The 72,089-nt window shown below is 34.9% G+C and overlaps 1 protein-coding gene and 1 pseudogene across 3 annotated transcripts; one reads left to right on the top strand and one right to left on the bottom strand.

Moving 5' to 3' along the window:
* Nucleotides 1-28,307: 28,307 nt before the first annotated feature.
* Nucleotides 28,308-29,453, top strand: LOC108488572 (uncharacterized; annotated as a pseudogene).
* Nucleotides 29,454-29,600: 147 nt separating this feature from the next.
* Nucleotides 29,601-33,009, bottom strand: LOC108468757 (guanine nucleotide-binding protein subunit gamma 2-like). 3 transcript variants are annotated; one of them, XM_053020464.1, is made up of 4 exons: nt 32,272-33,009; nt 30,360-30,405; nt 30,118-30,170; nt 29,601-29,862 (listed from the first exon to the last, which is right to left on the bottom strand). In XM_053020464.1, exons 1-4 carry the CDS (start codon nt 32,407-32,409, stop codon nt 29,821-29,823), a joined length of 279 nt encoding a protein of 92 aa, XP_052876424.1. In that variant the 5' UTR covers nt 32,410-33,009; the 3' UTR covers nt 29,601-29,820. The 3 variants fall into 3 exon arrangements, with proteins under 3 accessions (XP_052876424.1, XP_017625110.1, XP_017625112.1); XM_017769621.2 differs by lacking the exon at nt 30,360-30,405 and adding an exon at nt 29,976-30,020 and having other exon boundaries at nt 32,272-32,972; XM_017769623.2 differs by lacking the exon at nt 30,360-30,405 and having other exon boundaries at nt 32,272-32,977.
* Nucleotides 33,010-72,089: the final 39,080 nt, after the last annotated feature.

The following is a 72,089-nucleotide window of genomic DNA, read 5'->3' on the forward strand; positions in this document are numbered from 1 at the left end:
GAGTGGAAGTGGGATCGAGTTACTATAGATTTTGTGGCTGGGTTGCCTTTGTCACTGAGAAAGAAAGATGCGATTTGGGTCGTCGTGGATAGATTGACTAAATTGGCTCACTTTATTCTCGTACGTGCGGGTTACTCACTTGAGAAGCTAGATAAATTGTATGTTTCTCAGATTATCAGATTACACGGGGTACCTATTTCTATTGTGTCTGACAGAGACCCAAGATTCACCTCGCGGTTTTGGAAGAAATTACAAGACGCTTTGGGTACCAAGCTACATATTAGCACCACGTTTCATCCTCAGACGGACTGTCAATCAGAACGAGTAATTCAAATACTCGTGGATATGTTGAGATGTTGTATCCTTGAGTTTAGTAGTTCATGGGAACGGTATTTGCCTTTGATTGAGTTCGCTTACAATAATAGTTTCCAATCGAGCATCAAGATGGCACCTTACGAGGCTTTATACGGTCATAAATGCCGTACACCGTTGTTTTGGACTGAGCTCAGTGAAAGTAGAATCTTCGGGGTTGATTTAATTAAAGATGCCGAACAGAAAGTAAAAGTTATTCGTGAAAGTCTTAAGGCAGCATCAAATCATCAGAAATCCTATGCAGATTTAAAATGGCAAGACATTGAATATTAAGTCAAAGATAAAGTGTTTCTTAAAGTTTCACCTTGAAAAAAAGTGCTCAGATTCAGCCGTAAGAACAAGTTGAGTCCGAGGTTCATCGGGCCATATGAGATATCAGAACGAGTTGGGCCGGTAGCGTACAGATTGATTTTGCCCCCTGAACTTGAAAAGATTCACAATGTTTTTCATGTCTCGATGCTTCGACGTTACAGATCCGACCCATCGCATGTGATTAGTCCATCCGACATTGAGATTCGATCTTATTTGAGTTACGAAGAGGAACCAGTTCGTATTTTGGCACACGACGTGAAAGAGTTGCGGAATAAGAAAATTTTGCTAGTGAAAGTGTTGTGGATCAAGCACAGGGTGGAAGAAGCTACTTAGGAGCTTGCGGGCTCTATAAAAGAACGATACCCTAATTTATTTGCTGGTAAGATTTTTGGGGACGAAAATTCCTAAGTGGGGGAGAGTTGTGACAGCCCTAATTCGACCCTAGTCGGGAAGTGGTTTCAGGACCACTAAACTGAGTCGTGAAAATAATTGAATGTTAAATTTCGTGTTAATTTGTGTGAAAATGCATATGTGAATTTGTGGTGCTTTGATTGAAATTTATTGAAAGGGACTTGTGTGAGAATTTTGAAAATGTGCTAGGTATTTATTTGATGGCTTATTACTATATGGTTTAAAAATCATAAGGAAGTGCATGTCAAATTGCCATTTTTGTTGATAGTGGCCGGCCATGTGGTTTAGTAGTTGAAAAAGTATAAATTTTATATGTATTTATATATATAAATGTATTATAATATGTAATAACAATTTTATATTATAATAAAATAAGTAAATGGGTGAAAAGAGCAAGGTTAATTACTTTTGTTCTTCATTACCGATTTCTTAAAAAAAAAAAAAGGGATAGGAGAGATCAAACTTTCGTCTATTTTAGCATCCAAATTAAGGTATGTTTCATGTGCTATCTTCAAGTTCTTGTGAAAATTTAGTTAATTACATAGTTTCCTACGTAGCCTATATTAGAACTTTAGTTTTCGTTGAGGATATAGCATTCGGCCATTTACATGAGTTTTGCTAAATTTTGATAGTTGAATGTTGGTTTTAAGGAATGAATAATTGTGATTGTAATGGAGTTTCATGTTGCTTAGGTGATGAATTAAGCAATTTTTTTTGCAATTGGACATATTGACGAGATGCAAGGATTTTGTTTTATTATAAATGCAAATTCGGTCATGGAATTTGATGTATTTTCTTATTAAATTTTGATGAATTTCGTTATAGGAGAAATTAAGGATGAATTTGAGTTGGCTATTAGTGATTTGTATGAATCATTTAGCTAAGTGGATTATTCGGCTAGGTCCATTTGAACAAATGTTTTGGTTTTGGCTGTTTAAATGATATTATTTTTGTATTAAGTTGAATTGGAAGATTGATAAATGTGTTAAAGATGACTCAAGACTTATATAAGCATTCGGCAATAGCTAAGGAGTGGGAATTTTTGATAGTTGATGATATGTGTAATGAGTAGTGTTATATATATGTGATTTATTTGGTAATAGAAAATTTGGCTAAAATGATTAGGGAGTTTCTTGATAAAATATTTGCAATGGTTAAATTTGTGTATAAGAAAGCAAGATAAGCTATGTGCGTTTTGCTTGTGTATGCAAACTAGGTATAAGTTGAATAATCGGTCATTAGGGTTTTATGATCATTTTGTGTTTGAGCTATAAGTGATTTTCATGGTTTGATAAGTTCTTGCCATTTTCGGTTAGAAATAAATATGAAATTTGAATTATGGCGTATTTATATAAATTATAATACATATTGAATTTGATATGTGATTGCCGAATGTGATTAATAAGCAAATAATATTGGTTAAGTAATTAAACAAATCTATTTGTTTTAATTAAGCTCAAGACCAAGGAGGATCAAAGTTGGATAGGGGAAAAGAGAAAGTAATAGAGTATCTAATCTGCGACCGTTCGAATATACCGAAGTAAGTTTTGAGTAATCACATTTATTATATAATTGATGATGTCATGAGATAAGTATGATAGATGAATTGCGACCTATTGTCTCTACTTGAATGAGGTTGTTTGATAAATAAATTGAGTATATGACATGTAACCGAATGGTTATTAGGAGTTAAGCTGGGATAGTGAAATGGTTATGTGTTCTTGTGTATGAATATTAAACCGAAAGTTATGTTGAAGTTGTATTTTTTTTTTTTGTGCTTATATTCGAGTGAAGAAATTGAATTACTAATGTGATATGTTATGTGAATTGAGTTATCATGTGAGTAAATATGCTTGGCACTCGATACATATCCAGGTTAAGTCCCGCAGACTTTGTGCTGGTAATATATCCGTGTTAAATCCCGCAGGCTTCATGCTGGTAATATATGTAACACCCCAATCCCGTATCCGTCGCCGGAATAGGTAAAGGGGCATTACCGGACTTGAAACTCATATCAAAACAGTAAAATTTTTTTTTTTTAACATTCCTTTATATAAGTACTAAAGACAGTCAGGGATACAATTTAAACTTCTATAAGTACACATTCAAAAGATGCCATTTTCGCATGGCTTATATACATTAACCAAAATATTCTTGACCCTTTGGTCTATTCTATACATGCCATAAAATAATTCAAAACATAACAGTAACAAGCAGTGGATAGTGATAGTGTGACTAGTTGCTGACGATCCCCGAGCACTGTAGCTTGAAATGAGATCTATAAAACAGAGGAAACAAAGTAAGCGGAGTAAGCATTACAATGCTTAGTAAGTTTTAAGCAAAGTGTCAACAGATAACAATCAAATTATAACATAGTTGTTAGTATTTTTATTTCACTCTTCCTTCGGGCATACCATCCCTTTACCGAATATGCATGACTCATCATATACAATAGGCGGATAAACTTTCACATAAAAGTGAGCTCATGTGACATAGATATATTGTATAATTTCACATAACCTCTCACACGATCCGATGTCACATAATCATAGGAATAGTCTCATAGATTGCTCACGTATGCATCACATAACTACCTTATGATTTAGTTCAAATCAAGCTCACATATAAACTTGGAGTACATACCTGTTTAACCTTTCGCATTGAATATATTTATAAGCAACTCTTATTGCGAAGTCTTATAGCTTTAACCTCTACTCGGATTATCGGCGAGACCTTTAGCTCAGATGAAATCTCCACACGAAGTCGTGGTCTTAACCTGCACATAGTCACCACATATGGTCATCGGTCTTAAATCCTAGGTTTACATCATAGAGTTTCATGCATATTTATTCACATGTTACAACATTCACATCGACTATCATATTTGTAATTCATTTACCTCATCAAATATCTAATAAAACACACCTTCCGCCGTCTGTCATTTGGCCACAATATATATATATATATATATATATATACACATCTCATACATGTTTCGCATTAGCCATTCGGCTTTACCTCATATCCATCTCATACACGTTTCGCATTAGCCATTCGACTTTACCTCATATCCATCTCATACACATTTCGCATTAGCCATTAAACCGCCACATATATACACTTCGCGTTCATCACATTGGCCATTCTACCTTATCACATATATGCATGTTCACATTCATCACATTGGCCATTCGGCCTTATCACATATATGCATGTTCACATTCATCACATTAGCCATTCGGCCTTATCACACATATGCATGTTCACATTCATCACATTGGCCATTCGGCCTTATCACATATATGCATGTTCACATTCATCACATTGGCCATTCGGCCTTATCACATATATGCATGTTCACATTCATCACATTGGCCATTCGGCCTTATCACATATATGCATGTTCACATTCATCACATTGGCCATTCGGCCTTATCACATATATGCATGTTCACATTCATCACATTAAATCCTAAATAAAAATCTAAATTTTCATATATTCACATCACAATTATCCAAATATACTTCACATACCACATATACTTTCACGTATACACTTTGTCTTGGCCGAATCTTCATCTATCATTTTCCAATGAATAATTCAATTTCATGCCATACTATTATTTCATATTCGAATACTTATAAACTTACAATTTCACAAATTTTAATATCAAAGATCCATCTAACACTCATATATCATTTTACAATATCACAATTTAGAATTCACGTATGGGTTTAATCAATAGCTTATGAGCAACTAAAACAAGTTTTATCCATGTTTACAACATAACCACAAATTCTCTACAAGCTGTTTTTCCTGAGCAACAGTCATTAAATTATTTTTAACTGGGGCTACAAAATTCCAAATTATGTGCCGTTAATTTTCCATGAAAATAGACTCATATATCCTCTATCCAAAAAAATTTCAGAATTTTTGGTTTGGCCAATCAATACCAGATTTTTCTTAAAGTTTCCCCTATTTTACTGCTTGACTACTCCGACTACTCTTCACTAAGAATTTAATTTCTTATTGTACCGAATTCAAAATATGTTTTCATTTATTTTTTTTGAAACTACACTCATCAAGGAGTCTAAACATATAATTTTATTTTATAATAATTTTTGTACGATTTAAGATGATTTTCCAAATACTGAATAGGGGATTTCGGAGCCATTCTGACTCTGTCTCACACAACCTTGAAAATCTCATTACCGTCAACCCCTTTGCTTACACGATTTCTTTTATACGAAACTAGACGTATCAAGCTTTAATTACATAATTTATTCAGCCTTTAACTCAACTCCCACAATTTATGGTAATTTTTCCAAAACACGCTACTGCTGCTGTCCCTAGCAGATTTATACAATTTACTCTGTAAAGTTCTCATTCACATATTTAAAACATAATATCATATATGCCGTCATTTAGAAAAGTCATTGACCTTAACGTATATACATAACTCATATTCATCCCGTTTTAAAACTTAAAACTTACAAAGGAATCAAACTCAATTACTTAAGAACTTACCATTGAGTTTAAAACATATCATCATATATAAGTACTTCTTATTATCACATACAAATCATAATTTAAATATCACTTTTCTAATAACCAATCGGCTAAGGCTCATAGAAGTAACTTATTCCTTATCATTTTACTATAGGTAATTACACTAATTCATAGTCCCATCTTTACCCGTATTCCATATCATTCTTCATTATAACTAAACTTATATGCTAGAAACTTACCTTAAGAGTTGTTGACGACTATAATTCTACGGCTATTCGCTTAGTTTTGTCTTCCCTTTTTCCGACTTTTGTCCTTGATGCTCTTGAGCTAATGATTAACAAATTTACAAATTAAAAAAAACTCTACCATGACGATTATAGCCGAATAACATAGACTAAGAAATTAATGTACATATAAAACGTATACATATATAATTAGCTCAACCTTCAATAATTCAATTTGCTAATTAAAACATAGAAATTTATAACCAATTCAAAGCTCACTTCAATTATTTAACAAATAAAACTAATGTTTAATACTATCTCCCAATTTGGTATGAGTTACCGAATGAAATTAAACTCCTAATTCATGCACTAAAATCACATTCGGCACAAGCAAACTTCATTTCAATTATGCCACTCTTAAACTTATCCATAATACCCTAAGTTCATTTAGTAGCTAGGCAACAATTATACAAAAACAACAAGCATTTAACAACAATGTACTTAACCAATTCCTTAAGCATACATTCGGCAATATATATATATATATATATTAATGACTAAAACACTTAGGCCAATTCTAAAACATCCACAAATCTTCATGCTTACATGCCATAACCGTATGGTTCTTATCACACTTGGACCACAAAATGCATAAATTTCACAAATTCTAATTACTATCATAAGCTTAATTTCGGCTAACACTCAATTAAATACTTACAATTTAGCACTAATTTAGCATTTCAACATAGCCGGTTGTCATTAAGCAATTAAGCCACAAACATTTAATTTTACCAAGCTCAACTCATCTATAATCAACACTCAATACACTAAAGCATCAAAAACAACATCAAAGAAATACAAACATCCATGACCGAATGTCATCTTCATAACTTTACAAAAACATTTGCCATGAGCTAGCTTCTATACTTGATGACCACTCCAAATATACAAAGATTTTCAATGAAAGAGCATTAACATACCTTAATCCACATAAAGGTGACCAAATGCCTTAACTTCAATTTCTTCTTTTCTTTCTTTAGGTACGGCAATGGAGGAAGAAAAAGATGAACCAACTTTGTTTTTATCACCCATTTCTTTTAATATAAGTTCATATTTCATATTATTTATTCATTTAACATTTAATTTATTAATATAAAAGGCATAAAATGTCCATCATCCACTAACCTTGCCGTCCACTAACTTAAGGAAGGAATATTTAACATGCAAGTCCCCATATTTTAAACCATACAATATTTGGCCACTACAAATTAACCTATCACATTTTCAAGTTTCTCACATAAGTCCTTTTTAATAATTCCACATTCAAATGACAAAATTAAGACACGATACTTTCACACATGAAACTTTACATATAATAAACATAGAAAAGAAAATTTATATAATTTTGTGACTTGATTTTGTGGTCCCGAAACCACTTTCTGACCAAGGTCAAATTAGGGCTATTACAATATATCTGGGTTAAATCCCGCAGGCTTAGTGCTGGTACTATATCCAGGCTTAAAGTTTGACAGGCTTTGTGCTGGTGACTAGATTCGGGTTTTAAACCTAGCAGGCTTAACGCCAATGATTTGAGTAAGATTATGAATTCGAATGTTCGAGGTAAACTACTATTGATTATGTATGATACATTATGATGGCCAGGTACATATTATGTACACATATGTGAATTGATTTTAAAGTGAATTATTAGTATCAAAGAACGATATATGTGTGTGGATGATTACTATATCTACGAATAAGAGAATGACTTATTCGGTCGATGTCTGTCATTATATGAAAGTATATGACTTAAATTAATTGTATGAGCTATAAAGTAAAGTAAAGTATGTGCTAAAATTTCTTTGTGTATTCATATATATATATATATATATATACATATATTCGGCCAATAGGCTTTATAATTGGTGTACTTGTGTATATTCGGCCAAGTGATTTGTAATTAGAATACGAGTTTTGTGATACTAAATGCTTGATTTAAATAACAAGTTTTAATTGTTTGTATTGCTTAAAACTTACTAAGCTTATGAAAGCTTACTCTGCTGTTTGTTTCTCTATTTTTTTTAGATTGTTGATTTTGGCCACCGACTTGTGGATCGTAGCAGTTCATGTAACACCCTGAATTTAGGCCCAGAAGTTTTGGGCCTTGAGCATGGGAGCAGTTGAAGGCAGCTTATAATATTTTGTTTTGCGTGTAAATTTCGTTAATGAAGGCTTGTTTTAGTGGTTAAGTGCGTTGAGAAGTGTTGGAGAAGTCCTGGGTTCAAATCTGGACTCTAGCAAAAATTTTGGTTTAAGGTGAATCAAACCCTTGGTGTAGTAGGTAGGCCTTAAGAATATTATTAGGGAAATTGTGCCACAAAAAGCCTTGTGGTCTAGTGGCAAAGGAGCGCCACATAAGAGGCAGGAAGGTGGCGTCATAGAGTTGGCAAGGAGGTCCAGGGTTCGAAACTCATAGCAATCAAAGAGCGTTTATTTTGCTATGTTGGGACGGCAAGAGTTGGTGTTGGTTTTAAACTCTGGTGATGGAGGGATCCCACATCGGGAAGCTAACATAAGAGTGGATGCGAAGCTGGATTTAAATAGAGAGAACCATGAGGAGAGTAAAGGTACCTTTCTTAGCTGATCCCTTTCGCTTTATGACGTGCTCGTTTGGGTTGGGCGTCGGCTAAGAGTGCTCGGAGCGCGGATTAACTCCAGTCTCCTATCAGGTGTGTATTTCTTACTACTCTAGCTATAGGATGGCTACTTCAGGTCGTGATGGGCCGAAAGGGGCCATGTGGGCCTAATGGGCCTACGGGCCCAATTGGATAAGTTGTTTGATTATGTAGTAAATATTGGGCTGGACTATGTGAATCTCGTATCTGTAGGCTAGAATTACTGAAATACCCTTGTAGGGTAGAAGTACTGAAATGCCCCTTTAGGGTAAAATTACCAAAATACCCTCGACCTGTAAATTTACTAAAATACCCCTAGTTTGTAAAATTACCAAAATACCCCTAGTTTGTAAAATTACCAAAATACCTCTGATTTGTGAAATTACTGAAATACCCTCGACTTGTAAAATTACCAAAGTACCCCCGATTTACAGAATTACTGTTTTACCCTCGATTTATAGAATTACTGTTTTACCCTCGATTTATAGAATTACTGTTTTACCCTCGATTTACAAGATTATTGTTTTACCCTCAATTTACAGAATTACTGTTTTACCCTCGATTTATAGAATTACCGTTTTACCCTCGATTTATAAAATTACTATTTTACCCTCGATTTACAAAATTACTATTTTATCCTCGATTTATAGAATTACCGTTTTACCCTCGATTTACAAAATTACTATTTTACCCTCGATTTACAGAATTACTGTTTTACCCTCGATTTATAAAATTACCATTTTACCCCTAGGGTGTTAAATGATTGTTTTGCCCTTATGGGCAAGTGGTGACTTAATTTGTGTGGTTGTGAATTTGATTGTGAATATATGTTGGTGATATGAATGACTTGACTGTGGATTTGTTTGATTCAAATATGGGCATGATATTACGATTATGTATGTTGTATGCCATGACATGTATATACATTGCATGGGATACGAGTTATATTGATAGAGAAGCGTTCGGCGGCCTCGCCACATATATCTGATACGGTGACTTCGTCACAATATCCGGCGACCTCATTTGCAATTTGGTAACCGCCACACATATATATATATGTTCGGTGGCCTAGCCACAATATTCGTATCTAGTGACTTCGTCACAATATCCGCAACCTCATTTGCAATTTCTGCGGTGTGTAGTGGTTGGGTGGGTCGAGTAGTCTCCCACATGGTGTAAGGTTGGTGCGGGGTGTATACGGTTTGGATTGGGTTGGGATTGCATTCACATTCGATTTTGATTACATTACGACATCGATTTCGATTCTAATTCTATCACCTAATTCGATTCGATTTCGATTACGATTACATCACCGATTTCGATTCGATTCTCATTTTGATTCTAGTTCGATAATGTTTCTTATTACGTAATGGGCTAAGGCCCATCCAGTGCTTGTCTGTTATAGTGGGCTAAGGCTCAATTGATCTTGAAACTATAAGTAAGGCTGGGGCCAGACTTATAATTCTATTATATGACTGACTGTTCCTTTTTATAGTAGGGGATTTCACACTAAGTTTTCGTAAACTCACCCCGTTTATTAACCTTTCAGGTAATTTCCAGCCTTAGACGGATCGGAACTGCGAGGGGCTCGGAGGAAGCCACACACACTATTTATTTTATAGTTTTGATTATTACTTTTAAATGTTTTATGTGGGTTGTAGTAAAGCCGTTGTAATTTTTTGGATTTCAAATTTGAAATTTTACTTATTGTTCTTATAATTGCTAGTATTAGAACACGGTTTTCCAAAGCAACTACTGTTGTTCAAAACATCACGTATCCGCAATTGTTTTTAAATTAAGCTTCCACAACTACCAAGATTTTTACAAAGTTGTTAAGAATGTTATTCAGCTGAGGTTTTCTAACAAGGTTTAAAAAGGGTATAAGTTTTTAATTATTATTAAGTGTTTTTAATGGAAACATGGTTTTCGAAAAACACTTCAATGTGACACGCCAAATTCGAGCCAAACTTCCAGGCTGGGTTTGGGGTGTTACAGTTCATCACACTACCAATCATTTTGGTACTATTATATTTTGGAGTTGATGTGGCATGTATAGGTTAGACTGTTGAGAATGATATTTTGTAAATGTAAATATTTAGCCATACGAATATGGCATATGATCTTGAATGTTTGTATAGTTTTTAGCTTGATTTTGGATTGTGTTTAATGACTATGTGAATGTGATAATTAAATGTTTAGTTCGGTAATACCTCTTAACCTTAATCTGGTGATTGGATACGGGTTAGGGGTGTTACAACAGGTGTGTCTGCTAGTCGTGTGAGGTACAGGACCTGTTCACATGGGCATGTGACCTATGATTTCATGAAATTTTTCTAAGTGTTTGGAAATTTTTATGTATGATCGATTTAGTCCCGAACCACTCTTAAGCATGTATTAGGTCTCGTAGACCTAATTAAGGGACTTTGTGTATGTGAATGAATGATATGCAATATTGAATGTTTGATAAATGTTATATTGTCTGGTAATGCCTCATAATCCTATTCCGGCAACGGATATGGGTTATGGGTGTTACAGGTATGTTGGGCACATGACTTGTGTATGTCATGGCTTTACTAGCAACTAGAAATCATTGTTCAGTTAAAGATTTAATGATATCCTCTCATTGGCATTAGGTGGATTGATAAATATTGAATGTGGGCATAGGTTGCTTGTTCTTGAACGAGCAAATTATCACAGTCATTTGTTGATAGTGATCATATGAGTCATTAAGAAGACACAATGGTGACAACGAGATAAAATAAGATTGTATTGAGTGAATGGATTTAACTCAAAGGAATCAAGAATATCATATAAGGGTAACACACATATGACGAGGTCATTGGACAAAGCAATTGGATGAATTACTTTCACAAAGAGTATACAATAAGGAGATTCAATCATGGTACTTCTTGTGGACTGACTCCATAATTAAGTAATTGTGAATAATCGGAACGATGCTTCTGGTCATAATTGTAATCACTAGAGCCTAATTGTATATGTCAGATTGGTCCCTCTACTAGCTCAACAAAAGCTCGATTAGACTGCATTTGAATCAAACAAAAATTCTACGACTTTGGGAATAATTTAACTGAGTTAATTTATTCAATGTGGAATTAAATTAGGTGGTTATAAGAATTGTTCAACTAGAAAATTTGATTACAGAATTTTCTTGAAAAAATAATTTGGAAAGTCTAAGTGATTTTTAGAAAAATTAATTCTAGTCAAGCAAAATTCAATTAATCAAATCAATTACAATTAATATGATATTTTTGAAAGTTAATTTTTAAGTCATACAATTGGTCCAATGGGTAATGAACTTGAAAATTGGATTTGAGATAGTAAATTGGGCCCGAGAGCCCAAAATCGAGACCAATACACAAAAACTAGCCGAACCGAGCTTGGCATGTGAAACCAAGCCGATGGTCCAACTGGTGGCTAGACTGGACTGGTAAAGTCGTCACTGACCCGGAACGAACTGACAACAGTCGAATTGGTTCGGGCTGCCATAAGTGTGCCGCACCTGCATCATTGGATAAGGCGGTGCCAGTAGATGCGACGGCAGTGTCCCGATGGCCGACGGCTGTTGTTTGTCGATGATTGAGTAGTGGAAGAGTTATACTCCTACTGGAATTCCACTGAGAATTTGATTTGAGATTAATTATTCCAAAAATAATATTATTTTAATAGTTTAATATTAAATTTAATTTAATACTTTTCTAAATAGTATTTTATTAATTTAACATTAAAGTGATTATCTTAATATTAAATTTAATTTAATATTTATCTTGTAGATAAACATTCTATTATTTTAATAAGATTTAATATTAAATTTAATCTAATATTTTTCTTGATAAATATTATATTAATATAATATTAATGTAACAACTGTTTTCAATAAAATCGTAATTGTGGTTTCGGGACCACAAATTTGAGGTTGAAAATTTTATTTTATTATTATTTTATTATCTACAGCATAATAGAAATACCGTATAAAAATTTCATTAAGAAATTTTACTGTTTACATGCTTAATTTGATAAAATGACTAAATCGCGTAAAGTGCAAAAGTTGTGTTCTATTAGCTAAAGGTATTAAATAGCTATAGCTATTTAAAATGAAGGTCCTTATATGGTAATTATCCCATTAAGGTTGTTAGTGGATGAGCATGATTTGTTATTCTTGAAATTTCGATTAGTTTTTAAGGTTAATTTAGTAAATATGTAATAAATGATAAATTAAAACAAAATAAATATATAATCAGTTTCTATCATCTTTTTCCACCGATTTTTCTTAAGGAAATAAGCCATTTTTGTTGAGCAACATTCGACCAAGCTTATATTGCCCAATTAGGTATGATTTTTGTCTCGTTTGGGGACTAATTTGTAAAACTGTTAAACTATTAGGGTTTTTCCATTGATGAGTATGCTTGAGTTTTGAAGTTTAATGGTAGAAAATGAATGGATGTTGTTAGATAAACAACTTTTGTAAAGTAATTTTTAGTGAAATTGTTAAATAGGGACTAAGTTGAAAAATAGAAAATATTATTTGGTAAATTTGTGAATTTGTGAAATATAAGGGCTGCTATTAGTATGTATAGAAATCGGCCAGGCTTGGGTAAGGGAAAGTTTGCATGAATTTTATTTTTTGAGCCTAGGGACTAAGTTGCAAAGAAATTAAAAATATAGGGACAAAATGGTAATTTTTCCAAAAATATGTTTTCGATTAAATAGAATGAATTATATGTTGAAATGAGTTACATTTATCTGTACAGATCAAGTTAGATCTCGTACGGAGTTAGATCGAGGCAAAGAGAAAGTCTCGAAATAATTGCCTCTATATCTACATATACTCGTTGAGGTAAGTTCGTGTGATTAAATTGGGATTATATGTTTTATTTTGAAATATGTATGAATTATAAATTTGCTACATGTATACATGGTTGGATATCCAATTATGTACGACTACCGAGCCCCGTTTGAAGCTTAGGAATACGTAAGATATAAATGACATGACATTAGGGTTACCAACTTCAGCTCGTGAGAGCTTACTGATTCTCAACTCATATGAGCTTATCGTTATTTAGCTCGCATGAGCTTACTGTGACTCAGCTCGTATGAGCTTACCGATTACAGCTTGTAAGAGCATACCGATTCAAAGCTCATATGAGCATATATGTAAAGGAATTAACGGATTACAGTTCAGTACACCTCATGTGTGCTACTCGAGTATCCAACGATATTCTAAATAGCTCAACGGGAAAAGTTTCATTATGTGATTATATGAGTTCGATACAAATTACTACTGGTATTTACATGAAATACATAGAAATAATGTTGCATGATACAATGATATATGAAATGGATGATACATGTTTATGCAACTTGAATGTTTGTTGAGTTCATCCATGTATATTGCCTATTATATGTGTTTCAATGACTAACATGTTGGTGAATATGTGCTTAGGCATTTGGCCAAATTGATTTGGGATATGCTATGCTTACTTACCTAAATTGTGATTAAATGGTAAGTTAAATTCTATGTTATACGAACTTACTAAGCTTAAATGTTTACTCTGTGTTATTTTTCGTGTTTTATAATGGAATTTTTGGTTGGTTACATTTTGGTTATAATGGCATGTATAGGTTATTTTGGCTAAATGTTGGCCTATATGTTTTTTTTTTTTAAGATTAGCCACTCATTTGGCTTGTGTTTTGGTATTTTGGTATGTGCATAATTTTCCCTATAATGTTGATGTGTGGATGAATTTTTGGTTGAATGATGAAAGGTAAAATAGTAGTTGAATATGTATATGAGGTATGCTTTATAACTTGGTGTGATTTGGTGCTATGATATGGTAAGCATAAATATATTTGATGCTATTGAATAAGTGGTACAATTGGTACCAAATGGTAAGTTTTGGTAAATGATTTACATGTTGTATATTGATGCAATTATACATAAAAGTTGGTTGATTACTTGGTTACATTGATCACTTGGTTGCACGTATTTATACTTGTCATTTGAGGTACCTAAATGCATATTGGTTGTATGTGATTATACCATATGTTTAAAGCTTGTTCATGCTTGTTATAGATGCTCGATTATAACTTGTGTATGTGTGCTTTTTTTGGTGTAGGTGGATGCTAATTTGGATGAGAAATATGGCTTGTAAAATGGCCTATTTTAATCCACACAGGTAAAGACACGGGCATATGTCTCAGTCGTGTGTGACACACGGCCAGGTGACATGGTCATGTGTCCCTTATAGTTTTAAAGGGTTGCAAGTCAAGCAGTTACATGGCCTAGCACATGGGCGTATGGCTTGGCCGTATGGCCCAAGTCAGTGAGTTACAGAGGCATGGACATAGGCCGGGACATGACCGTGTGTCCCTATTTCAAATGCCCACACGACCTAAGACACAGGCGTGTCTCTTGGCTGTATGACCCCTGCAGCTTTGAAAATTTTCAATGTTTTTTGAAAAATTCTATGAGTTTCTGATTTAGTCCCGACTTGTTCCTAACGTGTATTTAGGGCCTTGAGGGCTTGTATAAGGGGCAGTATGTATGATTTTGTTTGATTTTGAAATGAATGTTGATATGATATGAAATGTTTGGAATTTATGTCTGTTTGATCGGTAAACTCCAGTAATGCTCTGTAACCTTGTTTCAGCAACGGATACGGGTTAGGGGTGTTAGAATTAAAGTGATTAAGTTTAATCATAGTTGAACTCTCTAAACTCTTCCCATATAAAAAGAGCCTTAGGTCATTATTTACATACAATTGAATTTAAGAGAAAAAAGTAGAGAGAAAATTCTCTAAAGAGATTATTCTAAAAAATGTCTAGAGATATTTTTTTGATTTACAACTTGACCCAAAAGTTTAGATAAATTGTAAAACTACCCCACTGGTAATTTTTGTGAAAAATTTTCTAATTTGAAGCGAGCCTACACTTAACTGACATGAGCTTGAGAATAGCGAAGAAGACTACTTGGTCGAAGCACTCATCCTAGATGAATCGAAAAATTACAATTTTGATTAAGTGTTTATTACTTTAGATATCACAACCAAGATCTTATTTTGGAAAATTTTTTAAAACTTTGGTTGGCTGCATTTTCCAAACCCATTTTTCCAACAATAGACACCTTCTGATAATATATATTTTCATCTTTAGATTTTCTCTTTTCTTAGGCTTTAGATTTATTTTCTTATTATTTACTTTTTTGAAGAAATCATATTCTAGAATTACTGTCAAACTCGTTAAGGATTCTCCACTTAATACAAATCAGGCTTCTTCTAAACTCTTTTACTCTTGAATTATTCTTGATGTTTATTCTTTCATTTAAGCTTATATTGTTTATTAGCTCCATGAGGAACTAATCCTCCTGTAGGGGATTAGCGAGTGGATGTATGAATAATTAACTGTTTTGTAGGTATTTCTTAATGGGTCAGCTGTTCAAGAAAGGAATAACCTAAACCCTAGGCCTGACAACCCTAGAAAGTCATCAAGGTGGGAATTACCCTAAATTTGGTATGGTCTATCCATCACGCCTTAACCTTGAACTGGTATGGACTGTAAGGTCGAAAGATAAGTAGCTCTTTCTGACTTAGTATTTCAATGGACGTATCGGACTATCCTGTTAAGGTATCGACAAGTTGATTGAATAAGAAAACCTGAAGTGACAGTTGATTATGAATACCAAAGCAAGTTAATCACTCATGCCCAAATTTGATACATATTCAATTATTTAATTTCTTGTTTTTTATTTCTTTATTTTTCTTTTATTTCCTTTCCTATTATTTTTTTATAATTTATCAAAAACCTTTCTTTTAATTCTTCATTCTATAATTCGATTAAAGTACTAGTTAGATCTATTTATGCTTACATTAGAATTAATTTAGTGCTTGTCTCCCTTGGGTATGATCCTCGAAGTACTCATCTACTCTGTTGTAACTATATTACAACATGACCCGTATACTTGTGGATACTAGTTTTTCACATCTTTTGTGCAAGATTTCTACTCTGTACGTTGGTACGCCTGGGGGCGATCAACCAACCTAGTATAGTTACAAGGGACTAGACTAGTGTGCGCCAGAGTACGTGATAGGGCAAAGTTATGTGTTGAAAGTATTTATAGAGAGTGCACTGAAGTAAGTAAGATCTAGGCAAATTATGAGTCAAGTATTGGGGTAGTCTACCCTGTAACGGTCTGATTTTGGGTCTAGTCAGAATAGTGGTTTCGAGATCACAAATCTGAGGTAGAAAAATTTATTTTTCTTATATTTTTATGGTCTACAATTTTATGGAATGATTCTGTTAAAATTTCATTCGAAAATTTTGACGTTTAAGCACTTAATTTAGCAAAAATGACTAAATTGTAAAAAGTGTAAAACTTGAGTTCAGAAGCTAGAGGTGTCTAATTGCAATGAAATTTTAAATTGAAGGTCCTTAGATGGTAACTAGACCATTTTTTAAGTTAGTGGACAAAAATGGACATGAAGTAAGAGAAATAATATGTTTTAAGAAAAGGGCATTTTGGTCATTTGGTAATTAAATGAATTAAAAAGCAAAAATAAAAGCCAATTTTTGTCCATATTCTTCCTCATGGCCTAAACTTGCAAGGGAGAACATAGCTAGGGTTTTTCAAGCTTCCAAGCTTGATTGTAAGTCCATTCTAGCCTCATTTTTAATGATTTTCATGTTTTTAAGATCCTTGTAACCTAATCTAGCTTATTCAAGGACTAATTTGAAAGAAAGATGAAGTTTAAAATTTTATCCATGTTATATATTTGTGTATTTTGGTGTCTAATGGTAGAAAATGCATGTTTGGTGTTAGATAAACGACATTTACTAGGTGATTTTTGACGAAAATGTCAAAAATGACCTATTTGTAAAAGTTATAAAATAAGTAGTAAAAGTGTGATTAAGTGGAAAAAATGGGCTGGTATAAGCATGATAATGGTTCAGCTAGGCTTGGGTAATGAAGAAATTGTGTGAAAATCATTTTACGAGCCTAGGGACTAAATTGTAAAAATGTGAAACATTAGGGGAAAAATGTAATTTTGTCATAATATGATTTTTGGAATGAATTGAACAAGGTGTGTATTAAATAAGTTAAATTTTTCATTATAGATCAAGAAAAATGAGGTTCGGACCTAGATCGGGGGAAAAATAAAGTGTTTAACGATTAGGTCCAATTCTACTATTTTTGACACGAGGTAAGTTCGTCTGTAAATAATGCATTATTATATTTATGTTTTAGATGCTTTTATATTGTATGAATTGTGATTGACTCTTTGGACGTATTCGACAAAGTTCAACAAGCTAGAATTCCCGGTTGAGCCTTAGGAATAGAATAGGATACGAGTGACATGTCACTAGAAATCCATGTGTTTATGTGAACAGGGTGCTGGTCTCGTACGTCCTACCAGTGGCTGGGTAGTTCAGCATGAGTTGTAGATACCTGATAGCTTGTGTAAGCAGTACTGTGTAGCTACATCCTGACTGACAGCTTGTGTGAGCATGCCCGAGAATAGCTCGAAATGAGTCTATATCTATTAAGAGATATGAGGTAGCTTTGGCACTTATGTGCAAAATTTGAGTATCCGTTAATATTCCGAGTGTTCAACAGGAATGTCAAAGTTGTGAAAAACTATGGTTATGTTGCCAGTCGGTACAGGTATGTACATAAAACTCATACGTAATGAGTTCGATAGGTGATGAAACCTTGGTAAGGCTGTGATTGAATAAGTTATGACTATAAGATTTTAATAACATTCATGCTAATTTTCATCGTGTTAATCGTATGTTAAATTTGTGGTTATGATGCTTATTATTTGCATAGGAACTTATTAAGCTTTATTGGTTACTCCCCTTCCTTTCCCTTGTCTTATAGTGTCACCAAGCTAGCTCGGGGATCGAAGATTGTCGGAGATCCACTCACACTATCAAAAATTATTTTAGTATCAATGATTTCAACATTTTGAGTTATGGCATGTATAGGGGACTTGGTCATTTTGTTATGTGTCATAATTAATTTGGCTAAATGTGTTGGCTTATATTGGTTGAAAACTCATTTTGTATAAGGCCATTTGAAATTGGCTACTATTGGTGTAAGCAATTTATATGATGATGTTTTTCATGGATGTGGGAACTTACATGATTGAGTTGATAAGTATATGATGTTTGTGCATGATAGATGGTAGCATGTGAATGATGTGTTGATGTCTTGGTTGTGGCTGATTTGGTTGTATGTAAATGTTTGGATTGGTGTTATGTTGTGTTGTCTAGGTGTGTGCTTTAAAGGGTGGCAAAATGTCTTGGTAAATAGCCTTATTATTGTCCACACGGGTAGATACACGGGCATGTGTCTAGGCCGTGTGTGACACACAGTCTGCCCCACGGGCATGTGTTTAGGTCATGTGTCCCCTGCACCTTAATTTTGAGAAATAGAATGTTCAAAATTGAGCACACGGGCAGAGACACAGGCGTGTGTCTCAGCCGTGTGGATGACACGGCCTTGGATACGAGCGTGTGTCCTGGGTGTGTGAAGTCTACACCTATTTTATGAAAAATAATAAATTTTAATACGATCATATGGCCTAGCACACGAGCATGTGACTTGTCTGTATGTATTCAATTTTTTCTTGGGTGACAAACAGAGAGTTACACAGGTTCGGAACATGGGCCTGTGTGACCACACGGCCTATGTAATATCCTGATTTTGGGCCTAGTCAGAATAGTGGTTTCGTGACCACAAAATCCAAGATGGAAATAATTATTTTATGATTATTTTGAGGTCTATGATATGATTGCATGATTGTGTGAAAATTTCGTGAAGAAATTTTATGCATGAAGTGCTTAAATTGAAATTAGGGACTAAATCGAATAATTTGCAAAACTTGCATTCTAGAAGTTTCTAGTATGAAATTGTTTTGAAATACTAATTAGGAGGTCTTAAATAGCAATTTTACCAATTTCTAAGTCTATGGACAAAAATTGGACATGGATGGAATTTTTGGAAAGTTTAGTAGTAAGGGCATTTTGGTCATTTAGGGGTAAAATGAATTAAAATACAAAATTAAAAGCCAATTTTGCTCAGCTTCAACCCCATGGCCGAATGTAGCAAGGAGAAACTATGGCTAGGGTTTTTGAAGCTTCCAAGCTCGATTTTAAGTCCGTTCTAGCCTCGTTTTAACGATTTTTACATTTTTGGAGTCCCGGTAGCTCGATTAAGCTTATGCTAGCAATAATTCAACCTAGGGTTCATATTTGGAAAAATACCCATAGGTGAAATTTGTGTATTTTGGTGTTTTATGATAGAATATGAGGTTTTAAATTATGTTAGACAACTTGTACTACTCGGTTTTAAGCGAAAACGAGCAAAAGGGCTTAATCGGTAAAAATACCTAATAGTCATAAGTACATGTTAGAGTGAGAATTTGATGTTTCCATAGAAGGGAAAAATTATCAGCATGTCATAAAACATAAGAAAATAAGCTAAAGTTTAATTTACGAGCTTTGGGGCAAAAGTGTAAATATGTGAAAGTTTAGGGGCAAAACTATAATTTTTCCAAAATATGAGTTTGGGTCAATTTGAATAATGTGAGTCCTAATTAGACTATATTTTAAATGATAGAGCAAGGAAAACTAAAATTCAGGCTAAAATGGGGAAAATACCAAGTTGTGGACGAAATGGTAAAAGTAGCCATTTTCGCAAACGAGGTAAGTTCATGTGTAAATAATGTAGTATAATTGTTATTTTTAAGTTATTGATGCTAATTATATGATATGCTGATTTTTATCATGAAATATATGCTTTGTGGTTATTTTCGAATAAAATGCAAATTATGTGAATTATTTGTTAAATATAAAGTGCTACCGAGTATTGGTTTCGGTATTTTACGGAAGATGGCATGGAGATGTGTTCGAGGAAAATCCTGTTTGAACCTTAGGAATAGATTAGGATACAAGTGACATGTCACTAGGATATTTGGGCATCCGAACTCGTTAAGTTGAGTCCGAGTTCATTTATGGATGCGAATGTCCGAACTCGTTGAGTTGAGTCCGAGTTCGAGAGATGTAACTAGGCATCCGAGCTCGTTGAGTTGAGTCCGAGTTCACTTATGGATGCAAACGCCCGAGCTCATTGAGTTGAGTCCGAGTTCACTTATGGGCGGGTTACATGGTAGCTTGGCTACATATGTGGCACTTATGTGCAAACTTTCCATGTATCCGAATTATATTCCGATGTGTTCAACGGGTAAAATTCTACTCAAATGGAGGAATACTCGAGATGAAAGGGACGTATTGGTAAGTGTTGTGAAATGAATACTTTGAACAGGTATGTACTTAACCCTCGGGTTGAAAACTCGATATAACAACAATATGGTAAGATGATAAATGAAAATGTGATATGAATGTCTCGGTGATGATTATGCAAATGATGTTTTATGTTTGCTTATATAGTTGTGTTATTTGCTATTTGCATGTGAGCTTACTAAGCATTTATGCTTACTTCCTCCTTTTCATTCCTTGTAGTGTTGACAAGCCAGCTCGGAAATCGGGAACGGTCGGAGGCATGCTCACACTATCTGTATACCATCTTGGCATAATGGCTTGCATATTTTGAGTATGGCATGTATAGCATTATAATCATTTTGTAATTTTGGTCTTATGATATGGTTATTGAGTGGTATGGAAATGCTTGGTAATGATTAGCCATTGGAATGGCTAATCATGATCACATTTGGTGTTATGTATGCTAAATTGCTAGCTAATTCATGGAAACCATGAAATAGGTAAAATTTACCATAAAATAGATTCAGACAGCAGCAGTGACGTGAGTTTGAAAAATCATTAAAAATAGTAGAGATACAATTAGATGATGAATAAAATATGGAATTGAATAATTATGAGTCTATTTTCATATGGATGGAACAAAACAGGTATATGAGTTATATTTTATGAGGTGTTTAAATTTTTGTGAAACAGGGCCAGAGCGATTTCTGGATCCCCTGTTCTGACTTTGGAAATTCACCATAAATTGTTCAAAGATAATTAGAATTCATTATTTATATTTACAGATTCCTTATTGAGTCTAGTTTTATTAGAAACAAACGGCATAGTCATTGAAACTCTGTACAGGGAGATATCTGATTCGTAATACACAGAGGTCAGAACAGTTGAACCCTTAAATAGGGGAGACTTTAACTAATAAACTGTACTAATTTGCTTGACAAAAAATTGTAGAAAAAAATTAGTAAATATATATATGAGTCTAGTTTCAGGGAAAATTTACAGAATTGGATTTCAAGTTTTGGAACTCGAGATATGAATTTTTAAGCGACTGTGACGCAGATTGCTAGCTTGACTGAAAATTTTAAAAATAAATTGTTTGAGCTGTTTAAGTAATGAATTAAGTCTGTTAACACCTCGTGTTCGACTCCGGCGATGGTCTCGGGTACGGGGCGTTACAGCCTACCTACATGGGCATGCCCCATATCCACACGGGCGTGTAAACCCTATTTATGAAAAATTTTCTAAGTTTTGTAAATTTTTTTAAAGTTCTCGGTTTAGTATCAAACCACTTCCAAAGCATGTTTTGGGCCTCGTAGGCTCGTATTAGGTACTTTATGGTTAAATCTGAATGGTTTTAATTTGGACACAAATTGACAACTAGGAATTGTATAAAAGTTGGTGTGATAAGTCCGGTAATGCCTCGTACCCGGTTCCAGCATGGAATACGGGTAAGGGGTGTTACATACCCCGCCCGAAGAAAATGATAAGACTAGTAAGTATGGAAAAAGTTATTAAGTCTGATAATAAGATAAGACTTAAGAAAGGATATATAAAGTAAAGAGATGTTAAGTATAGTACGCCATAAAATATTTTTTTATACTCATAGATAGACATTTACATCAATGAATGAGAAAGAAAAACTTTTAAGTTACATCTATAAGAAGGACGTAACACCTGAGATTCAAATCCGGTAGATCGGGTCCGGTCGAGGGTGTTAGAGGTGAAGTTTACCGAGACAATAAAAAGCGAGACTCTATATGAATACTTGTATGGTGTGTTTTGTTAGACCTTTGTGGCATGAACTGTTAGAAATGTATGATAAGAGTTGAATCTGAAAGTTTTTCATTACGGTAAGATATAAGTTCTATTAGTTTTATAATAAGTGAGTCTGTAACACCCTTAACCCGCATCTGTCGCCGGAATAAGGTTACGGAGTATTACCATATAAACATAACATAAAAACATGCATTTCATACCTCAATATAAACATTGCATAATTAGTTCATACACATGCATATTGGCCCTTATCTAAGCCCTCGAGGCCCTAAAAATACGTTAGAAACAATTCGGGACTAAATGGGAATCATTCAGAAAGTTCAGGAAAAAGTTAGAAAATTTAAACTGCAGGGGTCACACCGCTGTGTAACCAGGCCGTGTGACTCACATGGCTAAGACACATGCCTATGTCTCAGGCTGTGTAACATTCGAAATAGGGACACACAGCCGTGTTCCAGCCCGTGTAACTTTTGAAGTTGGGTCACAGACCAAGCCACACGCACGTGTGCCAAGCTCTGTAACTCTCGAAATGGCCTCACACACCCGTGTGCTAGGCGGTGTGCTAAGCTCATGTCGCATGGCCGTCTGGACATGAAATTGGCCAAAATCAAGCCATTTCCATCACCAGGCCAAATATGTACCTACAAGCATTTTAGTACATGTGATCAAGGCATTATAACATGACCAAAACCAACATAACATGACCAATTCAATAGTCTATAATCATTCAACCAATATGCCATGTAAGGCACATCAAAAGCAAACATATAAACTTACCAAACATGCATACCATCTCAAAAATACCATAACTTGACCTATACCTTATCAACATAAACTTACCATTTGAACTAGTTCTCGTATGCATCACAAGCACTTAAATGACACAATTTAACCATTATCAAAATGGTACCAAACAACCAACATATATACATACCAAAGTCAACATCTAAGCATTCAACTAAACATTAAATATAAGTCCACCTATACATTCCATTACAACATTGGCCATAACATCAAAAACTATTGATATAATCGTTCGATAGTGTGATAGATCTTTGATGAACTTCCAACCTGATCGAGCTTATAAAACATAGGAAAGAAAACTATGTAAGCATATAATGCTTACTAAGTTTGTAAAACATGAACATAACTTACCATTTCACTGCATAACATTAAAATTAAGCATGATACAGCCCAACCATAAGCTTGGCACAAGCCTAAGCATCATTAACAACACATGTTAGTGCATCAACTCATAATTCACTTAAATTTAAATAAGGTAAGTCATTATACATGAACAACTTCATTTGAAATCATCATTTTCATAAACATCAGTATACTTTCATTGAAGATTTCTTTTTAATCCTTTTTCATAGATTCATGTCAAAATTCATTTGAACACTTACCGTTCCTTTCCTTTTCTTGCTCGTTGAACCATTTAGAATAACACCGGATATGCAGGAAAGCTTATATGAAGTGTGCTAAACATATAATCGTAACTTTTCTTTTTCCTTTACATCATTACTCACATGAACTGTGAAATGGGTCTATTCACACAAGTTTTCGGTCGGAATGTAAGCTACACGATGCTACTTACACAAGTTGTAAAGTATTCGCAGCAAATGCAGGACCTCAGCCATCGTAAGGACATTCAAGACTAGCATCCGAAACATGGTAACTCTAAAGACATTTCATTTATATCCTACATATTCCTAAGGTTCAAACGGACTCGATAATCTTCGTAACATCGTTGGATTTCCACCATTTAATTTCATGGCAATAATACATGAATATATAGATTAATATAACATTAAAATGTTATTTAATCATACAAACTTACCTCGATGACAAAGATGTAGAAACGAGATCAACTAATCCAAGGCTTTAGCTTTATCTCGATCTAGATTTGTACAAGGTCTATCTTGATCTAAATAGGAAAATTCAATCCATTTAATACTTAAACTATTCAATTCAGTCCAAAATTCATACTTTTTGCAAAACTACAATTTTTCCCCTAATATTTTAACTTCTTTAAAATTCAGTCCTTAAGCTCGTAAATTGAAATTTGAGAAATTTCATCGACATTTCATGCTAGCCAAATTCACTAAGGACCTACACTAACCCATACAAATCAGCATTTCACAATTTTACTATGGAATTTTACTACTTTTATAAATAAGTCCCCAAATGACAATTTCATCAAAAATCTCTTTACAAAACTTGTTTATCTAACAACAAGGACTCATAGTCTTCCATCAAACATCAAAAACCATACAAGCATATTCATGGAAAAACTCTAAATCTTTAATAGTTTTGCAATTTAATCCCTAGGCTAGTTAGACTGAGCTACAACGATCCCGAAAAGAAAAAAATTATTAAAAATGGGACAAAATAACACTTACATGCAAGGATGGAGCTAGCAGAATGTTCAAGGTGCAACAGTGGAGGTTTTTCTCTCAAATTTTCGGTGGGGAGAAATGTTTTTAGAAGATGATACCTTTTGTTTCTTTGTTTTTCTTTAACTTATTTATTAATTTACTTTATTAACCTTTCATTTTAACTTACAATTAACTTAACTTGCGTCCATAAAATTCCACTAACATGATAACTGGTCTAGTTACCATCTAAGTCCCCTTACTTTAAAATTTTATAGCTAATTGATATCTTTAACTTATAGAACTCTACTTTTGTACCTTTTACGATTTATTCTTTTTTACTTAATTAAGCATGCAAACGTCAAATTTTCTTAACAAAATTTTTAAAAGACCATTCTAATATTTCATAGACATTCAAATAATAATAAAATAAAAATTTTCTTGTCGGAATTGTTATCCAGATACCACTGTTTTGATTTCATTGAAAACGGGTTGTTACATTGTCTAAGGTGAATTATTGATATGTTCTGGGTTATGAGGGACTAAATCTTAAGGGTTTTCCATGAAAAAGATATTTTTATTTGTATGTCAAGAAGCGTATTCGTTATGATGATCTGTAAATATGGAAAGTGAGGGGAATTGTTATCTTGAATTATGGGATTCTGATATATACCGACATGAAATTCGTCGGAGTGGTCTATGTAATGATTTATCAGTATGGATATGTGTGGTACTGAATCAGTAGATGACTAAGTATGAATTGATAGTATCATATTCTACGTAACTATTCACCAAATATATATATATGTATCCACTCGTGATAAAGATCAGTGAACAACTGTTTGAGATAAGAGTATAAGTTAAGGCAAGGATTATTATAAGTGGTTCTGAGGGTACGCACTGTTAAGAAATTATTATGGGACAAGAGATTTATAAAATGATTGGAAGGATTCCTCAATTAGATAGATAAGGAAAATTTAGTATGATAAAGCATGATAATTGGCATGTAAGAGAATGATAAATTGTGGTGCTATTTGCTGGACTAAATGATGTAGAATGTTGGTTGACATAGTAATTCAAGCAAGATTGCAAAGTATCCATCAAGGTTTAGTTAATGAGCTCACTAAGTACCCATGTACTTACAAGACTTGTTATTGTTTTTTTTAGGTATCTGATATGAGACTTCGCTTGAAGGAACAATGCCAGGAGTACGCCAAGGCAGTGGCGGGATAGGTTATTCTGCATGTAGTGAATATGTGAAGTAGTCTTGGAATTCGCCTTTTGAGTTTGTATAGAATAAAATTTTAACTTGTAAAGATTTGTAACAAGATTGATGTAACCATATTTTAAATACTTCCCTTGTTTTCTTGTAATATTTATATTTTAAATTTAGAATGCTAAAGAACATGTTTAAAGAAATAGGAAATTGTTTTCGTTATTGATTAAGTTTTGTATAGTAACACTTGAAATCAGGACCCAGTGAATCAGGTTGGGTTTGGGGCACAACAACAGTAGTCATGATTTTAACAGAATTAGAATTGGGTTGAGAAAATTATTTAATTGAAAAATTAATTTATTTAAGCTAATAAATAATTTCTATTTTGAGAAATAGAAAAACATGTACTAGGTTGGATTAAAGTATAAAGTGTTGGGTTAAAAGTTCAAGAAGCACATATAATTGAACCTAATACAGGAATGGTTCGAATCCCCATCATAATACATATAAGGGGAAGCACACCCTATTCTCCCTTCTCTCTCTTAGTTCAACTAGGAAGTTATTTTTCTATTAAATAGACTTCTACTAATTCAACAAGTGTTTCACTTCTTTTCCCTATAAATAGATGGCATCGGTAGGGCTTAAAACGCAATAAGTTTTACACAATTTTGAGATATTGTTATTTTTTTCGAAAATAGTAAGAATTTATTTTTAAGTATAAATTCTATTTTTTGAGAATAACAATTCTATTGGTTTCAATAAGAAAGAGTGAGAGAGAAATTTACTTTCTTATTGAATGTAAGAAATTTATTTCCGGTTCTGTGTTTGAATTGTAATTGTTTAAGCCCACACTTTAAGCAGTTCATGGTACAAGAATAATGGAGAAGGTTGTTCGATTGAAAGTCAAGAACATCAAGGATCCATCTTGCTCAAAGCATAGGTATATTCCGAGAAAACGTTTATTGCTATAAATATCACAAACTAATTCGATTTTCAAAATTTTATTTTTTTGTTATGCAAGAAGATCATTCTTGAACCGGATTTGTTCCAACAATCTAATCATTCCTTCACTTTTCATCCTAAAGCGAATAGAATCAATAACAAATGTATTTCCTCATTTAAAATCCCATATAGACTAGGGTATTACATATATGCTCAAACTGATAAAGAAATCCCACTAGGTCTTTAGCTTCGGCTTCACAAAATTGTAAATTAGAAGATATCCATGTTACCAATGAAAGGTTGAGCTCGAAATATGAAATACTACTCTATGGCATTGTAATACTGGAGTGGAACAAGTTCTGGTCAAACAACACTACATCAAGTAAAAATGTTATCCTACAAGTAAACAAAGTACGATGCACATATATAGTCCTAATTATCCACAACTAGCAATCCTAGCTATCCACAATTATCCAAAACCAATGAACACAATAAAATAATAAAAACAATAAACAAAATAAACAATTAAAACTACAAATGTCATATGATAGCATAAAAGAAAATTAAACACAAACAATTTTTAACAAAAGAATGACATACAAGGATTGTAGACCTTCAAAAAGTGGATCAGGGTGTTATGGGTTTACAATCGAAAGATCAATGATTGTGCTTCGACGTACGTACACCAAGCAGAGAAAATTGCAAATAAAGAATAAAGCGTGCAGTGTTCCGCAAGTTTGATAGATCTAGCTGTAATATTTTTTAGTGTACAATAGAACACAAGAGATAGGTTGATAAAAATGAAATACTAGCAACAAGCATGCGAACTACAAAGTCAGACTAGCTAATGTCTAACAAGATATAGTACAACAAATCATATATTTGAAGATTGAACTACAGTAATAGTTAAAGGACTAAATTGTAAAAATTCTAAACTTGTAATAAAGATAACAAAGACAATAGTAGCTTATTAGTATCTGTGTTAGAACTTAATTCTCGGATTAAGGAATTGGATTGAATCTAATTAGCTTATTTTTTACCTCTCGGTCAATAAATTATCCAATTACAATTTAGTCCAATTAATCTCTTAATCTCACTTAGACTAGATAAGGACAATCGAATCTATACACGATAAGGTTTCCTTCCGGTCTCACTTATGTATGTGTTCACCTAGAATTATCAATTTCAAGCTAGTTCATGTTGTTTTCGGTAAAGGAATATAAGATTGTGGTGGTGGGGTTAGATAATGCAGGCAAAACGAAGTCGCTTTGCAAGCTTCACCTTGATGATGTTATTACTACCCATCCTCCTATTGATAGTAATGTTGAAGGGCTTGTTTATAAAAACATTCGCTTTGAGGTATTTTTGCTTTTTTTTTTTCAATTCCTAAATGATTTAATTTCTGCTATTATTATTATTATTATTATTATTATTATTATTATTATTATTATTATTATTATTATTTCTTTTAGTTTATTCCAGGCTTTTCTAGTGTTGAAACTAGTTCAATGGTTTAAAAAAATTTTATACCTCTTTGGTAGTTAGGAAAAGTTGCGAGGTGTTGAATCAATTAGGTTAAAGCATGCAACTTTTTGGTTATGTTTCCATGTATTAATTTTTACCAACCTTGTGAAATCAACCAATTATGTGTTGAATCCTCATTTAATCCCTTTTGCATGCCTTTTTTAACTGACATTTTGGTTGTAAGCGGATTGTATGGAAATGGCACATGAATATGTTGTCATGTATAATATTAAAGGGATATTGACATGTTAAATAGGATAAACTAGATCGTTGCTTTTGTTCACTTTGTTGATTGGCTGAATTTTTATTAGATTATTACTTGAATTTAAATGTGAGTGTTGATTAAATGATCATATTCTAAATACCCGTGTCCAAAAAATGTGTCAAACATAACTGCTGAGCACTAGTACTTAAAAGAAATATTAAGAGTCAAAGCAGCATGGTATGGATATTAAGTCAATATTTGTAATTGCCGTAGGTTTGGAATCTTGGTGGCCAAGAAAGACAAACTATCATGGAACTCATGCTGTTATTGTGGTGATGGACTGCACAGACAGAGCCAGGATTACCCTTATAAAGGATGAGTTCTTCAGGTTGCTTCGACACGAGGATCCACAACATTTTGTTATACTTGTCTTTGCAAATAAGCAAAAGACATAAAAGATGCAAAGACCCTAGCCGAGATCACTGATGCCCTTTCACTTCGCTGCATAAAACCCATGATTGGCACATCCAATCCTGCTGTGCACTTACCGGATACACATTGTATTATGGTCTATGGTGGAAAGCCCAACAGTTACTGGGAAAGCAACAAGTTGAAAAGGGTATGACAGGAAGATCGGTAATTTTTTCGTATATTATAGATTCAGATGTCCGAAGCAAAGTCTACTCTTTTTGTACCATCTGCAGCTGTTATTAAATTTTGTAGGTTGTTTTAACATTTCAATTTGCATTAAGAAATTAACATTTTCTGCACAATGAAGCTTTTCTTATAACATTTGACAATGAAGAGAGTGTTGTTATAACAGTATGTGAGAAAAAAATGCTGTAAAACAGCTCCAATATTTTGTAACAACTCTATAAATCAAAGCCTCTCCAAACTAAAGATGTATAACTGTTAAATCTTCAAATCAGCAAAAACTGTCACAGTATCCAACATTTGCAACCTTGAGCTTCCTGGGGACCTTCAAACCACTGATCCCACATGGGATTTATAGGACCATTTGTGCTGTCAAAAATTGATAAAAACAAGTTTTAGGAATTGTAAGAAAAATTCTGATAGAAAGAATGTGTGCATGTACACATGTGCGTGCGTATTCATGAATGTGTGTACTGACGTACATGGGAAGTAGTGGATCGGGTCTACTTTCGACATTACTAAACATCCTGCCATGCATAAGAAAAGTAAAATCTAAATCATCAGCTTTGCCCTTAATGTTCATGCTAAAATAGCAAATGAATACAATGTATTTTTCGTACTTACTCCTTGCATGCAGCTGATGCCTTCTCCATCCTTTCTATCAGCTCCAGTTCTTCCTGCATAAAAGGAACATTATGAGAGGTCCATATAATTACTCAAAAGTTTTGTAGTAAGATTCAATTAAATGATGAAATGCTCATTGGCAAAATTAACATTTTGTGTTAGAATCTTAAGCATAAACAGTAAACGATGAAACATCAACTGAAGGACCTTCTCGAATTGATGGCTGCATCACCATTTCCCACCTTTGTATTCAACATACAAGACTGCATAAAGTCGCAGCTTTTGGAACTGGTTCTCCGCATAAAGCATGAAAACAGAGAATTTAGTAGTTAAAACTAACTGAAAGAGATGGCTTCACTTGTTGCAGTCAAAATCATTCTGTCCTTGCTCCAACTTACAGAACATACAATTTCCAACAAAAGTAAAAGACAGCAGTTATAAAAGAACAGAGGAGGCATGTAGACAGCAGAAGGAAAGATGCGAGGTACAGCTAAAGGAACGCAAGTCATAGAAAGAAGTGGGAATGATTACATTTGTGATAAACAAGGAAAATTACAACTAATTAAGTTCACACAAAACATGAAAAACAATTAGTACAATTGCACTTCATTACCATCACGCTAGGAGTAGGCAAACAAAGAACTTGTATATAGCGAATATGAAAGACAGGATTCGAGAGCAACTTTATATTTTAGAAGCAGCTTCCTTGGAAAATATTTTACCACACAAGTTTCCATGGATTTGAACCAACCAAACAACGTCTACTGCAATTTTCAGGAGCAGCTTTATAATGCCAAAATCTTCTGGTAAGCAAACTTAAACTTGTGATTACAACATTAACACACTATCTTTCAGTAATCATAAGATGTGCACTTAATGGGATGCGTAGTCTATTTGATTCCCAATTCTAACCCAGTATAAATAAATTCTCTCCCTCCTGCAAATGGACAGAAACTAACAAGTAAACAGATAACAACTTTCGGAAATAGCCTCTCCACCATTTTGGTGAATAGCATATATATTATTAAGCTTCACAGACGAAACAATAACATTCATATTACAATATAGACAACGAGGTAAGCTCGTATCTGAATGAATAATTTATCCTAGTAGATTACAAGTGCAGTACCATTGTTTGGTCCAAAAAGAATTCTTAAGAAGTAAACACGGTAATGGATTAGATTTTGACAAATCAAATGTAACAATTTATGAGATAATGTCAGCATGTGTCCGAATGGAACAAACAAAATCTGAAAGGGGATGAGGTATAAATAAATAATTGAAAATGAGCGTAAAAAAGACGAACAGCAAGTTCTTTAAGTCCAAATTAGGTGTCATCACAAATATGCTTTAGACATCAGGACACATATGACGTTGCCGCTGAGGACAGTACCAAAGATAGCAAGATTGGATTAGTCGATACAGAGCCAATGGACCAAGTTGAATAGAAGCAAATGAAGAAAAGAGCTACTGCAGTTAACAGACATTCTTTTGATAGCACAATGCCAACCTACTTAGGCTTTGTTAATAATTGGGTTGAAAAGCACTTGTCAACTCAAACCTTGATTTTATACTTTCAATTTTAACCCAAGCTAAAATGTCAAATTTTTAGCTTTTAACCTTTGAAAAAGTGTTTTTCAATGAAGTTAAACATTTTATCTCCGTTAAATCTTCTACTTTACATAATCATGTTTAAGTACAATATCATGTCTAAACCTTTGAAAAGCACTTTTTAAAAACTCTTTTTTCACAGCACACTTTTCATCTTCAACGGTAAACTAACCTTAGTCCTATTGAACAAAAAGAAAAGAAAAGAAAAAACAAAAAAACTAGCCCTTATCCAGTGAAGGTGATGTAAATCAATACTAAGTACTTCCAGTTTTTCCAGATTTATTTACCACCCTTCATTAATAAACTAATAAATAAATCCAGGGTATCCCTGCCTGTCTAGAGCAAATAAAGTGGAAATAATTCAAGGTGCTTTATATTCCAAATCAAGGGCCAAAATTCAGGAGACTAATAATTTGAAATTCAAAGAGACAATCAAATAATCCAAATCCAATCCTTGAAAACAAATGAAAATCAACACTCCAAACAAGAAAAGGACACATTTTAGAAGCTAAAAGAACTAAAAAACGATGATGTTTTACAAACCTCTAAGAATCTAGCTTCTTGCTCTAGCCTTTTGAGTTCAGCTTGTATCCTATGCTTCCCTCTGGTATCAGCTGCTTGAGATGAGTGAATCCGCTGGGGAATCGGACTTACCACGGATTGTGGCCGACCCGATTGCATCTCCTTTGTAATAAAACCAATTGAAACAGCTAGCAACAAGAGAAAAGGAAAATCTAGAAACAAAACAAAACGCCAAAAGATTTGGGTTTGAGCAAAATACAACCTTTGAAGAAACAAATAGCAAAAAAAAAAAAAAAAGAAGAGCCAAAACTAGAAGCTTTTTAGCTTGTTGTATCAGAGAGAAGAACATAAGAGAGAGGCAAATAAAGATGTCCCAGAAATCTTTATGGACCCCATAAAACCTTTAAACTTTAGTCAACCAAGAACTTCTCTCTTCCAAAACAAAACAAAAACAGTAATTTCTTTTCAAGGACAAAGGGATCTGTTCTGAGGGGATTTTTAGGCTAAAAGGGTTATTTTTCTCAAACTGCAATTTATTTCTGGGAATTCGGAGAAAGCTAGAAGAAAGAAGGCTTTTAAGCTCTAAAATGAAGAAAAATTGGAAAAAAGAAAAAGGACAAAGCTGCTCCTCTTTTATTTCTTTCTCATCGTGTGTGTGTTTTTGTCACTTTCTGTTTTTCATTTTCTTTTTTAATTTCTAAAATCTAAGTTTTTTCCCATGTTTCCTGCTTTAACTTTTCACTAGTATTTGCACTTATTATATGAACCTCACTATTTTCGTCCATTATTTTCTTCAGCGAGTATTCTTTCGAGAAGTAAATAATAAGGCATGAAATAATTATATAATATAAATTTTGTGACATTTCTCTATAAATATCATGATTTTATTTTGTATTATTTATTTATATTCTAATATTATATTCATCATTTGATTTGTTAAAAAGAGCAACATCCTTATAAAGATTTTGAAATATAATAGTCAAAACCTCAAAGCTCAAACTATTTCATATTTAAATAAATGCTTATTCTTGTCTTGTAATTAAATAATCTCTTATTTATGAATTTTGTCTATTAAAACTTTTAATTTTAATTAGAGAAAAATAATTATATAAAATGGGGATGTCCCACCATTTGGATATTTTTTAATAGTTTAATGTTATATCATTATTTTAACTTAAAAAAGAATTAAATCCAAATGAAAATATTAAATTTCACGATGAAATTATTTATATGGCATTAAACTATTGGAAATGAGTAATATCTATTTTTCATATAATTATTTCTCTATTCATACTATGGGTGAATATATATATATATATATATATATATATAAATTTAGCGTGTGTTTGATAAATTGAAATTTTAAATATTAAATTTTTCTTGGTAAATTTTACAAGTGTTGGATTTATATTAAAAAATTTGGTGAATTAGTATATATAAGTCTTGAATATAATTATGTTATTTGATAAAAGTAAATATTGATTTTTAATTTTATTCTTATTAAGATAATATTTTATATTATTTTGGATAATTTTGGATGAAAAATAAATATGGTAATTTGAATATCTCATTTTCTTTAACAAAAGGATAATTTATTTCAATTTTTAATAAAATAAAATCAACTTAATATTTTTTACATTAAGTGACAAGTAGCTAGCTATCTACTTATCTTATTCAACACTTTTGTTGAAGATTTTATATTAAGTAAAAGTTAAATTGATTATGAAACACATTTTAAATGCTAAAATGATGAAAAATTTCATTTTCAACCAAATGTGCCTTTGGTTGAAATGATAAAATTAAGATAATACAGATTAAGGTAAACTGCTCAATAGTCACCGAAGTTTTAGGGCATTCTTGTTTTGGTCACCAATGTTATTTTATTTTTTTGGTTATTTTAATCAATCATTGAAATTTGTAGTCACTCCAACGTTAAAAGACTATTGGTCACCGGATGGAATGTTAGTATTATAACAAATTTAACCTTTTATTTTAAAAATTTTATTAATTTAGTCTAGATTTTAAAAGGTATAATGACAAATTTAACTTTGAACATTTGCATCCTTTCTCAATTTGACCCTTATTATTTTCAACTAAATTTGACCATTAACGTTCCAAAAAGAGTCAAATTGTTTTTTTCTTGAAAATACAAACTAAAATATTAATTTTAATGATATTGACGTGGTAACCCGTGTGATAATTTACATGTACTTCATGCTAATATGACACTATTTGTCTTATATGTGTCACGTCAATAAATAATTTAAAAATATAAAAATATTTAAATAATAAAAAATTCAAATTCAAAGAAAATATAAAAAGTTAATATGAAGTATACGTGGATTACCATCTGTAACAGCCCGTTTTTGGTCAAATCGGAACAGTAGTTTCGGAACCACAAATCTAAAGTTAAAATATTTATTTTATTATTTTATTAAGGTATACAACATGATACAATTATTGGGTGAAAGTTTCATAAAGAAATTTTACCGTTTAAGTGTTTAATTCGGTAAAAATGACTAAATCGCATAAAGCGTAAAATATAAGTTCTATAAGTTAAATGAACCAAATGACTACAAAAATTAAATGAATGAGTATTTGCATGGTAATTAGCCCATTAGTAGCACTAGTGGATGGTAATGGGCATGGAGTATGTGATTTTTATATTTAATTACAAAGGTTAAAATGTTAAAATGGTTATTATAGTTAATTAAATAAAAAAAAAACATGAAAATGCATGAAAATGTTCATCTTCTCCACCGAAACTAAAGCTTGAGAAAGCCATTAAACAAGTTCAAACATTCGGCTACTTTGAAGGCTAGATTAAGGTATGGTTTTAGCTCGATTTTTAATGATTTTTACGTTTTTGATATTGTTGCTTTGTATTCTAGCTAGCCCGTGCCCTAGATTTCGAAACTGTTAAAGATTTATCATGTTGCCATTGTTGAATGCTTGAGTAATTTGATGATTTATGCTAGATTTGGAAGGTTTAATGTTAGATTAATTGTAATAGCCCAAAATTGGTTCTAGTTGGAACAGAGGTTTCGGGACCACAAAATCCGAGATAGAAATAATTATCTTATAATTATTTTGAGGTCTATGATATTATTACATGATTGTGTGAAAATTTCGTGAAGAAATTCTATGCACAAAGTGCTCAATTTGAAGTTAGGGACTAAATTGAATAAGTTGCAAAACTTGCATTCTAGAAGTTTCTAGTATGAAATTGCTTTGAAATGTTAATTAGGAGGTCTTAAATAGAAATTTGACCAATTTCTAAATGATGGACAAAAATTGGACATAGATGGAATTTTTGAAAGTTTAGTAAGGAATGGCATTTTGGTCATTTGGTAATTAAAAGAAATAAAAAGGGAAAATAAAGCCAAAATTGACTCATCTTTCTCATGGAGGCCAAAATTAGTATGGGGGAAGCCATGGCTAGGGTTTTCAAGCTTTCCAATCTCAATAGTAAGTCCGTTATAACCCCGTTTTTCAAGTTCTTTACGTTTTTAGAATCTCAGTAATTTGATTAAGCTTATTCTAGCAATAATTTAAGCTAGGGTTCATATTTGGAAAAATACCCATAGGTGAAATGTGTTTATTTTGCTGTTTTATAATAGAATATGAGGTTTTAAATTATGTTAGACAACTTGTACTACTCGGTTTTGAGTGAAAACGAGTAAAAGGGCTTAATCGGCAAAAATATCTAATAGTCATAAGTATATGTTAGAGTGAGAATTTGATGTTGCCATAGAAGGGAAAAGTGATCAGCATGTCATAAAACATAAGAATAAGGGATGAGGTTTAATTCCCGAGCCTAGGGGCAAAAGTGTAAATATGCAAAAGTTTAGGGGCAAAATTGTAATTTTTCCAAAGTTTGAGTTAAGGAATGTTTTGAATATTACATTAATTAAATAAGTAAAATATGATGTTTTAGATCCCGAAAAATGAGAATTGAACCTAGAATGAGAGAAAAATCGAAAATTGGGAAAGTTGGTAAAATGGTCGTTTTAGTATCGAGGTAAGTTCATATGTATAATAAGCATTAATTTAAGCATGTTTCAATGTAAAATTGATATATTCATTATGATTTTTGAGGTGTTGAAAGTATGTAAGTTGGTATGATAATAATCTGACAATAATCTTTGTAATTTATATTTGAAAGTTAAATTTAGTGAATTAATTAAATTATATTAAATTAAATGATTATGGTGCCAAGTTTATGAATTGATTTAAAAATATGTCTATGGTACATGAAGTGCATTGAATTATCATACATAATGTGATTTCTATGATTATAGATATTATGGGAAATTGTAAGTTCATATAATTTTAATAAGGCAATGTGTAATTTAATATTATTGCCTTGATATTAAATGAGATCTAAGTTTATATGTAAGTAATACATCAATATTACTTGTATTATGATATTTTATAATAATATTAGACATATGTTTATGGATAATTACTTGATTGGTGAAATTGTTGGAAAAGAGAGAGAAATCCCAGTTGAACCTTCGGAAAGATCGGATGATACAGATAGTATGTAGCTAGGTCACATGTATGGTGCTGAGTGCACATCATGTGTACAAGAGAGCTACAAGACATTATGATGTAGCTAGGTTACATGGGTGATACTATATATACACCATGTAGACAAGAGAGCTACGGGATATATGTAGCTAGGTCGCATGCGTGGTTCCAGGTGAAGGACACCATGTAGACAAGAGAGCTACGAGATAAATTGGCTAGGTTGTAGCACCCCAAACCCGGCCCAGACGTTATGGCCGAATTCGACATGCCACATTGAAATTAAAAAAAACCCATGTTCCCTTTTTAGTGTTTTAAAAGCCGACTTTTGTTAAGCTAACCAAGTGAATGGAAGCTGAGGTAGGTATCCATAACAGAGGAGGTGAGCCATGAAGGCTGCTTAAGTACCAAGCTCTTCGATTGGATCCAATCCTAGACATGCCCACATCCATTGCCACACTTGGTTATAACGGATTGAAACTTCTTTGCGTGGTTATCTTTGATAAATCGAATATTCGTGATGTCGTGTTATTATCCACCCTAAAGTATCGTTTTGAAATCACGCCCTAAGTCTAGCCCATTTGAATTATTATCCACCAGAATAAAGTTATTAAAAATAATATAATCCCAGAAAATCAAAGAAGAAAATAAAGTTAAAATGGCCTTATTACAACCCAAAAATTAAATAGTAATTAAAAATAGTTTAAGAAAACCAGTCTCTTTTTCAAACCCAAAAGCGTTCACCATGGCCACTCAGAATCCCCTCCGGCTCTAAGACACTCACATCAAGGCCCACCTACAAGGTTAAAGAAGGGGTGAGTTTGAAAACTCAGTGTGTAAGGAAAACCCATTCAAAGCCCAGGTCAGCTCAAGCCCATCGGGCCTAAGCCCATTCAGATAACAGTAATACTAGGCCAGAGCCCTTTTCAGATTACATTAAACTGGGCCTTAGCCCCTTATTCAGATAACAGTATGGCCCATAGGCCCTTTTCAAAATACATGCAACATCAATAAACATATGCAAGCCCATTTGGGGAGTCTACTCAACCCACCAACCACTACACTCCACCCGTACCAGCCTTACACTCCATGTGGGGAATAGCTCAACCCATCCAAACCCTACACTCCCACATTGCTTGACCTTGCTGCTCGATTAATAGTAAATTGAGGCAAAGCCTCCAAGACCGTGGACAAGCCACTTTCAGTACTTCCTCCATCAATATCCCAGTCCCATGCATAAGATAATAACAACATGGCATGCAGTAAATAACAACAGTCCAACATGCATTTAGGTCAATTTACTCCTAGGGGTATTTCGGTACTTTATCTCCTAGGGGTAAAATTGTAAATTTTCCACTTTTTAAAGGTATTTCAGTAATTTATCTATTTTAGGATTTTTCATGCATATTCCTACCTTTCACGTACTAACAGAATCACTTACCGAGGGTTCTTACTGAATTAGGCCCATTGGCCCTTTATTCCAATTTTGGCCCAATAAGCCAAAAAATATTGAGGGCACAGAAATCATGCACTTTGCAGTCCAAACATTGCAACTTACCAAAGACATTAATCGATTTACCTCACGAGCATTCGCACACTCGCAAATCTACAAAATACCAATTTTTTGGCATTTCGGCTTTTCAGCTTTTGCCGATCTAGACTAAGAAAGGGTGTCAGTTACACACCTGTTTTATGATGATTCACTGACGAGATCCATGCTCGAACTACCTACAATTATATTACTACCACGTTAATCTACTACCGAAACGAACTACATAATATCTCCTTACCTTATTCGGCCATAACACCTTAGGCACTAGCAATCCTACCTTTGCCGAAGTTTGCGACTAGACTTAGATCCCATTGATCCACTTGTCCAAGCCCTTGATTAGCAGCCTCTAGATCACATTATTATCAAGACAAAACAGTTATCACAACCCCTTAGGGCTACAAGTCCAAGTCGACAGCCTCCCTAACCTTTAGGGGTTTCGGCTTTTCTAAAATACGAAATAAAGACTAGATTGAAAAGACTTACCACCGGCTCCTTCGGTCAATGATCCCAATTAATTTCTACTCAATTCTGACGTCAATCTAAGCCCTCAAATGATAACAAAAGTCGAGCCTTCAGTGATCTCACTATTCGGCCAAGTCCCTAATAGAGTGGGGTTTTCGACTTTTGTTGAAGCTATGTAAAGAAAGATGAAATAGGAGGGTTTTGCTATGGTCCTGTCGACAGAACCTTGAGGTTTAGAGAACTAGAGAATCGGTCAAGAATGATGGAAAAGATAATAAAATTGGCTAGGAGAAATTGGCACAGAAAGAAAGTATAGTTTTCGGGATTTCGGCTTTTTATGGCAATGGCTATGAAGGTTTTAGAAACGTCTGAAGAAAAAGATAGAGATGCACAGGTGGTTTGAGAGATTCAACTATGGAGGAAAAGAAGAAAAAGAAAAAGTTGAAGAGAAAAGGAGAAAGGAAAGAAGCGGAGAATAGTCAGCAAACGGCACAACTTTCCCCCTCATGCCGAATTTATACTGGCACTTAACCTAGCCGAATTTTCCCATGCTAGAGGCCCTTGGCCGGCCAACTCCTGCTCCTTGATCAGCTCCTAAATCTTCTCCTTGATCAGCTCCTAAATCCTCTCCCTTATCAGCTCCTAAATCCTCTCCCTTATCAGCTCCTAAATCTTCTCCTGACGACCTTTCACTTTAGTTCCACTGCTTACCTTTTCTGTACATAAAAATTAATATCACCAATTTGCTTACCTTGCGACTCGAACCTTTGCTCTCCTTGGTCATCCACACGCCACCTCTCAAGCCCCCAAGTGACACCACAAGCCAACTTACCACGGGCTACCTTGTGTTTTATTTTACCCAGTTAATACCTTAAAGCCCAGCTAACCAGAACCCCTTCTTCTATAGAATTAAAATTAACTAAAATTACCAGATTTTAACTTAAACTTGGGCCTTCTAGAGACCCACTAACCTGATTAAATCTACGCCAAGCAGACAGAACATCAAAATTTAAAATTTGCCATCACTCACAGAATTCCCGAAAATTGGGGCGTTACATAGGTCACATGGGTGGTACTGAGTGTTCACCATGTGTACAAGAGAGCCGAACTATATGATGGGTGGAGCTATATGCTGAAACCACCAAGTATTGAGGATTGATCCGAAGTGTTCAACAGGAGACTCTCTATGTATTGCTTTGTGAGTTTTGTGATGAATAAGTGCAGGAACTTGATTATGTGAATGATGTGTTCATTAAGTGACCAGGATGTGGTGAGTTTATAAACAAGTAAGTTATACATGAGGATGATTTTATGGTGACCTTGTGATCATGGGCCTATACTTGTGATGTATGAAATGTGGTGAAAATGATTTGTGATATGTATGTTAAAATGGGGTTAATACAAAGAAAGTGTGAAAGAGTGAATTAGCAATAAAATTGTTTTAGACAGTAGCAGTGACGTGATTTTGAAAAATAACCAAAATAGTAGAAATTGAATCAGAGACTGAATAAGATATAAAATTAAATCTTAATGAGTCTATTTTCATATAAAAGAAACAGAGCAAGAAAAGGAGTTCTATATTTTGATATATTTATGTTTTTGTGAGACTGGTTTAGAATGATTATGTTATCCCCTATTTTGACTTTGGAAAATCACAAACATTTGGATAAAAATAACTAGAGGCTTAAACTTATATTTTTAAAATCCTTAATGAGTCTATTTTCAATATAAATCAACAAGAACATTATCCAAGTTCTGTACTATGAGATAATTAATTTTTAGTGAAGAGAGGTCAGAACTATTAGAAAGTGAAACAGGGGAAATTTTAATAAATAAACTGTACTAATTGGCTAAACCAAAAATTATGAAAATTTTATGGTGGAAAGATATGTGAGTCTAGTTTTAGGAGAAATTTACGGATCTTAATTTGGAGCTCTGTAGCTTGAATTATAAATAAGTAAGTGACTATGACTCGTGTGGACAGTTTGATGTGAGCATTTATTAGTAAATTGTGAAATCGTACTTACAAGAATGCTATATACATTAAGGATGTGGAATGGAGAGGATGAGGAGGAAAATAAATATATGTGGAATACATGGAAACTATGGTATATGAAATATTGATATAATGAAATAAATGATATGTGTTTATAAGAAAAGAAAGAGAATGATATGTATCATGACATGTATATATATATGACTAGTCTCAATGTAATGCTTGTTGGGTATGGAGTTGAATTGAAATGTTTCAAGCAAACATGTTATTTTATGATCTGAATTGTGGTATTTTATAAAGATATGATCTAGTTTTAAATATGAATGCTTGATGATTAAGCTAAAGATATTTTGTAAGATGATAATCTTGGTATAAATGTATAAGTGGTACTATAATAAACAAGGTAAAATGAGTATGAGAGACACATGTATGATGACATACAAATGCTATGTTTGTGTTTTAATTGAGAATATTTAATCATTAAATGAATACCATGTTATATGCTTTTGATTTTGTATAAGTGTGTAAGAGATTAAGGTTGACCAAAGCTTGGAAAATAGCCTAGGTATATTCCACACAGGCAGAGACACGACCATGTGTCTCAGCCATGTATGGAACACGACTTTGGGACACGGGTGTGTGGAGCCTTAAAGCATGAAATTTCAAGATTTTCGTAAGTTCTCGGTTTAGTCCCGAACCCTTTCTAAAGTATGTTTTGGGCTTCGTAGACTCAAATAAGGGACTATGTGTAAGTGAATGAACTTTTTGAAATATGAATGAAATTTTATGGCCCGTATTTTAGTTTAATGTTTGTATGTTTGTCCGGTAACGCCTCACACCTTATCCTGGCCTCGGGTACTGGTAAGGGGTGTTACATTAATAGCTTTTGTAAAGTGATTTTTGACAAAAATGTCAAAAAGGGATTAAATTGAGAAAATGTGAAATGTGGTGGTTAAAAGTGTAAATAAATTGAAAATATGGGTTGCTATGTATTAAATTCCGCTAAGCATGGGTTTGTACTAAATTGCATGAATTAAATTGCATGAATTTGCAATTTTATGTGATAAATACTAAATTGTGAAAATGTGAAACATTATGGGAAAATGTGTAAATTTTCTAAATTGTAAATAATAGGCTAAATTGAATAGACCAAACACTGAATGTGCTAAATTTGATAATATATAGATCAAGATTAGATCTGGGAAAAGGAAAATTGGAAGAATAGTCGATAATTTCCATGCGAGTAACTCGAGGTAAGTTCGTACAATTAGAATCGAATTTTTAAATACTTGTAAATTATTTGAAATGAAAGTATAATTGAGTAAATGGTATTACTGATTTTGAATGCCTAACTCATGAGAATTATTGAATACCGAGTCCCATTTGAACCTTAAAAAGTCGTAGGATACGAGTGACATGTCACTAGGGTTACCGTTTTGGTCAAGATCCTGCATGTGTTGCGAACTCACCACAGTTCATATGAGCTTACCGATATATCAGCTTGTAAGAGCTTACTGTTTTCAGCTCTTCAGAGCTTACCATTTCATCTCAATATAGCTTACTGTCCATCAGCTCAGGAGGAGCTTACTGATCATAGTTCGAAAGAGCGGAAATGATAATGAGCTGATGGATTACTGATTTAAACAAGCAATGTATGTAGCACCCCTAACCCGTATTTGTCGTCAGAGTAGGTTACAAGGTATTACAGATCAATTCGCAACATATAGCATACATTCTCATAAATTATTCAATACAATCACATTGTCCCTTATAAGGCATACGAGGCCTTAAACATGCTTTAGAAGTAGTTCGGGACTAAACCGATAACATACGAAAATTTTTGGAAACTTAGAAAAATTTCAACCTTACAGGGGTCACACGCCCGTGTAAACAGGCCGTGTGCCTCACACGGCTCCAGACACACCCGTGTCTTAGGCCGTGTAGAAACAAGGCATATATACTAACTTATATCACACGGCTGAAGACATGCCCATATGCCAGGTCGTGTGAAAACTGGAGGGTATACTTGTAACACCCCTCACTCGTATTCAACGCCGGAATAGGGTTACGGAGCATTATCGGACTTATAACACATATAACTATACTTTTCTCATGCATTCAATCAATTCATACAATCATCATTAAATCTCAATCAATTTGTCCCTTATAATAGCCTACAAGGCCTAAAACATGTTTTAGGAGCGGTTCGGGACTAAACTGATAACCTATAAAACATTTACGAAACTTTAAAAATTTTACTCAAAATAGAGGACACATGTAACAACCCGATTTTGGGCCTAGTCAGAACAGTGGTTTTAGAACCACAAATTCGAGGTCAAAGAAATTATTTTAATATTATTTTATGTGTTATAGCATGACTATATGAGTGTTTGAAAATTTTGGTGAATTAATTTCAGTGATTGCATGCTTAATTTTGAAAAAGGACTAAATCGCATAAACTGCAAAAATTTTGTTCTACTAGCTAAAGGTGTCAAATAGCTATGGAATATTAAATTAGAGGTCTTTATTGAGTAAATAGACAAAAAAATTGTTAGTGGATGAACATGGAGACAAAGAATTTGTAAGGTCAAAGTTAGGTGAAATTTGGTGACTAATTTGACTTGAAATATAACAAAATAAGGAGAAGCTTTCATCTTTTTCATTCTCTTTCTTCTCCACCGATTTTCTCTAAGAAAGAAGGCCATGGCAGCTTGAAATTTTAAGCAACTTTAGACTCTTGTAGGTAAGTGATTTTGATGGTATTTTTGGATAATTTTTTTTAGGGCCCATATAGCTCAAGCTAACTAATGGGGGGACTATTTTGAAAAATATTTGAGAGTTTAGGGTTTTTCCATGACAGTACTCATGTTGGTTGCTGAATTTTTATAGAACAAAATGAATCATGGTTGTTAAATAAACAACTTTAGTGAAAGGGGTTTTCATGAAAACACCAAAAAGGGACCATTTTGTAAAAGTTACAAAATAAGTAGTACATGTATGAAATAATTGAAATTGTGAGATGCTATAGGCTTAAAGTAGTTTCGGTTAGGCTTGGTTAATGTGGAAATTCGATGAAAATCGTTTTACGAGCCTAAGGGAAAAATCATAATTTTGTGAAAGTCTAAGGGCAAAACGATCATTTTGCCAAAATAAAAATTATGAAATGTCTTTATTAATGTGATGATTAAATTAGTGAATTTTATCATTCTAGATCAAAAAATACGAAATTCGAACCTAGACTGGGGGAAGACCAAGCTAGTAGACTAATTCAAACTAGTCGTCCGTATTTTGTATACTGAGGTAAGTTGCACATAAATATCACAATTCCATTGTTATTATGCATTAAATAATTTATATTGCATGAAATGTTTGATTTTGTTATGAATATGCATGATGAGATTTGATGAGGTAAAACTTCCGGTTGAACTGTAGGAATAGATCAGATATCTATACCGTGATACTAGGGTTATGGGAGCTAGTGTAAGACCATGTCTGGGACATGGCATCAGCCTCGATATGTAAGCCAGTGTAAGATCATGTTTGGAACATGGCATCCGCATTGATATGAGAGCTAGTGTAAGACCATGTCTAGGGTAAGACCATGTCTGGGACATGGCATTGGCCTCGATATGTGAGCCAGTGTAAGACCATTTTTGGAACATGACATTGGCATTGATATGAGAGCTAGTGTAAGACCATGTCTGGGACATGGCATCGGCCTTGATATGTGAGCTAGTGTAAGACCATGTTTAGAACATGGCATCGACATTGATATGAGAGTTAGTGTAAGACCATGTCTAGGACATGGCATCGGCCTCAACATGTAGGCTAGTGTAAAACCATGTTTGGAACATGGCATCGGCACTAGTATATGAAAACCAGTGTAAGACCATGTCTGGGACATGACATCGGCATCTTACCCTTTTGTATGAGGCTTATCAGTTATCCATCTATTTTTTTCCAACGGGTTCAATGGGTAATATAAATATTATATCATGATCGAGAAAAGTTATGATTATGTTGCAAGTGGTACAGGTACCTACACGAAACTCATAAGAATGAGGTCGGGTTATGTATATGAATAGTAAGGATGAAAATGAGTAAGTTATGTCTATAGTCATTCAAGAATCTTGTGCAAGTGTATGATATGTTATGAGTATGAAGTTACTTGGTAAAACGATGTTAATTATTTATGTGATAGCCTTAAAACGACCCTAGTCAGAATGTGGTTTCGGGACCACAAAACCGAGGCATAAAAATAATTTAATATTCATTTTGATGCCTATAATATGTGTTAATTCGTGTGTGAAATTTTTGATGTTTTGATAATTCGTGTGTGACATTTTTGATGTTTTGATTTAGAGTTATAAATGTGAATTTCACTAAAAAGGACCTAGTAGTAAACTTTGAAAGTAGGATAGAGAAATGTGTGATGACTAATTGAATCATACATGCAAAACAATGGTTTTGCATGTCAAATACCCCTTCTTTTTATAAGTGGTGGCCGGCCATGATGGTCACATATATATAATATGTATTAAATCTTAATTAAATGACTATTATTTTATGCAAAAGAAAGGAAATAAATAAAAGAAAGAAAAGAAAAGGGTAATGAAAACAAAGCTTGTATCCTTGGTTTTAGCTTGGCCGAAACTTAAAGGAAGAAAGGGATATAGCATTCGGTTGTCTTAAGCTCAAAACAAGGTTAGTAATTCATGTTAGATTTTGGAATTTTAGCTTAATTTAAGTTAATTACTAAGTTCTTTAATTAGCCTATGTTAAAATTTTGGACTTGGGTGGTGAATGAAGCATTGGCCATGGTTGTTAGTGAAGAAATTTGATTACCTTCTTCATGTTTTAATGAGTAAATGTGATATGGGTGTTAAGCGGAATGATGTTTAAGTACGAATGTGTTTGGATGGATGTGCTTATGAGTATGACTTGAGATAAAATGGTGGTAATGTTGTATACACTTGATAAGTATGTTAGATGGTTTGAGATTTGAACTAGTTATCAAGTTCTTTAGGTAGCCCATGCTAGGAATTTTGATTTTGGCATGACTAGGACTTTCGACCATAGTAGCTATTGAGGGTTTAGGTTTGTGATTCATGTTAAATTGGATGATAGGAAGAAAATTGGCTTGTGTATGTGTAGTTGCCGAATGTGAATTTAGGTAACATTTCTTGTAACATTGGCATTTTAAAAGTGATGGAATGGGGATTTAAGCTTGATAAGATTTTGTTAAGGATGAATGAAAAAAAAAATGTGTATTCGGCTAGGGATGATATGATTGATTGGTGAAGTGGCTAATAAGGATTTTTAATGAAATTATGCCAAGGTCGAATGTATCATGAAGTAAATAAATGCTAAATGCGAATTATGTGCTTATACGTATAATCGACTAGGGAGGTTTGATATGAAGCTTTGATAAGTTTGAGAGATGAATGACCGAATGAGCAATAGGTTATGTATGGATGAATTTTATGCATATGTTTGTGTGTAGCATTAGTAATTTAATGGCATTCGACATTGTTTAATTAAAATTTGAAATGAATGCTTGGAAGATTAAATAGGTCGCTCTAATGACCAAATATGCTAAAAGCTAAAATATGGACAAATGATACGAATGAATTGGTTTTTGAATTGTATATGGTAGCCGTATGTATGTGTTTGATTGAGAAGTAAATTTGTTTGAATTAGCTCAAAAGCTTAGAGGACCAAAGTTGGATAAAGGGAAGGAAAAAGTGATCGAATAGCCGTCAAATCGCTCGACAACATCCGAGGTAAGTCTTGAGTAATGACCCTACTTGAATTATATTGAAATGATTTGTCATATTATGGCGGATAGCCGAATGTGCGTAGGGACTACGTTATAAAGTCAATTGAAATCATGCTCTTTGTGTGTGGCTATTGAGCCGAAATTAGAAAGGTTTGATAAATGTTTTGTGTTTGAGCCTTAGTAACGAAAATGAAATATGGATGTGTCATGATTATTGATATATGTGTGCATGAGCATTTGAATGATACCCGGGCTAAGTCCCGAAGGCATTTATGCTAGTGATTATATCCGGGCTAAGACCAAGGCATTTGTGCGAGTTGTTATATCCGGGCTAAGACCAAGGCATTCGTATGAAGTTGTTATATTCGCTAAGACCAAGGCATTCGTATGAAGTTGTTATATCCGGCTAAGACCAAGGCATTTGTGCGAGTTGCTATACGAGGTTAAGACCTAAAGGCAATTGTGCTTGTGGTTATATCCGCTAAATTCCAAAGAAACTTGGTTTGAAGGTGAGCGTTTTGTCTTGTAATAAATTCAATTAATACGCTCGAAAAAAACCCAAACGATAAGGTATGTTTGCATGTGCATCGGAAAAGTCGATTCATTTGAAATAGTATTCGCTCAATCGACTAACAAACTTTCGGCTCTTAGATAGGTTGATACCTTGTGTGTGTATATGTTGATGAAGTGTGAAGTAAGTATGATTATGAGAATGTGTATTAATAAAGTGATTCATTTAGCTATGTGAACGTAATACTTTAGTCAAAGCCGATTTCATTACTTGAAACTTACTAAGCATTAAAATGCTTACCCCGTTGCTTTGGCTCTTTGTTTTCTAGATTTTGTTCGTTAGCTATCGGATTCAGGATCATCGAAGTCGAAGTCATCCACACTATCAAAGCCCTTTTGGAACTCTTTTAGTTGAACTCTGGATATGGCATGTATAGGACTACCCTTTGTTGTTTTTCAAGTACTTTTTGTGATGTATGTGTGTACAGCCATGCGAAAATGGCTCGTAGAAGTGGAGTATGGCATTAGACCATTTGTGTTTATGTATATATATATGGTTTCATTGTAATATCCCGAATTAGGGCCTAATCAGAATAATGGTTTCGTGACCACAAATCCGAGATAGAAATAATTATTTTATAATTATTTTGAGGTTTATGATATGAATGCATAATTGTGTGAAGATTTCGTGAAGAAATTTTGGGCATAACGAGTTTAATTTAAAGTTAGGGACTAAATTGAATAAGTTGCAAAACTTGCATTCTAGAAGTTTTTAGTATGAAATTACTTTGAAATATTAATTAGGAGGAATTAAATAGCAATTTTACCAATTTTAAGTTCATGGACAAAATTAGGACATGGAAGGAATTTTGGAAAGTTTAGTAGTAAGGGTATTTTGGTCATTTAGTTATTAAAATGAATTAAAAACAAAATTAAAAGCCAATTTTTGTCCATCTTCTTCATTAGGCCGAAATTTCAAGGGTTCTCCATAGCTAGGGTTTGTTTCAAGCTTCCAAGCTCCATAGTAAGTGATTCCAAGCCTCGTTTTTAATGATTTTTACGTTTTGAGATCCCAGTAACTCGATAAAGCTTATGTTAGCAATAATTTAACCTAGGGTTTATATTTGGAAAAATACCCATAGGTGAAATTTGTGTATTTTGATGTTTTATGATAGAATATGAAGTTTTAAATTATGTTAGATAACTTGTACTACTCGATTTTAAGCAAAAACGAGTAAAGGGCTTAATCAGTAAAAATACCTAATAGTCACAAGTACATGTTAGAGTGAGAATTTGACATTGCCATAGAAGAGAAAAGTGATCAGCATGTTGTAAAACATAAGAATAAGGAATAAAGTTTAATCCCGAGCCTAGGGGCAAAAATGTAAATATGCAAAAGTTTAGGGGTAAAATTGTAATTTTGCCAAAAATTGAGTTAAGGATTAATTTGATAATGTGAGTATTAAATAAGCTAAATGTGTTATTTTAGATCAAGAAAGACGTGGAATCGACCTCAATCGAGGAAAAGAAAAGATTGTGGACTAAATTGCAAAATCTTTGTATTTTGGTACCAAGGTAAGTTCATGTGTAAATAAAGTAGCATAATTGTTATTTTTAAGTTATTGATGTTAATTATATGCTATGCTGAATTTAATTATGAAATGTATGCTTTGTGGTTAATTTCAAATAATATGTAAATTATGCGAGCTAATTGTTAAATATAATTGTTACCAGTATTGATTTGGCATTCTACGAAGAGGCGGCAGGATAAGTGTTCAAGGAAAAGCCCGTTTGAACCTTAGGAATAGATTAGGATACAAGTGACATGTCACTAGGATGGTTGAGCATCCGAACTCGTTGAGTTGAGTCCGAGTTCACTTATGGATGCGAATGTCCGAACTCGTTGAGTTGAGTCCGAGTTCGTGAGATGTAACTAGGCATCCGAACTAGTTGAGTTGAGTCCGAGTTCACTTATGGATGCGAACGCCGAGCTCGTTGAGTTGAGTCCGAGTTCGCTATGGGCGGGTTACATGATCGCTGATTGAATATGTGGCACTTATAAGCAAATTATCCATGTATCCAATTATATTCGATGTGTTCAACGGGTAAAGTTCTACTCAAATGGAGGAATATTCGAGATGTAAAGAGACGTATTGGTAAGTGATGTGAAATGGATATTTTGAACAGGTATGTATTTAACCCTCGGGTTGAGTATTGATACAACCACGATAAGGTAATAAGATGATGAAAATGATTAGAAATGTGACATGTGTTTTAGTGATGTATGCTAATGTTGATTGGTATAACTGCTTGTTATGTTACTTATTATTTGCATATGAACTTACTAAGCATTTATGCTTACTCCTCCTTCTTACTCATTGTAGTTTTGGACAAGCCACTCAGAGTCGGGATAGGTCAAGGCTCACCACACTATCCTAAGACTTTTGGTAAATGGCTTGTAAATTTAAGTATGGCATGTATAGCAATATACCTATTTTGTGTAAATGATCTTATGGTATGGTTGTGGAATGGTTGAGGAAATACTTGATCATGATAAATTATGAAAATGGTTAGTGTAGATTATGTTTGATGTTAAGGAAAACTGTTAAGATACTTAGTGCATAAAAACTCATAAAAAGGATGAAATTCGCCATAAACAGAATACTGCAGCAACACTAACGCGAGTTTGAAAATTTACTAAACATCATAGAAATTGAATTTGGTGATGGAATAAATATCAAATTGAAGCTTATTATGTCTAGTTTCACATGAAGCAAATGAAACAGGTAAAGGAATTATATGTTAGAAGATATTTGAATTTTAGTGAAACAGGGTCATAGCAGTTTTTGAATCCCCTGTTCCAACTTTAGAAATTCATCATAAATTATAAAGATATAATTAGGTGGTATATTTTATATCCACAGAATCCTTATTGAGTCTAGTTTTAGTAGAAACAAATCTCACAGTCATATGAATTTTGTACAGAGAGAAATGTGGTTCGTAGTAAACAGAGGTCAGACCAGTCGAGCCCTGAAACAGGGGTAACTTTAACTAATAAACTGTACTAATTTGCCCAACCAAAAATTCTATAAAAACATTAGTAGATAGGTATATGAGTCTAGATTCAGGTAAAATTTACGGATCTTGATTTCGAGTTTCGTAACTCGAGATATGATTTTTCTTGTGACTGTGACGCAAGTAGCTTAAAAGCTGTGAATGTAGAAACAATAATCCAAAGTTCTAAAAATGTTAAACTAAGCTTAGTAACACCTCATACTCGACTCCGGCGATGGTCTCGGGCGTGGGGGCGTTACATTCATGATGTGACTATGGACTGGAATGGAAGTTTTGGGCAAATGATCAGCCATTGGAATGGCTAAATATGATCATATGTGGACCTATGTATGACAAAACTCTAGTTGGTCCATGGAAACCACGAAATAGGTAAAGTTTACCTTGAAAACAGATGCTGACAGCAGCAGTGGTGTGGATTTGAAAAATCACTAAAATTTTTAGGAATGTAATTAAATAGTGAATAAATTATTTAATATAACCTTGATGAATCTATTTTCATATGAAAGTAACGAAACGATCATATGAACAGTATATTAAGAGATATTAAAGTTCTCGTGAAACAGGGCCAGAACGGTTTCTGGATCCCCTGTTTCGACTTTGAAAATTTACCACAAATTATCCAGAGACAATTAGAAGTCATGCCTTATATGTATAGATTCCCCTTTGAGTCTAGTTTCATTAGAAACAAACGGCATGAGTATTGAAGCTGTGTACAGGGAGATATCCAAGTCGCAATACATGAAGGTCAGAGTAGTCGAACCCAGAATCAGGGGAGACTTTAACTAATAAAATGTACCAATTTGCCCGACCAAAAATCCTAGAAATAAATCCACAGATGGATATATGAGTCTAATTTCAGAGAAAATTTACGGAATCAGTTTTCAAGTTTTGGAACTCGAGATATGATTTTTAAGGCGACAGTGATGCAGTTAGCCAGCCTGTCTGGAATTTTTTTTTAAATGGACTGTGAAAACAAAGTAATTAAATCTGTTAGCACCTCGCGTTCGACTCCAGCAACGATATCGGGTACGGGGTGTTACAATTTACTTGTAACTTACTAAGCTTTATGCTTACTTCCTCTCTTTTTCATTTTTTCTTATAGTGCCGCCAAGCTAGCTCGGGAATCAAGGGACGTCGGAGGCATTGATCACACTATTACCTAACTTTTTTTTGGTATAGTTAGTTTAAATGTTTTGAGCATGGCATGTATAGGGACTTGGTCTTTTGTTTAGTGTCATGTTGGTTTAGCCACAAGTGTTGGCTCATACGGATGTGATATTCATTTTGTATAGGCTATTGATGTTGGCTAATATTGATTATTATTAAATGCATTTGATGAAAATTCTCATGGATGTGTTTGTTGCATGGTTTGTGTTGATAAGTAGGAGATGTTGTACGTGATAGGAGATAGCTTGGAAATGATGTATGGATGCCTAGGTATTGGCTGATATGGTCATATGTTTATGTGGTATTAGTATTGTTTGATGTTTTTGTAGGTGGATGCAAGTAAGGGTGACAAAAAGGCTTGGCAAATAGCCTTGTTTTTGCCCACACGGGTAGACACACGGGTGTGTGTCTAGACCGTGTGTGACACACAGTCTGCCCCGTGGGTATGTAGTCAGGCTGTGTGTCCTCTGCACCTAAATTTGGCAAAATAGAATGCCCAGTAGTAACTATACGGGTGGAGACACAATCGTGTGTCTCAATCGCGTAGAGGATGTGGTCTAGCACACGGACGTGTGCCTTGGCCGTGTGCCCCTAAATGGTTGATGACGTCAGAAACAGAGTATAAAGGTTTTTGTACACGGGCTAAAACATAGGCATGTCATGGTTGTGTGCGGGACATGGGCGTGTGTCTAGCCGTGTGAAAACCTCTGTAGGTTTGAATTGAGAAAAAAATTCGCAAGGGCTAAGGACAAGGGTGTGTCCCGATATGTTCAAGTCGTGTGAGCTACATGGGCCTTCAACATGGTCATGTTAAGAGGACACAGGGGCGTCTCGCCTTTCCACATGAGCGTGTGCCCTTATTTGCATTGAAATTATTCAAAGTTTTTATAGTGTTCGGTTATTTCCTGAAACTGTTTCCAAATCGTGTTTTTCGGGCCTCGTAGGTTCATATTAGGGGCGTTAAGAGGAAGTTTGAAAGTTTTAAATTTGAGTGAAATTCGATGACCCAAAATTGTTTGTATGCATGTGTTTAAGTCTAGTAATGCCTCGTACCCTGTCTGTGACAGCCTTAAAACGACCCTAGTCGAAATGTGGTTTCGGGACCACAAAACCGAGGCATAAAAATAATTTAATATTTATTTTATTGCCTATAATGTGTGTTAACCCATGTGTGACATTTTTTATGCTTTGATTTAGAGTTATAAATGTGAATTTCAGTAGAAAGGACCTAGTAGTAAACTTTGAAAGTATGATGGGGAAATGTGTGATGACTAATTAAAGCATGCATGCAAAACAATGGACTTGCATGTCAAATTCCCCCCCCCCAATAGCTAGTGGCCTGCCATGACAAGGAATTATGGGCAAAAATCATGTCATGAAACATGTTTGGTAAGTGGGTTATGTTGGAATAAATAAAATAAGGAGTATGGAATAAAAAAAAAATGTGTGTGTGTGAAGGCTTCTCCCTCCCCATTGCCGTGTAGGTAGGAAAGAAAACAAAAAATTTTGTTCATCCATTTTCACTCTCTTTTTGGCCGAAAATACTAAGAATAAGGAGGGAGTTTTGCTTCATACTTGGTTTGGAAGAGGATTAGGAAGAGGTTGTCTATACTTGCATCAAGATTAAGGTATGTTTGAGGTTGTGCCATGAGATTCATGCATGTTTTAGTTGCTAGCTTGATGTTCTTGTTAGCCCATGGTTCAAATCTTTGTTATGTCATGGGAATGAAATTCGGCCAAAGTGAATATGGTGTTAATGCCATTGCATGCTAAATATCAAGCTTGATAATGATACATGTGATGGAGGATTGAGGATTCTTAGATTTTCTTTTAGCATTTTTTTGAATGAGATACTAAGTTCTTTGTTTTACCATGACCAAATTGAAATGGTATGGTGTTGTGGTATTCGGCCATGTTATATCCATAAATATGATTCATGCATGTTGCATGGTAAGTAAGATTTAAGCTTTGGATATGTGTATATATTTGGATATAAGCCACTTGAGAATTGGCTCTAGCATATATATATGTATATATGTTCGCATTACGATGTATTGGTATGACATATATGCTATTTCAAGGTGTATATTTGCTTGTGATGATGTCTCGATTATGAAGTAAATGAGAGATGTGCAATGAGTTACGATATGTAATGCGTTAGTAGTAAAATGTATGCTGTTTTGTGTGGTATTAAGTGTATAATTGGCCTCAAATTGGACATGTATATTCGCCACATGAGGGGAAATTGGTGTGCATGCATTCGGTTAGAGGCAAGCATATTGATGCCTATTCTTGGCTTAGAAAATTGGCTAAGAGGAATATTAACTAATGTGTTGAGTTCGATTCATGATTTCGTACATATGCGACTTTGATGCCTAATGAGTATATATATTGGCTAAGTATCTTGAATTCCTCTTTCGATGCTCACATGATAAAACCAATTTATTTGTTAAATTAAGCTCAAGAGCAAAGGGGAGCTAAATCCGATAAGGGGAAGGAAAAAGTCGTGGAATAGCCGTCGAAATCGTTCGACCACGTCCGAGGTAAGTTCTTGAGCAATAGAGCTTAAATTCTGAATTGATTAGATCATGTTTAAAGCAAATTAAAATCATGCTCTTTGTGTGTGGCTATTGAGCCGAAATTACAAATGTGATAAGTGACTTGTGTCTGAATTTTGCTAATGAAAATGAAATGTGAATGTGTTATGGTTTATTGATAAATGTACATGGTTATTCAATGATATCCGGCTAAGTCCCGAAGGCTTTGTGCTAAGTGACTAAATCCGGACTAAGATCCGACGGCATACGTGCGAGTTACTAAATCCGGACTAAGATCTGCAGGCTTTCGAGCAAGCTACTAAATCCGGGTTGAGTCCCAAGGCATTCGTGCGAAGTTATCAGAACGGGCTATGTCCCAAGGCATTTGAATGTGTAGCCATATCCGGTTAAACTCCGATGATACGTGATTCAAGAATGAATGAACCTGCTGTAAAATTTCAGCTAATACGCTTGAAAATTCCAGCAACGAGGTATGTTCGTATGTGCTTTGGAATAGTTGATTCCCTTCAAATAATATTCGCTCAATCGAGAAATGAGCTTTGGCATTTGGCTAAGATGAACCCTTATGTATGAATATAGGGGTTGGAATGTGAAATAAGTATGATATTGAGAATTTGTGCATATGAAATTATCCATTAGCTATATGAATGTTATGCTTTTGTTGTGCTGGAATCCTTGCTCTAACTTACTAAGCATAAATTGCTTACTCCGCTTCTCTGCTTTCTCTGTCTATAGATTTTGGCTCGTCAGCTATCGGAATCGGGATTTTTGGAAGTCAAGTCTCCCACACTATCAAAGTCCCTTTCGTATATATTTTGGTTGGATTTTGAAATGGCATGTATAGGACTACCCTTTTGTTGCGTTTTAAGTACTTTTGTGATGTATGTGTACGACCATGCGAAAATGGCTCGTAAAAGTGGAGTATGGCATTAGACCATTTGTGCTTATGTATATATGTATGGTTTTATGATGTTACTACGGACTGAATGGAAGTGTGAGCAAATGATCAGCCATTGGAATGGCTAAAATGATTATATGTGGACCTATGTATGACAAAACTTTAGTTGGTCCATAGAAACCACGAAATAGGTAAGGTTTACCTAAAAACAGATGCTGACAGCAGCAGTGGTGTGGATTTGAAAATCACTAAAATTGTAGGAATGGAATTAAATAGTGAATAAATTATGTAAATGAACCTTGATGAATCTACTTTCATATGGAAGAAACGAAACGGTCATATGAATTATATGTTAAGAAATATTAAAGTTCTCGTGAAACAGGGCCAGAACGGTTTCTGGATCCCCTGTTCCGACTTTAGAAATTCATTTTAAATTAACCAGAGATAATTAGGAGTCATGCCATATATGTATAGATTCCTCTCTGAGTCTAGTTTCTATAGAAATAAACGGCATCAGCATTGAATCCCTGTACAGGGAGATATCCAATTTGTAACGCACAAAGGTCAGTGTAGTCGATCCCTGCAACAGGGGAGACTTTAACTAATAAACTGTACTAATTGGCCCGACCAAAAATTCTAGAAAAAAATATGTTGATGGACTTATGAGTCTAGTTTCAGGAAAAATTACAAAACTGATTTTCGAGCTTTAAAACTCAAGATATGATTTTGAAGCGACAGTGACGCAGTAACCAGCTAGTCTGGAAAATTTTATGGATTGTGAAAACAATTTAATGAGTTTGTGTGCACCTTGTGTTCGACTCCGTGCGGGCTCTGCACGGGTGTTACAATTTTATTGGTATCGAGCTACGGTTTAGTCGATTCTAGGACTACCGTAATGTGTTGGGTCTAGCTATACATGCCATTTTATGTGATTATTTGATAGTGTAGTGATTTCGACAATTGAAATGTGTTTATTTATAGTAATGGATCCCGATCCCGACCGAAGCGGTAGGTGATGATCTTGAGAGTGTAGCGCTGCTCCCAAGACAAGGGACAGCTCCGCGGACTCTCAACCTAATGCTAGTAATCCTAATGATGAAGCTAGACAAGCTTTCTATATCGTGATGAATGATTGGTTTAACCAATACATTCGAACAAATACGGCTGTTCCACAACCTCCTTTCCCAACAAATACAACCCCCGCACCTACAATGCCTCCGGTAACTGACCAAATAAGGTCAAGTAAGCCCCCAGTTGATAGAATCCGGAAACACGGGGCTACTGAATTTAAGGCTACGGATAGCGACGACGCCGAGCAAGCTGAATTTTGGTTGGACAACACTCTCCGGGTACTCGATGAGCTATCTTGTACACCTGATGAATGCCTAAAGTGTACTATCTCCTTGCTACGCGATTCTGCCTACTATTGGTGGAGTACTCTGACTTCTGTTGTGTCCCGAGAGCAAGTAACTTGGGAGTTTTTCCAAACTGAGTTTCGGAAGAAGTATATCAGTCAGAGATTTGTTGATCAAAAACGGAAGGAATTTCTTGAGCTTAAGCAAGGTTCTATGTCGCCATCGACTACGAGCTTAAAATTTGTTAGACTTAGTAGATACGCCGAATGTGTTTCGTCCGAGGCTATCATGTGTAAACGCTTCGAGGATGGGCTGAATGAAGATATAAAAATGTTCGTTGGCATTCTTGAAATACGAGAGTTCGTAGTACTTGTCGAGCGAGCTTGTAAAGCCGAGGAGCTTAGAAAAGAAAAATAAAAAGTTGATGTGGGAACTGGAGAGTTTCGTAAAAGATCCTCGGGAAAGTCTCTTCAACAGGCATCGAAGAAATTTCGAGATGATGTGGGCCGGTCTAGAGGCACTTCGGGCCTTTTTAGACGAGATCGTGATCGACCCCCTGTGGGTACACGAGGCACTTCGGTTGCCAGTGTTGGGAATGAACGTCGAGATAGAATGGAGTGTCAGCATTGTGGCAAATGGCATTCTGGAAGTTCTAGATTCCGTGACCGCTCCTCGTTACAAGTGCGGATCGTTGACCACTTCATTAAAGATTGCCCGAGGTTGTCCGAATGTAATGTAGATCGAGTGGGAAATCGGGCGCTACCACCGCTCGAGGTAGACCATCTAGAAATATGGGCAATGCTAGTGGTGGTCAGAGAGGATCTAGAGATGCTACGACCAGATCCGAGGCTCGTGCTCCTGCTAGAGCTTATGCTATACGTGCCCGCGAGGATGCTTCATCGCCAGATGTTATTACGGGTACTTTCACTCTCTTTGATACTAATATGATTGCTTTGATTGACCCTGGTTCCACTCATTCTTATATATGCGAAACCTTAGCATCCAGTAAGACTTTACCTATTGAGTCTACTGAGTTCGTAATTCGGGTGTCAAATCCTTTGGGTCGTTACGTGCTGGTCGACAAAGTGTGTAAGAAATGCCCCCTAGTAATTCGAGGTTCCTATTCTTGGGTTGGATTGGTTGACCGTGCATGATGCGGTTGTGAATTGCAAAAGCAAGACTATTGATTTGAGATGCGCAAATAACGAGATGATCCGAGTTGAGTCTACGGACTTGAAGGGTTGCCACCGTAATATCATCAATGTTGGCCCGAAATATGTAAGAAAAGGGTGTGAAGCATACCTTGCGTATGTACTTGATGATAAGGAGTTAGAAATAAAACCCGAATCTGTGCCGGTGGTTTGTGAATACCCGGATGTTTTTCCCGAAGAATTGCCGGGTTTGCCATCTGTTCGGGAGATAGAGTTTGGTATTGAGGTTGTACCTGGGACCACACCGATTTCGATAGCTCTGTATCGTATGGCACCAATGGAATTAAAGGAGTTGAAAGCTCAGTTGCAAGAGTTGGTGGATAGAGGTTTTGCTCGCCCGAGTTTTTCACCTTGGGGTGCACCAGTGTTGTTTGTGAAAAAGAAGGACGGAACCATGAGGTTGTGCATCGACTATCGTCAGCTTAATAAAGTGACAATAAAGAACAAATATCCGCTATCACAGATCGATGATTTGTTCGATCAACTGAAGGGAGCCTCAGTGTTCTCAAAAATAGATTTGAGATCGGGCTATTATCAGTTGCGAATCCGAGATTCGGACATACCCAAAACTGCCTTCAGAACGAGATATGGTCACTACGAGTTCTTAGTGATGCCATTTGGGCTCACTAATGCCCCTGCGGTATTTATGGATTTGATGAATCGGATCTTCAGATCATATTTGGATCGGTTCGTAGTTGTGTTCATTGACGACATCTTGGTCTATTCAAGAGATGAGACCGAACATGCGGAGCACCTGAGATTAGTGTTGCAAATTTTCGGATAAGCGTTATATGCTAAGTTCAAGAAGTGTGAGTTCGTTAAGAGAGGTTAGCTTCTTGGGTCATGTGGTATCAGATCGGGTATTCGAGTTAATTCGAGCAAAATTTCAGCCATACTTAATCGGAAACCTCCAAGAAATATTACCGAGGTTCGGAGCTTTTTGGGACTTGCGGTTACTACCGACGGTTTGTAAAAGGATTCTCGATGATAACCACACCCATGACGTAAACCGCTTGAGAAAGATGTCAAGTTTGAATGGACGTAAAAGTGTCGACAAGTTTCGACCAATTGAAAACTCATTTGACGGAAGCTCCAAGATTAGTACGACCGAATCGGCAAAGAGTTTGTCATCTATAGTGACGCCTCCCTACTTGGGTTAGGTTGCGTATTGATGCAAGAAGGTCGAGTTGTGGCCTATGCGTCGAGACAATTAAAGCCACATGAGAAAATTATCCGACCCATGATCTCGAATTGGTCGCCATCGTATTCGCTTTAAAGATATGGCGACATTACTTATTTGGTGAGAAGTGCCATGTGTATTCGGATCACAAAAGTCTCAAATATTTGATGACTCAAAGAGACTTAAATCTGCGACAAAGACGTTGGCTCGAATTGTTAAAAGATTATGAGCTTGTCATTGATTATCACCCGGGAAAGGCTAATGTGGTTGCGGATGCCTTAAGCCGAAAATCACTATTTGCTTTACGAGCTATGAATGTATACTTGTCCATTCTGCCCGACAATGTGTTAGTAGCCGAATTAAAGGCCAAACCATTGTTGACTCATCAAATTCGTGAAGCTTAGAAAGTTGATGAGGAGTTGCTTGCAAAACGGGCTGAGTGTGTTCTGAACAAGGAATCGGAGTTTCAAATTGATGATGACGATTGTTTGAGGTTCAGAAGTCGTTTGTGTGTTCTAAAGAATTCGGAACTTATTTCGATAATTCTGAACGAAGCCCATTGTAGCCGAATGGCAATCCACCCGGGGAGTACGAAGATGTACAACGATTTGAAACGTCGGTTTTGGTGGCATGGTATGAAACGAGACACCTCCGACTTTGTTTCGAGATGTTTAATATGTCAACAAGTGAAAGCGGAACATCAAGTGCCTTCAGGGTTACTTCAGCCGATCACGATACCCGAGTGGAAATGGGATCGAGTCACAATGGACTTTGTGTCCGGACTGCCATTGTCAGCAAGTAAGAAGGATGCGATTTGGGTTGTCGTTGATAGATTGACTAAGTCGGCTCACTTTATCCCCGTATGCGTACGGATTTTTCATTGGATAAACTAGCTGAATTGTATGTTTCTCGATTGTGAGATTACACGGGTACCGATTTACATTGTGTCGGATAGAGATCCGAGGTTCACCTCGCGATTTTGGAAGAAATTGCAAGAAGCTTTGGGTACCAAGTTGCATTTCAGCACCGCCTTTCACCCCCAAACCGATGGTCAATTCGAGCGGATAATTAAGATACTTGAGGATATGTTGAGATGTTGCATCCTCGAGTTCAGTGGCTTATGGGAACGGTACCTACCTTTGATTGAATTCGCTTACAACAATAGTTTTCAATCAAGTATTAAGATGGCGCTTACGAGGCTTTGTACGGGCGTAAATGCCGTACACCATTGTTTTGGACCGAGCTCGGTGAAAACAAAATTTTCGGAGTGGATTTGATTAAAGATGCTGAATGAAGGTAAAGGTAATCCGTGAAAGTCTAAAGGCGGCCACATATCGTCGTAAATCGACGCGGATTTGAAACGAAAGGACATTGAGTATCGTGGGAGATAAAGTGCTTCTTAAAGTTTCGCCGTGGAAAAGATACTCAGATTCGACCATAAGGGCAAGTTGAGCCGAGATTCATTGGGCCGCATTTGAAATCTCCGAACGAGTTGGCCCGATTATGTATCGCTTGATTTTGCCCCGAACTCGAAAAGATTCACAACGCCTTCCATGTTTCAATGCTTCGACGCTATAGATCTGATCCGTCACACGTAATTAGTCCATCAGAGGTTGAAATTCAAGCCGATATGAGTTATGAAGAAGAACCGATTCGTATCCTAGCTCGTGAAGTGAAAGAGTTGCGAAACAAAAGGGTTCTGCTAGTGAAAGTGTTATGGCTCAAACACGGGATAGAAGAAGCTACTTGGGAACCCGAGAACTCTATGAAAGAGCGATATCCAAACCTATTTACCGGTAAGATTTTCGGGGATGAAAATTTCTAAAGTGGGGGAGAGTTGTGACAGCCTTAAAACGATCCTAGTCGAAATGTGGTTTCGGGACCACAAAATCGAGGCATAAAAATAATTTAATATTTATTTTATTGCCTATAATGTGTGTTAACCCATGTGTGACATTTTTTATGCTTTGATTTAGAGTTATAAATGTGAATTTCAGAGAAAGGACCTAGTAGTAAACTTTGAAAGTATGATGGGGAAATGTGTGATGACTAATTAAAGCATGCATGCAAAACAATGGACTTGCATGTCAAATTCCCCCAATAGCTAGTGGCCGGCCATGACAAGGAATTATGGGCAAAAATCATGTCATGAAACATGTTTGGTAAGTGGGTTATGTTGGAATAAATAAAATAAGGAGTATGGAATAAAAAAAAATGTGTGTGTGTGAAGGCTTCTCCTCCCCATTGCGTGTAGGTAGGAAAGAAAACAAAAAATTTTGTTCATCCATTTTCACTCTCTTTTTGGCCGAAAATACTAAGAATAAGGAGGGAGTTTTGCTTCATACTTGGTTTGGAAGAGGATTAGGAAGAGGTTGTCTATACTTGCATCAAGATTAAGGTATGTTTGAGGTTGTGCCATGAGATTCATGCATGTTTTTAGTTGCTAGCTATCGGACTCGGGATTTCTGGAAGTCGAAGTCTCCCACACTATCAAAGTCCCTTTCGGTATATATTTTGGTTGGATTTTGAAATGGCATGTATAGGACTACCCTTTTGTTGCGTTTTAAGTACTTTTGTGATGTATGTGTGTACGACCATGCGAAAATGGCTCGTAAAAGTGGAGTATGGCATTAGACCATTTGTGCTTATGTATATATGTATGGTTTTATGATGTTACTACGGACTGAATGGAAGTTTGAGCAAATGATCAGCCATTGGAATGGCTAAAAATGATTATATGTGGACCTATGTATGACAAAACTTTAGTTGGTCCATAGAAACCACGAAATAGGTAAGGTTTACCTGAAAAACAGATGCTGACAGCAGCAGTGGTGTGGATTTGAAAAATCACTAAAAATTGTAGGAATGGAATTAAATAGTGAATAAATTATGTAAATGAACCTTGATGAATCTACTTTCATATGGAAGAAACAAAACGGTCATATGAATTATATGTTAAGAAATATTAAAGTTCTCGTGAAATAGGGCCAGAACGGTTTCTGGATCCCCTGTTCCGACTTTAGAAATTCATTGTAAATTAACCAGAGATAATTAGGAGTCATGCCATATATGTATAGATTCCTATCTGAGTCTAGTTTCTATAGAAATAAACTGCATCAGCATTGAATCCCTGTAAAGGGAGATATCCAATTCGTAACGCACAAAGGTCAGTGTAGTCGATCCCTGCAACAGGGGAGACTTTAACTAATAAACTGTACTAATTGGCCCGACCAAAAATTCTAGAAAAAAATATGTTGATGGACTTATGAGTATATTTTCAGGGAAAAATTACGAAACGGATTTTTGAGCTTTAAAACTCAAGATATGATTTTTGAAGCGACAGTGACGCAGTAACCAGCTAGTCTGGAAAATTTTTATGGACTGTGAAAACAATTTAGCTGAGTTTGTGTGCACCTTGTGTTCCACTCCGGTAACGGGCTCGGGTACGGGGTGTTACACTGTCCCAGTGTGGGATACGGGTAAGGGGTGTTGCAACACACACCCGTGTGGGCAGGCCGTGTGTCTCACACGGCTACTAGATATGCCCGTGTCATTAGCCGTGTGAAAACAGGGGGTAAACTGACTTGGGTCACACGGTCAACCACACGTCCGTGTGCCCTTCGAAGTGGCCACACATACCCGTGTCCCAGGCCGTGTGTTAGGCCGTGCCAAACCAATTGGGTATACTGACTTATGTCACACGGCCAAGTCACACGCCTATGTGTGGGGCCATGTGGAGCATATTGACTTGCTTCCAATTGCAACACCAGGGGACATATGACCGTGTACTATGATCGTGTGTCACACACGGTTTAGTCGCACACCCGTGTGCTCTGCCCATGTAGATGAAAATAGGCTAGTTACAAGCCACCTTTCTCACCCAAGGGAAAACACACCTATACAAGTACAAATGATACCATTTCCATACACAATTAAACAGCCAAATCAATCCCAAATTATCACATTATAAACCATTTCAATACCAATCTGTTCAAAGCTTATATTACAATCATTTACTTAACTAAATCACATACCAAACAACAAGATTCATAAACCAAAATTCACATATATATCATATCCTAAATCAACATACTTTATTAACCAATTTGGCATTCAAATACCAAACCAAAACCAAGCACATCTCAAGCTATTACACAATACATGCCAAATATCCATTTGAATATCTTAAACCATCATTAAGCTTACCAAAATAAATCGTACCACTTGGGAATATATATACTTCAAACTACATAACTTAATCATGCCTTTTTAACCAAAAACACTTCTAACAACCAAACCAAAATAACCGTAACCTATACTTATCAAACCTTACATCATTATTAGGCCAAATCTCATGGCTAAAAACATATCAAGCACATATACATCAATCACCAAAATTTACCTATAGTTAATGAACAATCACAAAACCTATACATGCCATAACCAATATCACAAAGCTTATAAGTACCAAACCATAGTTGGATAGTGTGATATGATCTTCGATGACTTCCAACCTGAGTGAGCCTCCAAATCACTATAAACTTAGAAAAGATAACAAAGTAAGATATAAATCTTAGTAAGCTCGTATAATAATAACTCATCTCATCAAATAAATACATTAAGCTATTATAAATACTATAATATAACTTGTATAATTCCACCTTTATGTCATGTATCTGTTCACATAGTTAACCAAGAATTTCAATGTTTATTCATTTCAATGCTTATATTGCTTGAATACTTCTTATCAATTCAATCACATTTTCATAAGCATAAGCAAATAGAAATAAACTATATTCAATTCAATAGCCATCACATTTATATATATATATATATTCAATTGAACCATATGAATTCTCATAATTTTTCATTTACTCATCATATGAAATTCACTTTTAACAATTGTCGATTTCTGTCACGAGTACCTTGAATGAGTCATACCATCACTTATAACCACCTTTCGTCAATATTTCCCATTAAATACTTGATATCTCGCACACTAAGTGCCGTACATAGCCGAAGTTATCTTAAATCGCACACTAAGTGCCATGTATAGCCTGTAACACCCCAAAATCCTAAATAATTATATACATATGTTTGTGACACAACTGTGTATCTACTTCAGTGGTTATGTGTTTTGGGAGAGTCTGAGAAGTCTTGGGTTCAAGCCTTGGCTTATGCAAAAGTTTTGTTTTTAGAAGAATAAACTTTGTCTCTAGTCAGTCGCCCTTTCAAATTAATGTGTTTATAACATGACATAATGGGCCTGCTGGTCTAGGGGATAAGTGGCGTGTGGTAGTTACTTGAGGTTTGAGGTTCGAATCCTGGTAGGCGTAGTGCGGTGTTTATTTTACTATTATGCCGTGGGAGTGTTGTGGTTTGACCGAAATACTGAAGTGTTTGAATGGGTTTTGAATTGAGTAGTTGAGAGAGGAGTGGGCGACATGGAGGGATTTTAGGAGAAAATCAAGGGAAGTTGTGGTGAGATGGAGTAGTGTGCTGATTTTGAATAGTGGGCACTAAGAAATTTCGACTGAGGTGGGTTATGCTCTCAAATTTTCGGTTTCTGTCTGCTTTTGAGGTTTTCATTTGTGGGTAGCCGAATGTTGGGGTTTCTTTTGGGGTATCTTGCTGTTTTGCCTATTTTCGAATTGGCATCATTTCTTTCCCTTACGATTGAGTTCCTTCTCTCTTTGGCCAAATTCTCACTTTCTTTCCCTCTTATCACTTTTGGTTTTGACAAGTTGTTCTCTCGGGTTTCTTGTTCTGTTTGTGACCTTTCTTGACCTGATTACTCCATCTTCTCCCTCCCTCAATCAGTTTGTTGATTGGCCAAACACTTTCTCTCTTCCCTTCTCCTCTCTTTTTCTCCTATTGATGATTCTCATCTCCTCTCTCTTATTTGGTGTTCTTTCGATTTCTAGAACTTCTCGAGGAGTGAAGGAGTTTACAAGTGATACTGAAACGTTTGAAACCTTTCTCTCATCACTCGATCGAAGGTAACTCTATTCTTAGTCATCGTGTTCAACCCAAGTATTTTGGCTTACAGTCTAGGGTGTAGGATGAATGCTTCATTCCCTACTTTTGGGTTCTGTGTTTCTGTAAGTTAACATATGTTGACTTAAGCTATGTGTATAAACAATCATGATTAATAAAATCCGTTTGTAATGCATATATCCGTCAAGGAGTTTGTAATCAACCTTTGTCAGCGGTTTAAGCGGGCTAAACCACACTCGTTCAATCAAGGTAGGTATCATATAGTTAAAAAGAGGGTGATTAACCCTATTAATTAAAGGATTGACAGGGTTTCTTGATAGAATATAGGTTTGGTGCTCGTGGGCTTCTACACCTTTTTGCAAACAAGGTGTGTAAAACACTGCCTTAATCGTAGATCGGTAAAAGCCGAAATCAGTATTCGTTGACGCTACACAGGCGTGCGCTCGCTCGTGTGGTAGTCTGAATGCCTAAATACCGGACTATAATCGTTGAGGCCACCTATGAGCAATTTCATGGGCCGAACTGAGCTGTGTGGGCCCCACAAGCACGTGGCCCCACTCAGGTAAACCACACGAATGTGTGGAGAATATTGGGCCAGGCTGTGTAATCTACATGGCCAAGGCCATTTCTGGGCTATGTGGGCCATATGGGCGTGTAGGCCCACAATATGGGCCGTGGGCCCATTTTCACTGATTGGGCTATTAAAGGTTGCACGAGTCGCTTGAGACGACTGTGGACCTACTGTTGGGTTAGTAAGTGTACCTAGACCCCCTAATTGATAAAATGACTAAAATGCCCCTACATGGTAAATGCCTCTATGAGGTGTATGACTATGTTTGAGCATGCCATGCTATATATAATGATCACACGTATGTTATTATGACATGATGCATGTTATGTTGCATGGGGATAGGATTTATTGTGATTGGAGGAAATGTACTATACTGGCAGCTCTGCTACAAATATTGATTAGTGCCGCAACCGGTACTACTTGGAGTGTAGAGATGGGTGGGTTGATTTTATCCCCACATGGAGTGTAGGGTTGGACGGAGATGGAGTGTAGAGGTGGTTGGGTAGGATTTATTGATTCCATATCTGTACTGTACTGTTACTGAGATGGGCTCAAGCCCACACTAATACTTACACTATAATGGGCTAATGCCCTAACTGAAATTGAACCGTTACTGAATTGGGCTTAAGCCCAGACTGTATATGCTCTCTGATTGATTATCGGTATGGGATTACACACTGAGTTTTCATAACTCACCCATCTGTTTATCTATGCAGGTAATCCCTAGGCTTAAGCGAGTCGGTGCTGCGAGGGACTCGAAGGTGGCCACACAACCGCACGGACTTTCTCATTAGGTTTTTAAAATTATTAGTAGTTTTATTTTGGGTAATTTATTGTAATAAGGCCTCTTTAAATTTTAATCTTTAATTTTGGGTTTTTAATTGTTTTGATTTATATCTGCTAGTAGTGGGACGCGGGTTTTCAAAAAGTTAAATGCCTTTTTTTAAAACACCACGTTTACACAACATGTTTTAAAAGTTCCGCAAGAAATAATGTTTTAGAACTAATCACAATTAAATATGATTAACTTTTTGAAAAATGACTTAAATTTTGGAGTTGAACAAGACATCCAAAAATCTTCATTAAGAACACACAACAAAGGTAAATATGGAAAAGATTTTTCAACGATATCACTCCTTGCAAAAAACACTTCAATGCAACATCACCAATTCGACCATAACGTCTAGGCTGGGTTTGGGGTGTTACATAGCTGAAGCTATGTCGAATCGTACACTAAGTGCCACATATAACCGAAGCTATGTCGAATCGTACACTAAGTGCCATATATATATAGCCAAAGCTATGTCTGTAATGACCCAAAATTCACGGGCATCGGGAAAGTGCAATATCGGGCCTCCGTTTTAGTAAACCGAATTAGTAAATAATTATTAGGAGTAATTATGAGTCTAGTAGTGAGCTTAATTAAGTTTTAATTAGGTGAATTTAGCTTAATTAATAGTAATTAGGAAAAGGACTAAATTGAATAAAAGGTAAAAGTTAAATTATAGATTAAAAGAAAATAAAAGGGACTAAATAGGAAATTAAGCCTATTTCAATGAAAGAGGGTAATGTGCATAAAAATCTTAGATTTTTATGTTGGTTAAATATTAAATTATATTATTATAATGTATTTTGAATTATATTAATTATATTATTATAAATAAACTAAATAATTGACATATGTATGGTGTTAATAAATTACATGTGTAATAAATATATGTGGACAATTGTAAAATACTAATGTATTTTCTTGTAATTTAAGTAAATAGATATTTATTATTTATTAGTGTTATAATAAATATTATTGATATATTATGAAATAAATTGGAAATAGACAAGTGTATGGTGATTAAATGATACATATGTAATGCATATATTTATACAATTGTAATATATTTATTTGATTACTTTTTATTTAAGTAAATAGAATTTTATACTAAAATATTAAATTATAAAATAAATTAAGATTTTGACAAATGTAGGGTGATGATTTAGTACAAGTGTATTAATAAAAATACATACATTTGTAATATTTATATCTAATTAGTAAATAGGATTTATTAGCTATTATTATTAAGTTAAAAGATATTTATTAATTAAATAATTATATTATAAGATTTTTGTATTATTAACAAATTAAATGGTGATAATTGTAATCTAAATATTTGTATTTAAATAAATATTTATTATAATTATTATTATTATTATTAACTAATATATATATATATATATATAAGATATAAAGAAAAGAAAGAAAAAAAAAGGAAAGAAAGAACGGAGACTTTCGAAAGTAAGGAGAAAGAAAGAAGAAAAAGAAAAGTAAGGAGAAAGAAAGAAGAAAAAGAAAGAAAAAGGGGAAATAGGGTTTTAAAGCTTGGAGTTTAATTTGGTAAGTCAATTAAGCCCTTTTTACTTAATTTTGATGTTTTAGAATCTTTAAAACAAAATTTTGTTGAAATTAAGTTGAGGTTTTGGAAGTTCTTAGGTTTTTGAATATAGTTCATGTTGAACAAAATAGTGAATTAGGGATTTAATTGAATGAATTTCAAGTTAGACTTGATAAAGGGATTAAATTGTAAAAGAAACTATAAGTTTTGTGATAAAGGGATTTAATTGAAAGAAAATTTAAATTAAGGGAATATTGAACAGTTGAGTTTCATATGGCAAGAAATTAAGTAGAAAAGAAGTATGAATTAAGTTAGAAAAGTAAGTAAACTTAGTTAGGAGTAAATTGAGAATAAGTAGGAATTGAATAAAATTCAATTATTTATTATAATTTAATGCTGTAATTAATAGTGAAGATTATTATTATTATTTTCGTAGCTAGCAAAGAACTTGAGACATCGGTACCGAAAGGGAAGGAAAAAGTTGTCGAGGAGTAATCGAACAATTCCGGGTTTGTATTACCATAATTCAAATTATTTATTTATTTATTAAATGTTAAATTAAATTATGTATTTGGTAAGTAAATTATTAGGTAAGTGTTGTTATTGAATTGAATGATAATGAAATTGTGACAGCCCAAAATTGACCCTAGTCGGGAAGTGGTTTCGGGACCACTAAACCGAGTCACCGAAATGTTTGAACGTAATATTTATTGTCTAGAATATGTATTTACGAATGTGTAAAAATTTCAAGCTTTTGTTTAGTCGATTGCATGTGAATTCAGTTAGTAGGACTTGTATGTCACTTTTGAAAATGATAGGCTAATCTATAAGTACCTAATAGTACATGTAGTCAAAAGGAGGACTGCATGTCAAAATCCCCCAAGTGCTAGTGGCCGGCCATGACAAGGAAGCATGGGCAAGACATGTCATGAAACATGTTGGGTGAGTGGTTTATGTTGAAATAAATAAAATAAGGTGCATGAGTAAAAAAAAAGTGTGTGTGTGAAGGCTTTCCTCCCTCCCCATTGCCGTGCAAGTGAGAAAGAAAAACAAAAAAAAAAGCTTTGTTCATCTTTTTTCCATCCTTTTGGCGAAAATCTCAAGGGAGAAGAAAGGGTCCTTGCTCATGGTTGGTTTGGAATAGGTTGGCCATCCTTGTAGCTAGATTAAGGTATGTTTAATATGGTGCCATGAGATTCATGCATGTTCTTAGTTGCTAGTTTTAGTTCTAATTAGTCCATGATTCAAAACCTTGCTATGTCATGGGGATGATAGTATGAAATGAAAATTTGAGATAAGTAAGGTTAAATTTGATTTGGTAAAATCGGCCATATGGGTGTATATGTTTGTAAAAATATATTTTCTTTGTTAACTCCTTACAATCGGTTGTAGGAGTAATATTGGCTTATAAGGTTGAGTTGATTCATGATGTTGTATGTTAGGATTAAAATACTTGAGACTAGATTAGCTTAATGGTGACCATGCATTCGGCCTTGAAGCATTAAACAAAGGTTGGTTGAGATTTTGATATTTTGAACAAAGATAGTTGTGAAATGGGGTGAAAACCATTAAGTTATACACATAAAAATCCAGCAAGAAGATTAAACTACTAAATGTATTCATTTTAGATCAAGACATCAAAGAGGGAGAACCAAGCAAAGGCAAAGCGAAGATAATCGAGTAGTAGATTGGGAATCATTTCATCCGATATAAGGTAAGTCATTAAGCACTTATTTGTACTAATTTAAAGGGTCGTAATGTCTAAGTAATGATGCTGAATGGAATGGTAGAATATGTATATAAACATGTATGTATGTGGTGATAAAAATATTGAATTGAAAGAAAAGAGGTGAGATGTATTGAATGATCGGTTCGGCACTAAGTGTGCGGGTGTAAACATTTATAATCACAAATTGGCACTAAGTGTGCGGGCTCAAATTATACAGCACTAAGTGTGCAAGTTTGATTATATAGCACTAAGTGTGCGAGTTCGACTATTAAGCACTAAGTGTGCGGGCTTATTGCACATCCTCTAATAAACGTACATGTTCTACGTGCGGCCTTACCGAGTCAATCATGGACAGCGATGCGAGTAAACACCTTGAGCTCATGAGGAATGGACATTTTATTTATATTTGGAATTTTGGTTTGGTAAGTCTTGATCTATGTGGTGATATTGCTCAAAATAAATGCATGCAATGTCATATGGCGTAATGTATGAAATATCAAGTAGGGCTTGGTATGTGACCAAACCGAAATGCCTAAAGAATTATAGTACCGTTTGGGGTGTGGATGGAGGATTTTAATCCGCCTTAATTATTTTCTTTTATGGTATATTATTACTGAACGGCAATATAATGCTTATGGCTTACTGAGTTATATACTCACCCGGTGTTTGCTTGTCGCCATTTTAGGTTTCTCGGACTCGTCCTTTTTGCGTGTTCGTGATCATCATTGGAGTCATCACACGGCTATCAACTTTTGGTATCTTTTTGTGTAGTCGGTTTAGGAGAACATTTTGGCATGTATAGGCTAATATGCTTTGTTGAACTTTGGTATGTAAACTTTTAGCCATGCGAAAATAGCATAAATGCTCGGTTGGATTTAGTTCTTCAATGTTAAGTCACAAGTCTTGGTAATTCGATTTCCATGCCTTATGCCATGGTTGATTATTTTGGTATTAAAATGCATGTTATGGCAATAGTGTAGTAGGGAGATGTTGGATAATGATTAGCCTCTGGTATGGCTAGTCATGATCATGATTTGTGACATGTATGATGAATCACTAGTTAGATCAAAGGGAAATCATGAAATAGGCATAGTTGCTTTAGTGACAGGTGCTGGCAGCAGCAGTAACGTGAGATTGAAAAATCACTAAAAATAGTAGGAATGGTATTAAATAGTAAATAAATTATGTAAATGTACCTTGATGAATCTACTTTTATATAGAAGAAACGAAATGGTCATATGAGTTATAAGTTAACAGATATTAAAGTTCTTGTGAAACAGGGCCAGAACGGTTTCTGGATCCCCTGTCCCGACTTTGGAAAATCATTGTAAATTAACCAGAGATAATTAGGAGTCATGCCATATATGTGTAGATTCCTCTCTGAGTCTAGTTTCTATAGAAACAAACGACATCAGTATTGAAGCCCTGTACAGGAGATATCCAATTCGTAATGCTCAAAGGTCAGTGTAGTCGATCCCTGCAACAGGGGAGACTTTAACTAATAAACTGTATCAATTGGCTTGACAAAAAATTCTAGAAAAAAATATGTAGATGGAAATATGAGTCTAGTTTCATGGAAAATTTGCGAAACTGATTTTCGAGTTGTAAAACTCAAGTTATGAATTTTGGAGCGACTAGTACACAGATTGGCAGCTTGTCTGGAAACTCTCAATAAGTGGGTTGAAGTCTGTTAACACCTCGTGTTCGACTCGTGACGGTCTCGGGTTCGGGTGTTACATTTTTATTGGTATCAGAGCTATGGTTTAGTCGGTTCTAGGACTACCATAGCGCGTATGAGTCTAGCTATACATGCCTTAATGTTAATGTTTAAATGTGTGATGACTTCGACGGTTAAAATTTTTGTTTTGATTAGTAAATGGATCCGGTGTAGAGAGAACCTTGGCGGATGACGTTGAAAGTGTAGCGGCTGCTCCTGCACAAGGGACGCGCCTGTTGAACCTCAGTCATCTCTGAATAATCAAGGTGAGGAGGCAAAACAAGCCTTCTTTACCATGATGAATGAGTGGGTAGCATAATACGCTTGAACCAATCCGGTGTCCAACAATTCCGAATTTAAATAATCCACCCAAAGGCTCAGAATGCCATCGGTTATCGATCCTATGAGGCCGAGTAAGCCACCTGTAGACTTGATTAGAAAGCGGGGTTGAGGAGTTTAAGGCCATAGTTACTGATGATGCCGAAAGAGCCGAAGTTCGGCTTGATAACACCATTCGGTGTTTGATGAACTATCATGCACACCGATGAATGTCTAAAGTGTGCTATATCCTTGTTGCGAGACTCGACTTACTATTGGTGGAGGACTTTGATCTCCATAGTCCCAAACGAGCGAAGTTACTTGGGATTTCTTTCAAACAATTTGAAAGAAGTATATTAGTCAACGGTTCATCGATCAAAAGCGTAAGGAATTCTTGGAACTCAAGCAAGGCCGTATGACAAGATTACGAATCTGAACATGAGTTCGTAAGACTTAGTCGGTATGCTCGGAGTGTGTGGCCGATGAGGTTGCTATGTGCAAAAGATTTGAAGAAGGATTGAATGAAGATTTAAAACTACTAGTGGGTATTTTGGAGATAAAGGAGTTCGTGACGCTGGTCGAACGAGCTCGCAAGGCGGAAGAACTTGGAAAGGAGAAGAAGAAGGCTGAATTTGAAGCTAAAGACTATCGTAAGAGATCGATGGGTAAAGCTCCGTTCTCGATTGTAAAGAAGTTCGGGAGGACACTAATAAATCGAGGACGATCGGGAATTTCCATTAGAGCACGACCATCGACGGACTCCGAGCTACTTGGTGGCTAGTGTGGGCAATAATCGTCAAGAGAGACTGAATGCCCCAATGTGGAAGACGACACCTAGGTGAATGTT

Source organism: Gossypium arboreum, chromosome 10 (assembly GCF_025698485.1).
Source record: "Gossypium arboreum isolate Shixiya-1 chromosome 10, ASM2569848v2, whole genome shotgun sequence".
NCBI classification, from domain to species: Eukaryota; Viridiplantae; Streptophyta; class Magnoliopsida; order Malvales; family Malvaceae; genus Gossypium; species Gossypium arboreum.

Excerpts from the sequence above, each read along its gene's own strand:
- LOC108468757 (XM_017769621.2), bottom strand. The coding sequence starts at position 32,409 with ATGCAATCGGGTCGGCCACAATCCGTGGTAAGTCCGATTCCCCAGCGG. Across the intron at positions 30,171-32,271 it reads AAGAAGCTAGATTCTTAGAG|GAAGAACTGGAGCTGATAGA; the intron begins GTTTGTAAAACA and ends CCTTTTATGCAG. Across the intron at positions 30,021-30,117 it reads GCATCAGCTGCATGCAAGGA|GATGTTTAGTAATGTCGAAA; the intron begins GTAAGTACGAAA and ends TATGCATGGCAG.